Source organism: Stegostoma tigrinum, chromosome 41 (genome assembly GCF_030684315.1).
Source record: "Stegostoma tigrinum isolate sSteTig4 chromosome 41, sSteTig4.hap1, whole genome shotgun sequence".
Classification (NCBI taxonomy): Eukaryota; Metazoa; Chordata; class Chondrichthyes; order Orectolobiformes; family Stegostomatidae; genus Stegostoma; species Stegostoma tigrinum.
In genome coordinates this window covers 1,692,118-1,763,334 of record NC_081394.1, presented here as the reverse complement: position 1 = coordinate 1,763,334, position 71,217 = coordinate 1,692,118, and the positions used below count along the sequence as shown (strand labels likewise).

At 46.9% G+C, this 71,217-nt stretch overlaps 2 protein-coding genes across 5 annotated transcripts; both read right to left on the bottom strand.

The window, feature by feature from the left end:
• Window positions 1–17,376: 17,376 nt before the first annotated feature.
• Window positions 17,377–34,178, bottom strand: LOC125448446 (sialoadhesin-like). Its single transcript, XM_059641276.1, has 9 exons — window positions 33,873–34,178; window positions 32,404–32,479; window positions 30,939–31,307; window positions 28,098–28,394; window positions 27,022–27,294; window positions 25,760–25,868; window positions 23,747–23,845; window positions 19,077–19,152; window positions 17,377–18,228 (listed from the first exon to the last, which is right to left on the bottom strand). The coding sequence occupies exons 1-9, from the start codon at window positions 34,176–34,178 to the stop codon at window positions 18,190–18,192; spliced, it is 1,644 nt and encodes a 547-aa protein (XP_059497259.1). The 3' UTR covers window positions 17,377–18,189.
• Window positions 34,179–41,713: 7,535 nt separating this feature from the next.
• Window positions 41,714–70,972, bottom strand: LOC125448424 (sialic acid-binding Ig-like lectin 11). Of its 4 annotated transcripts, none has more exons than XM_048523744.2 (11): window positions 70,868–70,972; window positions 70,408–70,489; window positions 65,983–66,348; window positions 55,938–56,231; window positions 55,147–55,428; window positions 52,319–52,600; window positions 49,505–49,780; window positions 48,392–48,682; window positions 43,107–43,203; window positions 42,716–42,797; window positions 41,714–42,127 (listed from the first exon to the last, which is right to left on the bottom strand). In XM_048523744.2, exons 2-11 carry the CDS (start codon window positions 70,445–70,447, stop codon window positions 41,891–41,893), a joined length of 2,247 nt encoding a protein of 748 aa, XP_048379701.2. In that variant the 5' UTR covers window positions 70,448–70,489; window positions 70,868–70,972; the 3' UTR covers window positions 41,714–41,890. The 4 variants fall into 4 exon arrangements, with proteins under 4 accessions (XP_048379701.2, XP_048379702.2, XP_048379705.2 ...); XM_048523745.2 differs by lacking the exon at window positions 70,868–70,972 and adding an exon at window positions 70,660–70,735; XM_048523746.2 differs by lacking the exon at window positions 42,716–42,797 and having other exon boundaries at window positions 41,987–42,127.
• Between the last annotated feature and the right edge of the window lie 245 nt (window positions 70,973–71,217).

The following is a 71,217-nucleotide window of genomic DNA, read 5'->3' as shown; positions in this document are numbered from 1 at the left end:
TAAATGAACATTTCATCTTAGTATATACAGTCGGTAAAGGTATGGGTACGAGGGAAATCGGGGAAATAAATAGTGATGTCTTAGAGAGTGTCCACTTTAAGGAAGAGGAGATTTGGAAGTCTTAAAGCGCATTAAGGTGAATAAATCCTGGCACCTGATGAAGTATGACCCTCTTTGGGAGGCCATAGAATAAATTACAGGGCTCCTAAACATGGATATTTGTATAATCAATATCCAAGGGTGAAGTCCTGAAGATTGGAGGGAGTTTAATATAATGCCATTATTTGAGAAAGGCTGCAGTGAAATGGCTGGGAACTACAGGCCGCTGTGTCTGATATCTGTGGTGGATACGTTGTGAGTGGCAATTCTGAGAAACAGGATCTGCAGGCATTTGGTTAGGCAATCACTCATTTAGGATAGTCAGCGTGGCTTTTTGCATAGGAAATGGTGTCTCATAAATTTGACTGAATCTTTTGAAGGGGTGACCAAGAAAGTGGATGAGGGCAGAACAGTAAAATTGTTTCCGCGGACTTTAGCAAGATACTACATAGTGTGTTATGAACATGGAACATAGAAGCCGTAATGTTGTGCCAACCTATTATCCTACTAAGATCAATCTGTCCTGCATACCCTACATTTCACTATCCTCCATGTGCCTGTCCAAGAGTCGCTTAAACATCTCTAAAGTATCTGACTCCACTACCACTGACGGCAGCACATTCCACACGCCCACCACTCTCTGTATGAGGAACCTACCTCTGACATCTCCCCTATACCACCCTCCAATCACCTTAAAATTATGCGCTCCCCTAATATTCATTTCCACCCTGAGAAAAAGTCTCTGACTATCCACTCTATCCAGGCCTCTCATCATCTTGTACATCTCCAACAAGTCACCTCTCATCCTTCTTCGCTCCAATCAGAAATGCCCTCTAACTCCTGCCCTCTAGTTCAGGCAGCATCCTGGTAAATCTCCTCTACATCATCTCTCAAGCATCCACATCCTTCCTATAATGAGGTGGCCAGAACTGAACACAATATTCCAACTGTGTTCTAGCCAGAGTTTTATAGAGATGCAGCATAAACTCATGGCTCTTAAACTCAATTCACCTGCCAGAGAAAGCCAACACACCATACGCCTTCTTTACAAACCTATCAACACAGGAGCAACTTTGAGGGATCTTTGGACGTAGAACATAGAACATAGAACAGTACAGCGCAGAACAGGCCCTTTGGCCCTCGATGTTGTGCCGACCTGTGAACTAATCTAAGCCCCTCCCCCTACACTATCCCATCATCATCCATATGCTTATCCAAGGACTGTTTAAATGCCCCTAATGTGGCTGAGTTCACTACATTGGCAGGCAGGGCGTTCCATGCCCTTACCACTCTGAGTAAAGAACCTGCCTCTGACATCTGTCTTAAATCTATCACCCCTCAATTTGTAGCTATGCCCCCTTGTACAAGCTGAAGTCATCATCCTCGGAAAAAGGCTCACTGTCCACCCTATCTAATCCTCTGATCATGTTGTATGTCTCCATTAAATCCCCTCCTAGCCTCCTCCTCTACAATGAGAACAGACCCAAGTCCCTCAGCCTTTCTTCATAGGGCCTGCTCTCCAGACCAGGCAACATCCTGGTAAATCTCCTCTGCACCTTTTCCAACGCTTCCACATCCTTCCTGTAATGGGGCGACCAGGACTGTACGCAATATTCCAAGTGAGGCCGCATTAGCGTTTTGTACAGTTCTCTCTGTCTCCTCTCCTCAATCCTCTCCAGCTTCCTTTCATTGTTATTTTTTGTCAAACAAATAGAAACATCTCACACACAGCAACATGACCCATCATTATTTGAAATGGGGGAGTTAGAAATATTTTGCAATGCAAGGTGATTTTTTTCACAAAAAACGCAGACATAGACAAAAAGAGTGAGCGGGAGGGTGCAAGGGATAAAGGGGCAAGATATGTCTCTGTAGCTGTGCTGGGAAAGGGAGACAGGATCTGGGGGAGGGGGCGTGTTGTGGGGGAGAGAACCGGGGTCTCCATTATCTCTTCACTGCCCAGCTCCAATCACTTTGTTCTAGAAAGTGCCATCCACCAAATTACATCCTGGGATGGAGGGGGTGATTTTTATTTTAAAAAAGAGGAGTCCCGAAGAAACTGATAGCCTCTTGCCTGAATGGAAATTGTGATTTCAGCACATTTTGGAGCAGGAATGGGTGACCTGTGGGATCACACTGTGTATCAGTGACCTGCAGCATTACTGGCACAGAATGCTGGGAAACAGTGCCCCCGTTTAGAAAAACAGAATATCCTCAAATATCAAGGTCAAAAACGTTTTAAAAGATAAAGATTACAATGCACAAGATTAAATCTGGGAGAGAGAGAGAAAAAGATCAGAGATAAGGGGAGGGGAGAGGGAATAAATGAGAGAGGAACAAAGACAGAAAGATCAGAGCGATAGAAGGGAGAGAGAGAGTGCAACACACAAAGAGGTGGGAAAGAGAGAGTGAGAGAGAGATATCAGAGGTGCAGGGGAAAGAGACGCAGAGAGAGAGAAAGAAAGAAATATGTTGAACTTCATAAATAGCAGGATTGGTCCCTCTCTGTCAGCCTGGAGCCAGAATTGAGCCCTTACCCAGCATCAGTGAGACACACAATCTGTCTGCAGCCACACTGCTGCTTGTGGGATCTTGCTGTGTATCAAATTACCTGCAGTGTGGCCGACATTGCAACAAGATGCCCAGTGTCCAAATGTTGTTTACAGAACCTTTGATATTACATTTTCTTTGTCTCTCTGTCTCACTCTGAAACCCCAAGATCCCTCTGTTCCTCCACACTGCTGAGAATCCTGCCATTAACAATGTATTCTGCATTCAAATTCGACCTTCCAAAATGAATCACTTCACACTTTCCTGGGTTGAATTCCAACTTCCACTTCTTTGCCCAGCTCTTTGTCCAGGGCTGTTGAGTAAGTGTGAATCTGAGGGGATTCAGGGAGAGCTAGTCAATTGGATATAATATTAGCCTGAAGGGAGGTGACAGCGGGAAGTGGTAGAGGGTTGTATTTCAAACTGAAGGCCCGTGACCAGCATTTTTTACACAGACTGGCGCTGGGTCCACTGTTATTCTTCATTTATGTCAATGATTTCAATGAGAATTTGGGAGCTAATGGTTAGCATCTTTGCAGATGACACCAAGATTGGTGGCATAGTGAACAGTGAAGAATGTTATCTGGGAATACAGTGAGATCTTGATCAATTGAGCCGCTGTGCCGAGGATGGAAGATGGAGTTTCATTTACATAAACACAATATGTTACAATTTGTTAGATCAAATCAAGGCCAAACTTGCACTCTCAATACTAGGGCCCTGGGGAGTGTTATACAACAAAGTGACCTTGTGGTACAGGTTGACAGCCCCTTGAAAGTGGTGTCACACGTAGACAGGCCAGTGAAGAAGGCTTTCAGCATGCTAGTTTTCATCAGTCAGAACATTGTCTACAAGTGATGGAATGCTTCGTTGCAGCTGTACAAAATGTTGGTCAGGCCTCATATGGAGTACTGCATGCAGTTCTGGCCCCTCTCCCATAGAAAGGATGTTGTTGAACTGGAAAGAGTGCTGAGAAGATTTACTGGGATGCTACATGGACGGGAAGGTTTGAGTTATAAGGAGAGGTTGGATGGGCTGGGGCTCAACTAAAGGCATTGTATGGGGAGTGAGACACAATTATGGGGAGAGGATTGGCTGGGTCTGAAAAGTGGGGTCCCATGGGGATTTGTACTGTGGCCTGAGATTTTTAACATAGACATCAACGTCATGGACATTCGACGCTAACAAGTCCATTCAGCCCATCAACCTGTTACATAGGAACAGAATAAGGCCCATCCAGCCCCACAAGCCTTTAGCACAGAAACAGGAGGGGAGCCATTCAACAGTCTTGAGCCTGTGAGATAGAAACCGAAGGAAGTCCATTCAGCCCCTCTTTCTATGAGAGAGGAACAGGAGAAGCTCCATGCAGCGGACCCCACAGATCATGTTAAATGCTGCTCAGGAGCAGAGACATTATCGTGGCCACACAAAGGGTTAACAGTTAGTTTGCAATGTTAGGTAAACCGCTATCTTTTCACTTTGAAACAACTTCCTCATCTCACTGACAGTGACACATTCACAATTCTAATTAAATACACAGGGAAACAGCACAGGAAGAGGCCATTCCACCCAGACTGAGCGTGCGGGCGGTTAGTGCCCGGGAGAGCAGTCGGACAGGTTCAGGGTGAGTAAAGTGATGACAAACACTGACTGTCACGACCAGCCCCATTCTTTGCTGATGTCTTCGAAAGATTTCTATTTATTATTGAGAACTGGCTGTAAGGATCAAGCCTGTCATAGGGAGTGTCTTTCTAGATCAAGGAATGAGGGTTACGCAAGGACAGGATGTGTGACATCCTGAGAAGGTGTAGGGTGATATAGAAATTCAAACCTTTTGTTGTCATACCTTCTTGCAGCCTCTAACTCTCTGAGTAACACCTGTCATCCCTCAGAAATGCAAAGGAGTCAGTGAGGAGATTATCTAAAAGTCGCTCTGATCTCTCGAGAGCTGTCAGACAAGACGTGGGGGTTGATGAACTCCTTTCTCGTTCAGAGCTTGATGCGGAGCTGCCGGTATCAGATGGGGTTTGGCAAGGTCAGAAAGCACACTACACCAGATTATAGCCCAACAGGTGTATGTGAAATCACAAGCTTTCGGAGCCTCGCTCCTGCTTCAGGTGTTAGTGAGAGAGGTGGCATCAGGCACAGAATTTATAAGTAAAAGATCGAAGGGTCACACACCTCAGGTGCTGTGAAGTCTTTAATCAGTTCAAAGGTTTCAATTGATTAATGTGTGTGTGAAAAGCCCTGAATGCCCTGAGAGAATGAAAAGTTTTATCAGCGTTAACAAGAGGTGACATTTTACGTAAGACGTGGCACAGAAGGTGTGAGGCCTTGTTTAGAATCTGTTTGTGTTTTGGTTTGGAGTCAAACTGGTTTTATTTCTAAAGTAGGAATTTACGAAATGTCACATTGACTGACTGTCTGTAAATCGTGTGCTTTTTGAAGAAAATGGAATGTATCTGCAAATACAAATTCACCTCATAGATTCCTCTGTGTGTGTGTGTGTGTGTGTGTGTGTGTGTGTGAGAGAGAGAGTGTGTATGTGTGTGTGTGTGTGTGTGTGCGAGTGTTTGTGAATGTATGCGCGCCTCAGTGAACGTATATGAGTGTTTGTGCGAGTGTGTGTGTGTGTGTGTATATGTGTGTGTGTGTGAGTGTGTGTGTGCGAGTGTGTGTGTGAATGTGAATGTATGCGTGCCTCAGTGAGTGTGTGTGAGTGTGTGTGTGTTTGTATAACTGCGAGAAAAGTGTGTTTATGAGAGAAGATCTGTGCTAGTGTCTATGTGTGTGTGTGCGAGTGTTTGTGAATATATGCGCGCCTCAGTGAGCGTATGTGAGTGTGTGTGTGTGAATGTGTGCGTGCGAGTGTGAATGTGTGTGTGTGCATGCGAGTGTTTGTGATTGTGAATGTACGCGCGCCTCAGCGAGTGTGTGTGTGTGTGTGTGTGAGGGGGTGTGTGTCTCTGTGTGCGTGTGTATGTGTGTATAAGTGTGTGCGTGTGTGTGTGTGTGAGTGTGTGTGTCTGTGTCTGTGTGTGTGTGTGTGTGTGAGGGGGTGTGTGTCTCTGTGTGCGTGTGTATGTGTGTATAAGTGTGTGCGTGTGTGTGTGTGTGAGTGTGTGTGTCTGTGTCTGTGTGTGTGTGTGTGTGTGAGTGTACGATGTGGTGCGTCACCTATAGTGTGACATGAACCGAAGATCCCGGTTGAGGCTGATCTCATGGGAACCGATCTTGGTTCTCAGCCTCTGCTCGGTGACTCTGCGTTGTTCTGTATCCCGAAATCCGCCTTAGAGAATGTTTTCCCGAAGATCCGAGGCTTAACGTCCCTGCCCGCTGATGTGTTCCCCCACTGGGAGGGAACACCCCTGTTTGATGAGTGTTGTATGGTGTCCACTCATCGGTTGTCATGGTGACTGCATGGTCTCCCCGATATACCATGCCCCAGAGGATCCTTGCCTGCAGCGTGTGGGAAAGATAACGCTGGCTCAGTCACATGTATATCTGCCTTGTACCTGGTGGGTGGAGTTCCCATGTGTGATGGTAGTGTCCATGGCAATGATCTGACATGCCTTGCAGAGGTTACAATGACGGGATTGTGTGGTGTTGTGGTCAATGTTGTCCAGAGCTTGAGAGCGAGAAGCTGATGAAATATCTGGAAGCGGACAATGATTGGGAAATCTTACTTCCTGCTGCCACTTCTCCAAGGTAATGTCACTGTCAGCACGGGCAGCTTTATAGTTCATAGTGTTTGTAAAAGATTGTTCCTATTGAGCTCTGATTAGGAACCAGTTCAGCTCTGAGCCAGTGTACAAACTCAGACCATGTGCGGATCCCCCATCACCCTGTGCTCACTGATATACACTGGCTCCCGGTCTGACAACGGCACTGGGGGAACACAGCGATCTGACAGTGTGCTTTACAGATCCAGAGGAGGTTACAGAGGGAGAGAGTGGAGAGGATCGTTAGGAGGTGGGGAAGGTAGTGGTAATTATCATAAAGCTGAAGATTTGTGAAACGATGGAAGTCAGTGAACAATGATTCAGTCAAGGAGGTGGTGAGCGTTAATAAGAACTGGGGAATGATGTTTACTCTGAAGCTACAGGTTCAATTACAATTTTCTGAAATTGATGCCATTTCCAGATTTAGTCAGAATTTCCCATGAAGACAGCCCAGCTGGTCCTAGAATAGACACGATGGTCAGCATCACGCTTCCTGTCCCTCCTCACTGTGCTAGAAACTGCAATAAAGGTGTAAGATAACCGACAGAGAGACATGAGAACGCAGGGCCAACATGTTCCCATGAAGGTGAAGGGCAGGGCCGGTCGGTTGTGAGAACCCTGAATGTCAAGGGGCGTACAGGATTGGATATGGGGAAAAAAGCTTTTTACAGATACTGAGGGCTCAAAACCCTGGATGCATTGCAGGAGGATTGAAAATGCAGGGGTTATTTAAGAAACAGAATTTAGGAGAGCAAAGAGGGTCACAAAAAGCAATGATGCTTACCATGAAGGAAGATCCAAAAGGTGTTTTATAGGTGTATTCTGGGTGAGAGAATAACCAGAGAAGGAGTAGGCCCCATTAGGGACCAAACTGGCAAACTGTGTGTGTGGAGCCAGAAGACGCAGCTGGGGTTCTAAATGAATACTTTGCATTTGTATTCGCTGTAGACAAGGACAATGTAGGTGTGCGATTTGGGGAGGGAGACTCTCATGTATTTGAAGAATTAGGCATTGAGAGGGAGGTGGTATTAACCGTTTTAATCAGCTTGAAAGTGTATCAGTCCCCAGGCCCAGATCAGATGTGTACCAGCCTGCTGTGGGAGGCAAAGGGAAGAGATTGCAGAAAACCTAACATTCATTTTACAAATTCCTTCTGGCTACAGGAGAGGTGCCAGAGGATTCTAGGATGGATCATGTGGTACCATTATTCAAGAAGGAGGGTAGGGACAAAACAAGGAACAATGGGCCAGTGAGTCGAACATCGCTGGTAGGGAAAATATTGAGGACAGAATTAATCTCCACTCAGAGAGACAAGCAATAAGCAAGGCTAGTCAATGTGGCTTTGTAAGGGGGAGATCACGTCAAACAAAGTTGGTTGAATTTTTCGAGAAGGTGATGAGGTGTGTCGATGTGGGTAGTGTAGTGGATACAGATTACCTGGACTTCAGGAAGGCACTTGTCAAAGTCTTGCATGGCAGACTGGTCAGGAAATTATGAGGCTCTGGGTTCCAGGACAATGAGGCAAATTGGAGCCAGAATTGGCATGAGGCAGGGGGTGATGGTCAAAGGGTGTTTTTGTGACGGGAAGCCTGTCTGCAGTGGCATAACACAAGGTTCGGTGCTGGGTCCCTCACTGTTTGTTGTGGGACATAAATGGACTGTTAATGAATGAGGAGGATTGATCAGGAATGTCACAGATGGTGCAGATTTGGTGTGTGGTAAATAGTGAGGAGGGAAGCCTCGGGTTACAGTACGATACAGGCTGGTCAGGCAGGCTGTACAGTAGCAAATGGAATTTAATCCTGAAAAGTGTGAGGTGATGCACTGTGAGAGGACTGACAAGGCAAGGGAGGGCATGATGTATGGAAGGAGCCTAGGAAGATCATAGGGACCTTGGTGTACATGTCTTTCGACTCCTTCAAGGAGCCGAACAGATGGATACGACGGTTAAGAAGGGGCACGGACTATTGGCCTTTATGAGTACAAATACAGGGAGGTTATGAGGGAGTTGGGTGTAACATTCTTGAGACCACAGCTGGCGTACTGTGTGCAGTCCTGGTCACTACACCCTAGGAGGGGTGTGACTGTACTGTAGGGGATACAGAGGTAATTCACCAGGATGGTGCCTGAGATGGAGCGGCCCAGCTGTGAAGAGAGATGAGATCAGCTCGGATTATTTTACAGGGAACAGAGAAGCCATGGGTTGTGTTGGGAGATATCTGATTGACTTGTCCAAATGTCTGAGGAGCACAGACAGCATTGGTAGGAAGAAAGAATCCCCTCTTATACAGGGCTAAATCACCAAAGGACACAGTTTTAAGGGAAGGAGCAAGAGATTTTGAGGAAAAACCTTTCCATGCCGAGAGAGATATCAATCTGCAACTCACTGTCAAACAGCGTGGTCAAGGTCGGACCCATCAAGACCCCAAAGGAGTGTTCAGATGATTCACATGAAATGTCGCTGCATGCAGGCTATGGGCGAAGTGCTGGAAAAAGGGCCTGGAGTAGAACGATGATCGATGACCAGCACAGACGCAATGGGCCAAAAAAACCCTTACCGTGCTGTAAAACTCTGTCATCATATTCCTCCCTCACTCTGTCACCTCCGCCAAGCCCCGACACCCCTCCCTAACTCTGTCACACCCTCCCAGCCACTACACCCCTCCCTATCACTGTCACATCCTCCCAGCCTGTGCACCCAATCTCCATCTCTGTAACCTCCTCCAGCCCCTCACCCCCTCCCTATCTCTGTAACCTCCTCCAGCCCCTCACCCCCTCCCTATCTCTGTAACCTCCTCCAGCCCCTACACCCCCTCCCTATCTCTGTAACCCCTTCCTGCCCCTCACCCCCTCCCTATCTCTGTAACACCCTCCAGCCCCAACACGCCTCCCTAACTCTGTAACCTCCTCCAGCCCCTACACCCCCTCCCTATCTCTGTAACCTCCTCCAGCCCCTGCACCGCCTCACTGTTTCTGTAACCCCTTCCAGCCCCTACACCCCCTTCCCTATCTCTGTAACCCCCGTCCAGCCCCTACACCCCCTCCCTATCTCTGTAACCTCCTCCAGCCCCAAGACCCTCTCTCTCTGTTTCTGTCATTCTGTATCTCTTTCTCTCTCTCTCTCTCTCTCTCATTCTCTCTCTCTCTCTCTCTCTCTCTCTCTGCCTCTGTTTCGGTCGTGTCTATCTTTGGCTCACTCACAATCTCCCATTCTCTCTGCACCTATGTTTCTGTCCAGTGTATTTCTGTTTGTCTCACACTCTCTCTCTGTCACAGTCGCTCTCTGCTTCTGTTTCTCTCTGTCAGGAGTAACACTCTCTCTCTGTCTATCTGTCTGTCCCTCTCCATTTCTCCTGCTCTCATCTTTTCAATGTATGAATTCAACTTTGTTCTGTTTGACTGAGTTTTTCATCACCTCTTTCCTGAAATCCCCTGTCGGAACTCAAAATGAGACTTTGATCGCTGAAGGTGCTGCATGATTCGACAATGTTAAAGGGGTTGGCAGAATGAACAATCCAATTTTTGATCAATTTCGCGAGCGCCACGATGTTGGAGGGTCAGTGCTGAGGGAGCACTACACTGCATCAGCAGTGACCCTCCAAGACTGCAGCACTCCCTCAGCAGTGACCCTCCGACAGTGCGGCACTCCCTCAGCGCTGACCCTCCGAAAGTGCAGCTCTCCCTCAGCACTGGCCGTCCAATAGTGCGGCGCTCCGTCAGTGCTGACCCCCTCAGATGTCTTCCTTTGTGGGGCTGGTACAGGGATGGAGTTGGAATTTCTGCCGTTACAATGTAAAGTTTTTCTTGAATTTTCTCCATTTCTCTCCAGGTCTTTGCGAATGATGGGGTTCCTCCTTTTCTTCCTCCTCCTGTCTTCAGCCTGGGGTATGTGTCTAAATGTACATTTACAGCAAACAGATCAAGCAGCGGTAGGAGGGGACGAGCTGGGCTGATTTATGGGATGCAGTTGTGGGCAGGGAGGCTTTGAAGCTGGTGAAGTCCATGCTGATACCATTGGGCTGCAGGGTTCCCAGGCGGAATATGGGATGCTGTTCCTGCAACCTTCGGGTGGCGTCGTTGTGGCACTGTAGGAGGCCCAGGATCGACATGTCATCCCAGGAATGGGAGGGGGAGTTAAAATGCTTCACAACTGGGAGGTGCAGTTGTTTAGTGCGAACCGAGCGTAGCAGTTACCTCCCTAACCAATCCTTTCTCTCACCTGTCCACTCCTCCCACCTCAACCCCGACCCCCTCTCCTTCCTCCTAACTTCCTCCCGGCCCCCGACCTGTCCATCCTCGCTGAACTGACTATCCCCTCCCTTACTCCCCACCTACACCCACCTTTACTGGCTCCAACCCCGCCTCTTTGACCTGTCTGTCTCCACCTCTCTCCACCTGTCTTCTCCTCTATCCATCTTCCATCCACCTCCCCCCTCACCCTATTTATTTCAGAACCCACTTCCCCTCCCCCATTTCTGAAGAAGGATCTCGGCCCGAAACATGAGCTTTCCTGCTCCTCTGATGCTGCTCGGCCTGCTGTGTTCATCCTCTCAGATCCTCCCGCATCTGGAGTTGCGACTGTCTCTGAGACAATTCTAACCCGTTTAAACGAAACTGACATTCCACTCAAAAGTGCAGTCGGGTGCGATGGCTAAGAAAGCGCACAGACACGACAGGGATCAGCGAACCGCTGAATTAGTTTGAATGGGTGCTGGCGAGGAGGAGGAAATCTGCATTCAGGATTAAAACCGAAAATTAATGGGTTAATGGATTAATTGACATGATTTATGGAGTTATGTTAAAAGTTGGTAACATGTTTGAATTCTGATAAATCACCTGATACACCTGTTGGAGCTCGGACTTAAATATTGTCATGTGATTAAAATGCTGTGTTGTTTGACCATGTGGAAGGTGCTATACGAATGCACAATTCATTTGTTGCAGGTGACCAGGAATCACCACGCGGGGGCGACAACCCCAGGGCTGCAGAAGGGGCAGAAGGTTTGTGCATGAAAATTCCTGACCAATACCACGATCCCATAACCATCAGCCTCCAGACAGTCAGGGGCTTCAAGGGGGAGACAATCAGTGGGATTCAGGTGATAACTTCCAATGGGAATTCCAACGAAAGAACTGAAATGAAGGGAGGTATTATTTTCGGAAGTCTAAATAATATGATGAAAATTATTCAGGCCACTGCGGTGTCTCAGTAAATGCTGTCAGAAAGTCAAAACACATTCTGTAATTAATACAGGATGGGCTCAAGGGGCGGGTGGGCCTCCTGTTCTCGCTACTTAATTTGAGGAAGATCAATTTCTGGCCTAAATATCCCACTCGTCGATCATGCTCAATGACGCTGTGCACAGTTCCAGTCTCCGTATCCCTCAGTTAGACCCACACTCGGAGCACCGTGCACAGTTCCAGTCTCCGTATCCCTCAGTTAGACCCACACTGGGAGCACCGTGCACAGTTCCAGTCTCCATATCCCTCAGTTAGACCCACACTCGGAGCACCGTGCACAGTTCCAGTCTCTGTATCCCTCAGTTAGACCCGCACTCGGAGCACCGTGCACAGTTCCAGTCTCCGTATCCCTCAGTTAGACCCACACTCGGAGCGCCGTGCACAGTTCCAGTCTCTGTATCCCTCAGTTAGACCCTCACTCGGAGCACCGTGCACAGTTCCAGTCGCCATATCCCTCAGTTAGGCCCACACTCGGAGCACCGTGCACAGTTCCAGTCTCCGTATCCCTCAGTTAGACCCACACTCGGAGCACCGTGCACAGTTCCAGTCTCTGTATCCCTCAGTTAGACCCACACTCGGAGCACCATGCACAGTTCCAGTCTCCGTATCCCTCAGTTAGACCAACACTCGGAGCACCGTGCACAGTTCCAGTCTCCGTATCCCTCAGTTAGACCCACACTGGGAGCACCGTGCACAGTTCCAGTCTCCCTCTCCCTCAGTTAGACCCACACTCCGAGCACCGTGCACAGTTCCAGTCTCCGTTGCCCTCAGTCAGACCCACACTCGGAGCGCCGTGCATGGTTTCAGTCTCCGTATCCCTCAGTTAGACCCACACTCGGAGCACCGTGCACAGTTCCAGTCTCCGTATCCCTCAGTTAGGCCCACACTGGGAGCACCGTGCACAGTTCCAGTCTCCGTATCCCTCAGTTAGACCCACGCTCGGAGCACCGTGCACAGTTCCAGTCTCCGTATCCCTCAGTTAGACCCACGCTCGCAGCACCGTGCACAGTTCCAGTCTCCGTATCCCTCAGTTAGACCCACGCTCGGAGCACCGTGCACAGTTCCAGTCTCCGTATCCCTCAGTTAGACCCACACTCGGAGCGCCGTGCATGGTTTCAGTCTCCGTATCACTCAGTTAGACCCACGCTCGGAGCACCGTGCACAGTTCCAGTCTCCGTATCCCTCAGTTAGACCCACACTCGGAGCACCGTGCACAGTTCCAGTCTCCGTATCCCTCAGTTAGACCCACGCTTGGAGCACCGTGCACAGTTCCAGTCTCCGTATCCCTCAGTTAGACCCACACTGGGAGCACCGTGCACAGTTCCAGTCTCCATATCCCTCAGTTAGGCCCACACTCGGAGCGCCGTGCATGGTTTCAGTCTCCGTATCTCTCAGTTAGACCCACACTCGGAGCACCGTGCACAGTTCCAGTCTCCGTATCCCTCAGTTAGACCCACACTCGGAGCACCGTGCACAGTTCCAGTCTCCGTATCCCTCAGTTAGACCCACACTCGGAGCACCGTGCACAGTTCCAGTCTCCGTATCCCTCAGTTAGACCCACACTCGGAGCACCGTGCACAGTTCCAGTCTCCGTATCACTCAGTTAGACCCACACTCGGAGCACCATGCGCAGTTCCAGTCTCCGTATCCCTCAGTTAGACCCACACTCGGAGCACCGTGCACAGTTCCAGTCTCCGTATCCCTCAGTTAGACCCACACTCGGAGCACCGTGCACAGTTCCAGTCTCCGTATCACTCAGTTAGACCCACACTCAGAGCACCGTGCACAGTTCCAGTCTCCGTATCCCTCAGTTAGACCCACACTCGGAGCACCGTGCACAGTTCCAGTCTCAGTATCCCTCAGTTAGACCCACACTCGGAGCACCGTGCACAGTTCCAGTCTCAGTATCCCTCAGTTAGACCCACGCTCGGAGCACCGTGCACAGTTCCAGTCTCCGTATCCCTCAGTTAGGCCCACACTGGGAGCACCGTGCACAGTTCCAGTCTCCGTATCCCTCAGTTAGACCCACACTCGGAGCACCGTGCACAGTTCCAGTCTCCGTATCCCTCAGTTAGACCCACACTCGGAGCACTGTGCACGCTCCCCCCGTTTCCGTACTATGATATGCAAATTCGTTGCAGAGCCGGAACAACTTCTGAATGAGAGACTTTGGCAACGCGCAGATGGGCTGAATGGCCTGTTTCAGGGTGTGATTCTTCGGAATCCAGGTGGTCTCTTTTGAAATGATGCCACTGCTCGGGGTTAGCATTTCTGTGGGGGTTTGGGAGAAATCGCCCAAATGTTCCACTGCTTTATCTCTCTCTCTCTCTCTCTGGCCTGATTCGAGCTGTAATTCCTCTTGTACATGCCCCACGAGATGTTTCCGTTGTTCGCACTGAGCCACAGCGAGATGTGAAGGAGGGAGACCGGGTTACTTTGACCTGTAACTCCAGGAGTAATCCGGAAGCTGTTTACATCTGGTTTAAGGACAATGTGAACAGAGCAGCTCACAAGGGGACAGGGAAAGTCCTGACCATTCGCTCCATCAGCCCAACGGATTCTGGAGATTATTACTGCAAAGCGGAAAACCAGATTGGAAACTCCACCTCAAAGAGCTTCAGGATCGAGGTGCTCTGTGAGTGAGATTCACAGACTGACCTTTTCCCAAATCAATCTCCCCGGGCTCCGTCACCACTCGCTATTTGAGAGAGATCTGTCCAAAACACCACTGACCCCTCCGTCTCTGAGCTCGCACCGAGCCCCTTTCCCCACTCACCCTCCTCTCCCTCCCTCTCCTACATCGTTCTCAACTCCCGCAACGGCTCGGTTATAAACTTCCCACTCTTCATTTCCAAATCCCTCCATCACCTCCTCCCTGTCTCTGTCACCTCCTCTGTCCCTTGCAACCCCTCCCTCTCTGTGTAACCTACTCCAGCCCCTGCACCCACTCCTTATTTCTGTAACTTGCTCTAGCCACTACTCCCGCTCCTTATCTGTGTAACCTCCTCTTAACCCTACAGCCCCCATCCCTGTCTCTGTAAGACCCTGAAGCCCTTACACTCCCACCCCATCCCTGTCACACCTCACCCGCCCCACCCCCCCGCACAAGTCCAGCTTCTGAAATTCACTTCATTCCCATCGCTCCAATTTCCAGGGCCGTGCCTTCAGCTGCCTGGGGCCCTGAGCTCCGTATTTCCATACCAGTCCGCCTCTTCTCTCTCTCTCTGCCTCTGTCTCTCTCCCTCTCTGTCTCGCTCTCTCTCTACGTCTCTGTTCCTCCTCTCGGATGTTCATTGAACACACTTAAGTGTTCTCCTGATATATTGATCTCCTGCTCACGCTCCCGACTGAAGCAGCTTGAGGTCACATCGCTCTTTCACCCACTTCAATACATCTCTTTCTTAAACAGGCGCTAAGCAAATGCACAGAGATGATGGGAACTGCAGATGCTGGAGAATCTGTGGTACCAAAGTGTCGAGCTGGATGAACACAGCAGGCCAATCAGCGTCTCAGGACCAGAGAAGCTGACGTTTCGGGCCTGGACCCTTCATCAGACAAAACTGTGCTCAGCGCTCCGAGTGTGGGTCTAACTGAGGAATACGGACACTGGAACTGTGCTCAGTCCTCCGTGCTTTTCTGATGAAGGGTCTCGGCCCGTAACGTCAGCTCTTGTGCTCCGAAGATGCTGCTTGGCCTGCTGTGTTCATCCATCTCCACACTTTGTTATCTAAGCAAATGCACGTTGTGCGTTGTTACCATTATTTATCACATTTCCTGGTTTCATTTCTGACCAGAAATTATAACCGCAACACGACCCACTTGTCTTCTGTGGACCCGGATATGTGAGGGTCTCTGTAATCTTGTAATCACATCTGTCTCTCTCTCTCTCTCCACAGACGGCCCGAGAAACGTGGAGATTATGTCAGTGGATACAGTGACGGAGGGGACCGAGATCACTCTAACATGTCGCAGTGAAGCCAATCCCAGGGCGAAGAGTTACAGCTGGAGCAAAATGTGCAACGGACAGCGGACAGATCTGGAATGGAATAGCGCTTCAGTTAGGACTGAAACAACCAGAGATGATGCATCTTGCAGCTACATCTGTACAGCGCGGAATTCTGTCAGCTCCGGGGATTCTAAACCCAAACACATTAATGTACAGTGTGAGTAAAGAGGGAGTGGGATCAGCAGAAAATATCTCCTCAGCACCACACTGGGAGAACCGTGTACAGTTCCAGTCTCCGTATCTCTCAGTTAGACCCACACTCGGAGCACCGTGCACAGTTCCAGTCTCCGTATCCCTCAGTTAGGCCCACACTGGGAGCACCGTGCACAGCTCCAGTCTCCATATCCCTCAGTTAGACCCACACTCGGAGCACCGTGCACAGTTCCAGTCTCCGTATCCCTCAGTTCGACTCACACTCGGAGCGCCGTGCACAGTTCCAGTCTCCGTATCCCTCAGTTAGACCCACACTCGGAGCGCCGTGCACAGTTCCAGTCTCCGTATCCCTCAGTTCGACCCACACTCGGAGCGCCGTGCACAGTTCCAGTCTCCCCATCCCTCAGTTAGACCCACATTCGGAGCACCGTGCACAGTTCCAGTCTCTGTATCCCTCAGTTAGACCCACACTCGGAGCACCGTGCACAGTTCCAGTCTCCGTATCCCTCAGTTAGACCCACACTCGGAGCACCGTGCACAGTTCCAGTCTCTGTATCCCTCAGTTAGACCCACACTCGGAGCACCGTGCACAGTTCCAGTCTCCGTATCCCTCAGTTAGACCCACACTCGGAGCACCGTGCACAGTTCCAGTCTCCGTATCCCTCAGTTAAACCCACACTCGGAGCACCGTGTACAGTTCCAGTCTCCGTATCCCTCAGTTAGACCCACGCTCGGAGCATGGTGCACCATTCCGGTCTCCGTGTGCCTCAGTTAGACCCACACTCGGAGCACCGGGCACAGTTCCAGTCTCCGTATCCCTCAGTTAGACCCACACTGGAGAAAGCCGGAGATTGAGGGGGGACCTGATTGAGGTCTACAAAATCATGAGACGATAGCAAGAAGCTTTTTCCTCAGAGTGAGGGACTCAATTACTCAGCGCCACGATTTCAAGGCGAGAGGGGAAAAGTTGACGGGAGATATGCGTGGAAAGTGGTGGTGGGTGCCTGAAGCGCGTTGCCAGAAGAGGTGGTAGAGGCGGGCATGATCAGGTCATTTTAAGATGTATCTGGACAGGTACATGGATGGGCAGGGAGCTGGGATACAGATCCTTGGAAATTAGGCGACAGGTTTAGATAGAGGATCTGGATCAGGGCAGGCTTGTAGGGCCGAAGGACCTTTTCCTGTGCTGTAACTTTCTTTGTTCCTGAGCTCTGGAATTCCATCCAGAATATCACCTTCACACTTCTCTCACTCCTCCTTTCAGACCTTCCTTACGATTCGTCCTTTTTGTCCAGATTTTTGATCTACTGCCATATAGCCTCCCAGCACGGCCCAGCTGAGCGTTACTGTCTGTCTCTCCTCTCTGTGTCTTCCCGGAGATGTTCTGCTCAGCTCCGGGCACTAGGGGACTAAAAGCTGCTGTTGTACGTTCTTTTGAAGAAACTGAGCTGTCAAATGGTGAATACTCATTTGCTGTTTGCACCTACTGTGATATGGTCAGTGCCATCAGTTGTTCAGGAAGTTTCTCACATCCAGACTAACCAACGGAATTGCACCAGCTATCCATTTTTTTTAAATTTAAAAGTAAGAAACAGATTTGGGCTGTTTATTGCGCACCCAGCTCTTCATCTGCGCTCGCAGTCATTTGGCAATAGCCTCACATCATCTCCTCAGGACAGGTTCAAGAATACAAAGAGAACAACAATTTACATCACAGGAGACAGGGCTACTGCTTCACTAATTTGTACTGACAAAGTCACTGCCATTCAGAATGCAACAGGAATTGATGAATCAATCTACAATGGGAAGTGGCGTGGCATTACAGAACTGTACAAAGTCTGCGTATGTGTATGTGTACCTGTACGCACCCTAGCCTTGCAGGTCATGAGGCATTGCTTCCTTGGCATTCTTGCAAGTGTCCTGACAAAGACGAGAGGTGAATATTTGGCACCATATTCTCGTCTTGCCAAGGTTCGTCAATTTTAATCAAGAAACATCAGTGGGGAGGACTCGGAATAACATCTCAAGGGGTATTCAGAGGTCATCTGCTGGTCGTAGAGGCCATTTTCAGCCAAAGAGGTCACGGAAGTGGTGGCTTCGCTGAAGCATAGAGAACACTAAATTGGGAAATGCTGGCAATGAGGCTGAGACTGGTTTTGAATGAGGAGGAGAATCTTTCCGCCAGCTGGCCATCTGAGAAGGAACACGATGAGCTCAATGTTTTGCGTTTGTCTTTCTCCAGCTCAGCCTCTGCAGAAATGTTCAATGTTTGCAATTGTTCTTTCCCAAGTCTGCTTGCAGTTATTCCCGCACTCACTGGACCCTGATTGGGATTCATGCCCAGGATTCCATGGTGACGATCGCTGTTATTGTGGATTGTTATAGGGAGGGAGCGGGGGTTGGGGAGATCTTACCAATTCAGGACAGGCTGATCAGCTGATTGTCCTCTCTGGGAACCTGGGATTAAACAGAAGACATGTCACGATCAACACAACAGGGCCTTCTCTCAGAAAGTAGGGGTTCAGGGGCAACCTCATCGAGGTCTTCAAAATTCTGAAAGAAGTTTTGATCGGGGAGATGGAGAGACATTTCCACTTGTGGTGGGGGGAGGGTTGGGGAAGCCGGGGTGGGGGGGGGGAGACCAGAATAAGGTGCCATTGATAGAAGACAGGCCAGAATAAATCAGATGGGGAGTTCAGGAGAAATAGTAGTGGGTGTGGGTGTGGGTGTGGGGGGTGGGGTGGAATATGGGACTCACTCCCACAGAGAATAGGGGGGAATCGGGGGGGGGGGTGCTAATTCCGCACGGAGTCGCGGGGAATGTGGGATTGACTCCCACAGGGAGTTGGGGGGGAACGTGGGACACACCCCCCACAGCGATTTGGGAGTGGAATATGGGACTCACTCCCACAAAGCCGATTCGTCACTTATCGGGGGCTGGCATGGGAGACGTTGGATAAACACACAAGGGAGAGAAGGAGATGTTGAAGCAGGGGGTGTGCAATGAACAGAGGGGTGGAGGTGAGATAGCCTGCTTTGAGCAGAAACACTGGCGTAGGGCAGATGGGACGAATGGCCTGCTTCAGAGTTTTGTCATAGTAAAATAGAGGGAAGGATAATTTTTGATAATCAGAGACAGTGCAGTGAACATGCCCAAGGCAATGTGGCTGACCCTCTGAAGTGGTTCAGCAAGCCAATCAGTTCATGGATAGTTAGAGACGGATGATGTCGCTGACCAATGACGGCCATAAAGGAAATTTCAAATAAACAAACTTTTGATACTATCATCCTGTTGACCAACTAACCTGAGAGGCAGCCGATTGAGAGTCCACATTTTTGATCGGGTCCTGTTTAAAGGCAGCACGTCCTTTGAAGTTTCTTCTTTTGAGAAACAGAGAAAGGCTTACTCAGTCTTATTCAGAACTTCCCTTCACATGGAATTACAGCATTCTCATGAAAACCCACCTCAATCCCCAGAAAGATTGTTATCCTCTCCTCTCAGATTCAAACTTCTTCTCAACACTATTCTCTTCCATCAGAAAGCTGAGGCATAAAACGATCAAATTAAACAAACAGTTTTTTTTTCCTGACTTGTCACAATGAGGTTACATTTCTCACATGGAACGGTTCACAGTTGTTTGTAAATCCTAATGGGTTCCTTGCTTTTCACCTCGGCCGTCAGTAAACTTTGTAACACTAGGGGTCTCGCTCTCTGCAAGGGCGGCATGTGGATTTTCCACTCTCGCTCCCAAGCTCTGCAAATCCTTCAGCCTCTTTTGGTTTTCCACAAATTCAATCTGAGTAAGAGCTCTCTCCTGTGTTGTGGACAGTAAATCTGTCCTGGCTTCAGATATAGGCTGAATCTATCCCATGTTTGCTACACCTCATTTTGCTGTAGGCTGAGCAAAGCCAAATTAAAAGCCTCCTAACTCTCTGATGTCTCTAGATTTACTGGGTAGCCTGTAACCTGAACTCAAAATGGCTTCTTCTGCTCTCCTGGCTGTGACAACAGGGAGCATTGCAGATTTGATTTATAATTGTCACCTGTGTGGAGGTGCAGTGAGAAGTATCGGCTAATGTGCTTTACAGGCTGATCACTGTCGAACAGCATCAGGGTCGCAGAACAGAGGGCAGTATGGGTTTACAGTTGATGAGGAGGTGCAGACAGAGAGACTAATATTAAAGAGATCCATTCAAAAGTCTGGTAACCTTGGGGAAGAAACTGTTCTTGAGTCTGAATCTGTTGCTTGGACTGAAGCATTTTGATCCCAAATTGCTTTCAACTTACAAGTCGAAGCACTATTGTTCCCAGGTATAAAAATTATACACTTTCCTCTCAATGAAACGGTCACAACCTTCTCTCAACCTTCAACAATGAAACCTCCCAGGCTTGCTGTCAGGAAGGTCCTACAATAGAAATGTTGCTGTTGAAATGTGCCAGATCAGGAGGAGATCTGTGGGATGAAAGGTTTGTTTTAAAGCCATAAAGTTGTGCAGCATGGAAACAGACCCTTCTGTTCAACTTGTCCATGCTGACCAGATGTCCTAAATTAATCTAATTCCATTTGCCAGAATTTGGCCCATATCCCTCTAAACCCTTCCTATCCACGTACAGATGCCCTTTAAATGCTGTAACTGTACCAGCCCCCACCACTTCCTCTGGCAGCTCATTCCATACACGCGCCACCCTCTGTGTGAAAAAGTTACCCCTCAGGTCCCTTTTAAATCTTTCCCCTCTCACCTTAAACCTATCAGTCTCTAGTTTTGTACTCCCACAGCCTGGCAGAAAAGACCTTGTCTATTCACCCTATCCATGCCCCTCATGATTTTATAAACCTCTATAAGGTCACCCCTCAGCCCCTGATGCTCCAGGGAAAATAGCCCCAGCCTATCCAGCCCCTCCCTGTAGCTCATACCCTCTGACCCTGGCAACATCCCTGTAAATCTTTTCTGAACCCTTTCAAGTTTCACGCCATCCTTCCTGTAGCAGGGAGACCAGGATTGAACACAGTATTCCAAAAGTGGCCCTAACCAATGTCCTGTACAGCCCCAACATGACCCTCCCAACTCCCTATACTCAACGCACTGACCAATAAAGGCAAGCGTACCGAACACCTTCCTCACCGCCCTGTCTACCTGCGACTCCACTTTCAAGGAACTATGTACCTGCCCCCTCCCCAAGGTCTCTTTGTTCAGCAACACTCCCCAGGACCTTACCATTAAGTGTATAAGTCTCGCCCTGATTTGCGTTTTCAAAATGTAGCACCTCACATTTATCTTGATGTTTTACATATCAACATCTATTAAAACATGCAAACTGCCAGCACATACCCTGTAGGTTTGTTGGTCATGTCACTTCATGTGTTGAACTGTAGACTTCTTAAATATCGTGCAGTTTTCCTTCTCTATCACTATTTCAAGCAGTGAGCTCCAGCTACACTTTTACCCTCAGAGTGAAAGCAACTCCTCAAATCCTCTTCAAAACCCATACCCTTTACATTAAATCAATACCCCTGGTTGTTGACTTTGGGTATACCCCTCAGAATTCTGCACGTCTCAATCAGGTTTTCCCTCAGCCTCCTCTGCTTGAGGGAAAACATCTTTATTCTATCGAGTTTCTCTACATTGCTAATCTCTTGATCCAAGCAACATCCTGGTGAATCTCCTTTGCACCTCATCCAGAGCAATCATATCCTTCTCACAGTGCAGGGACCAGTCCTGCACTCAGACTTTCAGCTGTGGTCAAACTAACATTACATACAGCTCCAACGTCCTTCCCTGCTCTTGTATTCCACGCCTGTACTAATAAAGACAAGTACTTCTGATGACTTCTTCACCATTTTATCTGCCTGTCCAGGTTGACAGTGGGGTTTTGAGATATAGTGGGAGACATTGTCTCTCGCACACTCTCACTCTCTCTCACACACATTTGTGTGTGTATGTGTGGGTGTGTGAGAGAGAGTGTGTACATGTGTGAGAGGGAGAAAGAGAGTGTGTGTGCTTGTGTGAGAGAGAATGTGTGTGTGAGAGAGAATGTGTGTGTGAACGAGATTGCGTGTGTGAGACAGTGTGTGAGAGAGTGCGAGAAAGAGTGTGAGTATGTGAGAGACAGTGTGTGAGAGAGAGTGTGTGTATGAGAGAGTGTGTATGTGTGTGTGTGAGAGAGTGTGAGTATGTAAGAGACGTGTGTGTGAGAGTGTGTATGAGAGTGTGTATGTGTGTGTGACAGAGAGTGAGTGTGTGTGTGTTAGTGTGTCTGTGTGTGAGAGAGAGAGTGTGAGAGAGAGAGAATGTGAGAGAGAGTGTGTGAGAGAGAGAGGTGTGTGTATGAATGTGTGTGCGCATGACAGACAGAGTGTGTGTACGACAGGGAGTGTGTGTGAGAGAGAGCAAGTGTATGTGTCAAAGAGAGAGTGTGAGAGAGAGACTGTGTGTTTGTGTGAGAGAGAAAGTGACTGTGAGAGTGTGTGCAAGAGAGAGCATGTGCACAAGAGAGAGAGTGTGTGAGAGGCAGTAAGAGTGTGCAAGAGAGAGTGAGAGTGTGCGAGAGAGAGTGTGTGTGTGAGAGACTGTGTTTCAGTGTGTGTGTGTGTGTGTGTGTGTGAGACAGTGTGTGTGAAAGAGAGTGTGTGCATGAGACAGTGTGTATGCGTGTGTGAGAGAGAGTGTGACTATGCGAGAGACAGTGTGTGTGAGAGTGTGTATGAGAGATTGTGTATGGGTGTGTGAGAGAGACAGTGTGAGTATGTGAGAGAGTGTGTGTGAGAGAGTGTGTGTGTGAGAGAGACTGTGTTTCAGAGACAGTGTGTATGTGAGACTGTGTGTGAAAGAGAGTGCATGTGTGAGAGAGTCAGTGTGTGAGAGAGAGAGAACGTGTGAGAGAGAGTGTGTGAGACAGTGTGTGAGTGCGCATGAGAGAATGTGTGTGAGTGAGAGGGAGTATATGCGGGAGTGTGTCTGTGTGTGAGAGAGAGTGTGAGCGTGTGTGTGAGAGAGTGTGAGCATGTGTGTGAGAGTGATTGTGAGAGTGAGAGAGTGTGTGTGAGAGAGTATGTATTTGTGAGAGAGTGATTGTGAGAGTGAGAGAGTGTGTGAGAGAGAGTATGGATTTGTGAGAGAGTGATTGTGAGAGTGAGAGAGTGTGTGAGAGAGAGTATGTATTTGTGAGAGAGTGATTGTGAGAGTGAGAGAGTGTGTGAGAGAGAGTATGTATTTGTGAGAGAGTGATTGTGAGAGAGTGATTGTGAGAGTGAGTGTGTGAGAGAGAGTATGTATTTGTGAGAGAGTGACTGTGAGAGAGTGATTGTGAGAGTGAGAGAGTGTGTGAGAGAGAGTATGTATTTGTGAGAGAGTGATTGTGAGAGAGTGATTGTGAGAGTGAGAGAGTGTGTGAGAGAGAGTATGTAATTGTGAGAGAGTGATTGTGAGAGAGTGATTGTGAGAGTGAGAGAGTGTGTGAGAGAGAGTATGTATTTGTGAGAGAGTGATTGTGAGAGAGTGATTGTGAGAGTGAGAGAGTGTGTGAGAGAGTATGGATTTGTGAGAGAGTGATTGTGAGAGTGAGAGAGTGTGAGAGAGAGAGTATGTATTTGTGAGAGAGTGATTGTGAGAGAGTGATTGTGAGAGTGAGAGAGTGTGTGAGAGAGAGTATGTATTTGTGAGAGAGTGATTGTGAGAGTGAGAGAGTGTGTGAGAGAGAGTATGGATTTGTGAGAGAGTGATTGTGAGAGAGTGATTGTGAGAGTGAGAGAGTGTGTGAGAGAGAGTATGTATTTGTGAGAGAGTGATTGTGAGAGTGAGAGAGTGTGTGAGAGAGAGTATGGATTTGTGAGAGAGTGATTGTGAGAGAGTGATTGTGAGAGAGTGATTGTGAGAGTGAGCGAGTGTGTGAACGTGCGTGCAGACTGGCCATGTCAGCACGTGTCCTTGTCCTGTGGGTGTCCAGCCTGACTTGGGACACAGTCACTCCATTTACCTTTTACTCTCCAGCTCGTGGAAACTCCAGCTCTGAGGCGACTGCTCAGGTTTAATTTCACTCCCTCTGTACCCACTTAATGCTCTCATGATGGCTTGGCTGTAAGAGAAATAAATCATCATTTGTGGGAAATGAATAGGATTGGCACTGTTGCGAAAATGGTGCTCGTTTGGCCTCATCTGGACAGATTCTGAAGAATGCCAAATCACAGCAACGGAACAATTGATAGTGTATGAAAAGAGGGTTAGCAAAACTCACCCAGCCTCCTCAGGCAACACCTCCCAAACCCAAGGCCACTTCCAGCTAGAAGGACGGGGGTCAGCAGATACACTCTCTGCAAGTTCCCCTCCGAGCCACTCCCCATCCTGACTTGGGAAATATATCCCCGTTCCTTCAGTGTCGCTGGGTCAAAACCCTGGAATTCCCTCCCTATGGGGCATTGTGGGTCAACCCTACAGCACATGGACTGCAGTGGGTCAAAAAAGGCAGCTCACCCCCACCTTCTCAAGGGGGCAACTAGGGACGAGGCAACAAATGCAGGGCCTAGAGAGCAATGTCCATTTGCCTTGAAAGAAGAAATTAACGAAAATGCCCCTGTTGATTTGTTTAATTGAAAAAGATCTGTGCCTGGAAACATTTCTCTGGCTTTGCTGAGGACAGGCCTTGTACATGAACGTTGATAGGTTCTGGCTAGGCTAAGTCAGCAGTATCATGAACCTGACTGTTAATATTAAATTGGGGCTTAAAAATGCCCAATCTATCCCGGATTGCCAAGGAAGGGGAAGGAGTCTCAAAGATTGTAAAATAGATGAACCTAGCTGTTTCATGGTATGATGCCTCAGTGAAGTCTATGAAAATGGAGACAAATTAAATTCTGCCTATCGCACAAGTGAAATACACAGTAGATAGAAACATAGAAAATAAGGTGGCTGCAGGCGAATCAGCTCATCAAGTGTGTTCTGCCAAATCAAACTGTGGCTGATCATCTTGCCCAATACTGTGGCCCACTCTCTCCCCATACCCCTCATCAAATTTACCCACTGGCAATCTATTACCGTCTCAAATCCACTCAATGGTGCAGCTTCTGGTGGAGACTGCCACAGGATGACTATCTTCTCAGTGAAGCTATGCCTCCTCAGCTCAGTCTCAAGTGACCTCCTGTATATCTACAGTCCGTGACACGTCAACAGGGGCAAGGATCCCTCCAGAACACAGTCTATCCAACCCTGTTAGAGTGTTAGACATTTCAGCCCCTCCCCATCTCTGGCACCTCTGCCAGCCCCGAAACCCACTCCCTATCTCTGTAACCTCCTCTTGCCCCTTCAATCCCTCCCGATCTCTGGAGCCTCCTCCAGCCCCTACACCCCCTCCCTAGCTCTGTAACCTCCTCCAGCCCCTGCATCCCCTCCCTAGCTCTGTAACCTCCTCCAGCCCCTACACCCCCTCCCTAGCTCTGTAACCCCCTCCAGCCCCTACACCCCCTCCCTAGCTCTGTAACCCCCTCCAGCCCCTACACCCCCTCCCTATCTCTGTAACCCCCTCCAGCCCCTACACCCCCTCCCTATCTCTGTAACCCCCTCCAGCCCCTACACCCCCTCCCTATCTCTGTAACCCCCTCCAGCCCCTACACCCCCTCCCTATCTCTGTAACCTCCTCCAGCCCCTACACCCCCTCCCTGTCTCTGTAACCCCCTCCGGCCCCTACACCCCCTCCCTATCTCTGTAACCTCCTCCAGCCCCTACACCCCCTCCCTGTCTCTGTAACCCCCTCCAGCCCCTACACCCCCTCCCTATCTCTGTAACCCCCTCCAGCCCCTACACCCCCTCCCTATCTCTGTCCCCTTGTCCAATCTCAGCTCCTCCAGCATTCCCCAATTCCCATCGCTCTGCCACTGGTGGCCCACCCTTGGGGTCCTGAGCCCAAGGGACTCCCTCCCTGCCACTGTTTCACTCTCTCTTCTCACTTGAGACTCTCGTAGCAACAAGTGACTGAGCTGTGATACCGGTAACTCACTTTCTGTAATAGCGGATAATCAGGCACAGTGCGATCCCAGCACAGACACACACGCTGACGATCCCAATGAGCCACAGAACAGCAGTCCTCCAGTGGTTAATCTGGTAACCTGGATTAAGGAGTAGTGTCATACTTGGTTAACACACAACAGAAAGTTGTTGGACTGTGCTGGGTGGATATTATCACCAAGTTTGAACAGATTTCAGGCTTCATTGAGCTCATTGCCAACCTCACAGACTCTTCCTTCATTCCCAGGACAGGGGTATCTCTCAGGTCAGGTCTACATGTCTTCTCCGTCCCTAAATGCCCCCCGTTAAGTTTGGAATCTAGCACCGTTGTTGTGGGTCTGGAGTTGCATGTCGGCCCAGTCCTGGTTAGGGACTGCAAATTTCTTCCACTCCCCGATGGGTACTGAAACAACAGTTGCTGTGTGGCTGTGTGTGCTGAGATTAGCTCTGGATTCCAGGCTCATGTTAATGAACTGAATCTAAATTGTCCAGTGGGCCCAGTGTAATCCATACATTGTGGTTCCTGATCATTCATCTCGGCCTGAGGTTTGCTCGGTCCGTTCAATAGCCAATGCATCACTGTAATGCCTATGTGTCTGTGTATCTGTCTGACCCTGTCTGTCTTCCTGCGTCTGTCTTTGTATCAGTCTGTCTGCAGCCATTGGTCTCCATTTTCCTCCCATTCCCTCCCTGTGGCTGTGGTCTGAATAATATCCTTTCCTGGTGACAAAGTGGCTCAAAGCCCTGAGGTGTTAGATGAATGCAAGCCTTTTTCTCCCTCCCTCCGCCCAACCCTCCACCCCACCACAGGACTTGCCAGGTCTCTTGCCTGGAACCAGTACCTCCCACCGCCCAAACCAAACCCCACCGCCCTCCACCACACACCTCACCAACCCCACACCCGCACCCCCCACTCCACACACCCCTCACTCCTCCACCCCACACACCCCTCACTCCCCCACCCCACACACCCCTCATTTCCCCACCCCATACACCACCCTCACTCCCCCACCCTCTCATTCCACCACCCCAAACACCACCCTCACTCCCCCACCCCTCACTCCCCCACCCCACACACTCCCATTTCCCCACCCCACACACACCTCTCACTTCCCCTGCCCCACCCAGTCCACCTCACCTCACCCACCCATCATCCCACACATTTTCCCTCACCCACCCCCACCCACATCACCGACCCTTCGCACTCCCACCCCACCCCCACCACCACCCACACCCCTCCCCACCCAGGCTCACTGTTCCTATGCAGCACGATCAGCGAGATGTTGTGGGAGGCCACTTGTCCCAGTTCATTCCTGGCTGAGCAGTAGTACATGCCCCCGTCCTGGGTCCGCACACTGTCAAACCGCAGGATCTTCCCGGGGGCCAAGGCCTGGCCGTCTTTGTACCAGCTGTAGGCGCTGACCCCCGGCTCACTACTTGAAGTGTCACAGAACAGCGCGACAGCGCTGCCTTCCTCGATGGGCTCCGCATGTGGGAAGACCAACACAGTAACGTTCTTGGCGAGATCTATAGGCAGGCAAAGGGGAACTGGTCAGGTCGGGAATCGCTGCAGCACCACGCCTTCTGGCTTCTTTCCATTCGTACAAACTCGTAAGACCACAGGAGGAGGCAGTTGACCCATCTAATCCATGCTGGCTCTCTGCTCAGGCAACCCGGCCTTCGCAGGATCCTGACTTCTACCCATAGCTACCCAACCCATCTTTTTTCTTCAGTTAATCGCCAAATTCCTTTTTGGACACGACCACTGAAGGTGTGTGCGTGTGAGTATGTGATTGTGTGTGTCAGTGTGTGTAAAAGTGTGGGTGAGTAAATGTGTGCTTGAGTAAATGTGTAAGTGTGTGTGTGAGAGTCTGTGTGTATAAGTATGTGCATGTGAGAGAGTGTGTATATGTGAGAGAGAGAGAATGTGTGTGTATGTGTGTATGTGTGTGTGAGAGAGAGAGAGAGTGTGCGCGTGTGTGTGTGTGTGTGTGTGTGTGTGGGTGTGTGTGAGAGAGAGAGAGTGTGTGTGTGTGTGTGTGTGTGTGTGTGTGTGTGTGTGTGTGTGTGTGAGAGAGAGAGAGAGACAGGTCCATGTGTGTGAGAGAGAAATTATGTGTGTATATGAGAGACAGCACGTGTGTGAGAGATAGAGAGAGATAACAGAAAGGAAGAAATGAAGAGAGAATGAAACACAGACAGACAGATAGGATGGATGGACAGATGCTAGTTTACAAATCCTCCTTACTTTGCCCCTCCTCCTCCTGTGCCTCCCTCAATTCCACCGAGGTTGTTCCCTCCCTATGTCAGCTCCTTTCACCCAGGCTCACGTTTCACACGCAGTGTAATCTCAGTGTGGCTGGAAAGGTGTAGCCCATCGACAGTGACCACACAGGTCAGTACGAGGTTGTGATCTAGGTGCGAGCTGACGAAGGACACCTCCAGGGAACTGGTGCCGTTATAGCTGCAGCTCTTCACAGTTGACTCAGGGCTGTCCATGTTGATGCCCAGCCACCGGAGCCGGGAGGGGTTTTCAGGGCAATTGTAAGGGGTTGAGCAAGTTGCTGAAACAGATTCCAATTCCATCACTTCAGTCACGGCCCTTACTGTTGGCTTCTGCGGAAATTCTGGGGGAAACAAAACAAAATTGCATTCAGCACAGGTAAGCTATGATCAGACAACACTTAGAGCATAGTCCATAGTTCTGTTCTCGGTATCCCTCAGTTAGACCCACACTCGGAGCGCCGTGCACAGTTCCAGGCTCCATATCCCTCAATTAGACCCACACTTGGAGCACAGTGCACAGTTCCAGTCTCTGTATCCCTTAGTTGGACTCACACTCGGAGCACTGTGCACAGTTTCAGTCTCCGTATCCCTTAGTTAGACTCACACTTGGAGCACTGTGCACAGTTCCAGTCTCTGTATCCCTCAGTTAGACCCATACTCGGAGCACCGTGCACAGTTCCAGTCTCCGTATCCCTCAGTTAGACCCACATTTGGAGCACAGTGCACAGTTCCAGGCTCCATATCCCTCAGTTAGACCCACTCTCGGAGCACCATGCACAGTCCAGGCTCCATATCCTTCAGTTAGACCCACATTTGGAGCACTGTGAACTGTGGAGCCCAGAGTCACTCCCAGTGACTCCAGTCATGGTCCAACCAAGACTCTGTGTCACCACACTGCAGACACCTATTCCTTGTCTTCTATTCCACAAGACAAGTGGGCCAGCAATCATTGATGTCTCTGATTGCAGTGCACAGTACTGCCTCTGGAACATTTAATGATCAGTTGCCCACACAGTCCCTGCCCCCGACTCCCCCCCAGCTTTGCACAGAGTAGTTTCAGACTTTCACTCATTTGGAATTTTCCAGCATTTAGAAAGGACTTTATTCTGTATCCAACATGAATGTTGTCATATTTTATTGCATTCGGGTTGCCATAGTTATGGCTGTTCACTGGATTTCTCCACAGCTCTTAGCAACTTCATACATCCACACCCTCCAACACCCACGCTCAGCCGCAGCAGTGTGTACCATCTACAAGGTGTTCTGCTGAACGTCACCAAGGCCCGTCAGGCAGCACCTTCCAAACCCACGGCCACTTCCATCGGGAAGGACAAGGGGCAGCAGGTACATAGCCTCCCGCCAGTTTCTATCCGAGCGGGTGATAATGTGCTTCATTCTGGAATAGACATTATCGGAGGAACGTGATAGGATTGGAAGAGGGTGCACAGGTAGATTTACCAGGATGTTGTCTGGGCTGGAGAGTGTCAATGACAGAAAGAGATTGGGATTGACCGGGGTGGTTTTCCTTAGAGCAGAGGAGATTGAGAAATGGGGTCATGGTTAAGATGGATACAATGATGAGGGGCATAGATAAGGTGGAGGAAGAATTATTTCCCCTGGGTGCTATAAATAGTGGTGTGGGGGATAGATTTAAGGGAAGGGGACAGGAGGTTTCAATGTGAAGAAAATCATTTCCAACCGGAGGACTGTGAGGAACTGGAACTCACTGTCTGTCAGGGTGGGAAAGGCAGAAACCCTCAGACCACTGGAGAAGTGTTTAGTTGGTGCACTTGTGAGGCTGACAAGGCTCTGGGCCAAGTGCTGGGAAACTGGATTAGAATAGTTCGGTAGATGTTTTTTGATCAGTATGACTAGATGAGCCAAAGGGTCGCTTTCTGTTCTGTAGGCTTCTAACTACTCACCATATGAGTGAACATGTGTGTGTGAGTATGCATGCGTGTGAGAGCATAAGTGTGTGTGAGTATGTGTGCATGTGAGAGCATAAGTGTGTGTGAGTATGTGTGTGTGTGAGTGTATGTGTGCCAGTGAAGGTAAGAGTGTGTGTGTGTGTGTGTGTTTGTGTCTGTGCTTGAGTGAGTGAGTGTGCATGTGTGTGTGTGTGTGTGTAACAGTATGTATAAACAGGTAAGCACTTGCGTGTGAGTGTGTGTAAATTTGTGCATGAGTGTGTATATTCGATGTGCATGTGCATGTGAGTTTGTGCATGTGAGTATGTGCATGTGAGTGTGTGTGTGTGTGTGTGTGTGTGTGTGTGTGTATGGGAGTAAGTGTGTGTGTGTTTATGTGCATGTGCGTGTGTGCATGTGCGTGTGTGTGTGTGTTCGTGTATGGGAGTAAGTGTGTGTGTGTGTGTGTGTGTGTGTGTGTGTGTGAACGTTTATATACATCTGTGCATGTTTGTGCATGCCTAGGTATTTGTGTGTGTGTTTATGTGCATGTGCGTGTGTGCAAGTGAGTATGTGTGTGTCTGTGTCTGTGTGTGTGCGTGTGTGTGTATGTGTGTGTGTGAGTGTGTGTGTGTGTGTGTATGTGTGTGTGTGTGTATGTGTGTGTGTGTGTGTATGTGTGTGTATGTATGTGTGTGTGTGTATGTATGTGAGTGTGAGTGTGTGTGTGTGTGAGTGTGAGAGTACGTGTGTGTATGTGTGTGTGTGTGTACGTGTGTGTGTGTGTGTGTGTGTGTGTGTGAGAGAGAGAGAGAAAGAGAGTCTGTGTATATATTTGAGTTGAATGTGAGTGAATGTTTGAGTAAGTGTGTGTGTGTCTGTCTGCGTGTGTGTGTGTGTGTGTGTGTGTGTGTGTGTGACTTTGGACTTTGTGTATTCCCCCGGGAGGGAGGGGGGTGTGGGGTGGTGTGAACATACGTGTGACGTTGAGAATAATGCCCCGTACGTCCTCCCAGTTGCCAATCTCTCTGATCTCAAAACGGAAGAAGTATTTCCCCTGGTCACTGAGCTGCAGGTTTTGGATTTTGAAGGTGCAGTTCTGCCTGCTGAGGTCTCCAATGATCTCGGTCCGGCCAACGTAGGCTGAATTCATCTGAGTGCTGGATCTCGAGTGGTACACAGTGACTCTGCTTTGTTTCACTCCGTGATACCAAATGCCAGTGATGGTAAGCTGCCCGCTCTCTTCATGGTTCGGGTAGTCGAAGGAGCATGGGATGAGCACACAGGAATTCTGCAGGCCAATCACTCTCGGTGGGTAATGAACTCTCCACTGCATGCAGACAGCAACTGCGGAAGATTTAAGAAAAGCAGAAGGAATGTGAGCAGGAGGAGGCACTTCCAGCATGTTCTGCCCCTCAGTAAGAATGTGCATGATAAAAACCGAAAGAACTGTGGATGCTGTAATTCAGGAACACAAACAGAGGTTGCTGGAGATAGTAGGAACTGTAGATGCGGGAGAATCTGAGATAACAAGGTGCAGAGCTGGATGAATACACCAGGCCAAGCAGCATCAGCCTAGACCCAAAACGACAGCTTTCCTGCTCCTCTGATGCTGCTTGGCCTGGTGTGTTCATCCAGCTGTACACCTTGTTATCTCAAAGCCTTTTCTTAATTCTGTTCTGGGATGTGGGCGTCGCTGTCTGGGCCCAGCATTTATTGCCCCTGTCCCGAGTTGCCCACTTGAGAAGGTGGGGGTGAGACGCCTTCTTGAACCGCTACAGTCCATGTGCTGTAGGGTTGACCCACAATGTCCTTTAGGGAGGGAGTTCCAGGTTTTTGACCCAGTGGCAGTGAAGGAACTGCCAACATATTTCCAAGTCAGGATGGTGAATGGCTTGGAGGGGAACTTGCAGGGGGCTGATGTTCCCAAATATCTGCTGCCCTCGTCTTTCTAGATAGATGAGGTCGTGGGATTGGAAGGTGCTGCCTGAGGATCTTTGGTGAATTACTGCAGAGCATCTTGTAGATGATACACACTGCTGTGGCTGAGCATCGGTGGGGGGGAGGGAATGGGATGTTTTATGGATGTGCAGCCAATTGAGTGGGGCTGCTTTGTCCTGGATGGTGTCAAGCTTCTTGAGTGTTATTGAAGCTGTCCCCATCCAGGGCAAGTGGGGAATATTCCATCCCCCTCCTGACTTGTGTATTGTCGATGGTGGGACAGGCTTTGGGGGGAGTCAGGACGGGAGTTACTCGCTGCAGGATTTCCAGCCTCTGACCTGCTCTTGTAGCCGCTGTGTTTATGTGGTGAGCCCAGTTGAGTTTCTGGTCAATGGTAACCTTCAGGATGTTGATAGTAGGGAAATTAAATGGCCCTGTTTATGAAAGGGAGCAGGATTCATTTTTGTGCCTGTATGTTAGGAAAGGATTGTATGAGACTTACCAGTGAATGAGCAGGCCAGTGGGAAAAGGGTTAGCAGCAAGTTCATCTCTTCAGATAATCCAACACGAGCTATACCCTTAACACAAACGGACAAACAACCAGCTAAGGAAAAGCTTACATTTCAACCGACAACAAAAACCAGCATTTATCTTATGCCTTTCACATTGACACTTTGAAGGAGCTTTACAAAGGAGATTTGACTCTGAGTGAGAGCACCAGGTTACAGCACAGTCAGAGTGTTGCTGAACAAAAAAAGGCCTTGGGGTTTAGGTTTATAGTTCCTTGAAAGTGGAGTTGCAGGTAGACAGGGCGGTGAGGAAGGTGTTCGGTACGCTCGCCTTTATTGGTCAGTGCATTGAGTATAGGAGTTGGGAGGGTCATGTTGGGGCTGTACAGGACATTGGTTAGGGCCACTTTTGGAATACTGTGTTCAATCCCGGTCTCCCTGCTACAGGAAGGATGTTGTGAAACTTGAAAGGGCTCAGAAAAGATTTACAGGGATGTTGCCAGGGTTGGAGGGTTTGAGCTACAGGGAGAGGCTGAATAGGCTGGGGCTATTTTCCCTGGAGTGGCTGAGGCTGGGCTTATTAATTAGAGATTTATAAAATCATAAGGTGTATGGATACAGTGAATAGACAAGGTCTTTTCACCCCAGGGTAGGGGAATGTAAACCTAGGCGGCATATTTTTAAGGTGAGAGGAGAGAGATTTTTAAAAAAGGCACCATGGGCAACCTTTTCACACAAAGAGTGTTTCGTGTATGGAATGAGCTTCCTGAGGAAGTGGTGGGTGTGGGTACAGTTACAGAGTTTAAAAGACATTTGGATAGGGACATAGACAGGAAAGGTTTGGAGGGATATGGGTCAGGAGCAGGCAGGTGGGACTAGTTTAGTTTGGGATTATGGTCAGCACGGACTGGTTGGACCGAATCATCTGCTTCTGTGCAGTTTGACTCTGTGATTCAAACCCATGACCCCAAGAACATTGGCTCAACATTCTGGATTAATAATCTACCAAGCCTCTACCACACTTTGTTTCAGAGTAAAAGATAGAGAATGCAGTTGGAATGAGGATCCAACCCTTGGTTTCTGAACCTGAACCCTTCAAACATAAATGCCCTGACTCTCCCCTCCACCCCGTGCCTTATCTGAGGCCTCCCCTACAAGCCCCTCATCCATCACTCTCTCCAAAGCCCAGCACTGTGCTTCCACAGTGCAGTATCTCAGACACCTCACACGTCCCAGTCCAGTACTGGGGAGGAACAGTGCTGCTGGCTGACTGAACTCTCTTGCAGTGCAGTGGAGGGGTCCCTAACGCTAAGACAAAAGGCCAGGATTCAAGTCCTACCTGCTCCAGAAGCGTCTGATAACACCTCCAAACAGATGGAATGAGAAAATAGCTTAAAATCCGGCAGACTGCAGTGAGAGTTACAGGGAATGGTTTGCGCAGAAATAAACCGCACACACTCACCAATACTGAGTACGACCAGGGGTGAAAAAAACGTTTCACAAATATCTTCTTTGGCTCGTGAATTGTCAGGCGGGAGCATTGAACTTGAAAAAGGCACAGAACCGTGATTGATAAACACTGAGGCTTGCGCTTTGGTTCTTTCTCAGCCTGTTCTCCTGGGCTGTGGGTACAGACCATGGGCAGGAGGTGGCAGAAATACGTAGGAGGGATTCCAACCTGGCCAAAATCCTGTTTACAGTTCCGCGGACTTTGGCCAACTGCAGCCGCAATATTGGACATCTGGGCTCTTGACCCGTTTGGATACATCATCACAGCTGCAGGATGTCTGCCCTCTCTTTCCTGGTGATATTCCTGCACGGAATGTGGGCAGCACTAGCTCAGCCAACATTCAATGCACATCTACAATTGCCCATTTCGAATCTCAGTTATACCACACACGGAGCACTGCGCACACTTCCAGTCTCCGCACTCGGAGGACCGTGCACAGTTCCAGTCTCCCTATCCCTCAGTTAGACCCACACTCGGAGCACCGTGCACAGTTCCAGTCTCCGTATCCCTCAGTTAGACCCACACTTGGAGCACTGTGCACAGTTCCAGTCTCCGTATCCCTCAGTTAGACCCACACTTGGAGCACTGTGCACAGTTCCAGTCTCTGTGTCCCTCAGTTAGACCCACACTCGGAGCACCGTGCACAGTTCCAGTCTCCATATCTCTCAGTTAGACCCACACTCGGAGCACCGTGCACAGTTCCAGTCTCCGTATCTCTCAGTTAGACCCACACTCGGAGCGCCGTGCACAGTTCCAGTCTCCCTATCCCTCACTTAGACCCACACTCGGAGCACCGTGCACAGTTCCAGTCTCTGTATCCCTCAGTTAGACCCACACGTGGAGCACCGTGCACAGTTCCAGTCTCCATATCCCCCTGTTAGATGCACACACAGAGCACTGTGCACAGTTTTGATCTCCATATTATACAAAGGACATCAAAGCTCGTGGAAGTTGCAAAAAGATTACCAAGAATGAATCCAGAATTTTAAAGTTACAACTATCATAACAGGGTCAGCAGTCTGAACCTCGAAAGGAGGTGTCTGAGGGATGTCTTAACCAGGGGGTTTGAAATTCTGAAAGAGGTTTCGATCAGGGAGATATAGAAATGTTTCCACGAGGGTGGTGGGAGATTGTGGGACTCGGTCCTACAGGGAATGGGGACGGGGACTATGGGATTGACTCTCAGAGGGATTGGGTGAGAATATGGGACTGAATCCCATAAGGATTGGGTTGTGAGAATGTGGGACTCGCTCCCACAGGGGGTAGGTTGTGGAAATGTGGCACATGCTCCGACCAGAGTGGGTTGTGGGAATGTGGGACTCACTCCCACAGGGTATGAGATCGGAATGTGACACTCACTCCCATAGAAAGTAGTTGAGAAATATCCTGTTGATGTATTGAAGAGGATGAAGCTGTACAAACACACGAGACAGTAAGGGAGTAGATAAAGTGTGGTGGGGTTGGTACCGGGACGGAACACGACTATTTTCCTTTTGTTTGCAGACAGCTGAAAGAATGTACGAACGTATTTTGCAAAGCTGTACTCTGGTTGGGCACCATTTATGTTGCAGTTCCATGACAGGACTTTAGAAAAACACTTCTCTCCCTGCCCCACCTCCCAGTCAGCATTGAACGTGCCTGAGTAAATGCAAGCTACACCAGCAGCTGCTGCAAATAAACACACAGAGAATTAGCCTGGCCACAATCGCACAGCAATTCACAGAGACAGACTCCGTGTTTCTCTCGCACTTTTCATGACCTCTGAATGACTCCAGTGGCATCTTCGAGACCCCGAGGGAAAAGGAGAGGGGGAATACTGTTGCGCTGTTCCCTGGTCCGAGTCGCAAAGTCATTTGGCAGAATGCCCTACAACCAGAACCCTCTAACAAGCATAAGGACATCACTTGGCTAGCAGTGAGAAGGGCACTATTTGCGGGATCCTTCTTGTATGCCCGCCCTGTCTGCACCACTGGACACCTCCCTCGAAACCAGGGAGAATCACATATCTCCTGCTGGAATGTACATTTGCAAAGGAAGCCGGGAGAACGGTGCGATGGTTTATGTCAAGGTCCATCCTAAGCACCTCCGTGATGTGGGTTCTGTTTCAATGGTCTGCGCCCCGCCGCACGCACCAAGACAAAATGTTGACAGTTCCTGGAGGACCATCAACTCGGTGAAAGATACTCTTTGGTCTGCCTGAACCTTATTGGTCTTTCAGAGCAAGAAAAAATACCCTGATCGAATGTTGAAGACTGGCTCATTCCAAGGTCCAGGACTACATGCAGTGGCATGCATGTAACTTTCAGGAAGCAGTCACCAAAATGCCGAGGGGAAAGACCACTGTCTAATGTCTTTCCGCCAAAGGTAAATAGGGATTTGTTCAATTATCAGGCCCTTCCGGTGCCTCATATGCGTGTAAACATAGTGTCGTAAGCATAAGAGATGGCTTGGATTTGTTTGTTTTATGTATGTAAAGATTGTATTGAACTGAACTCCTCCATTGATTATGCAAGGCTTTTATGAATAAAGTATTCTTTTTGCTTCAAAAATAAAGTCCCTAAAAGCTTAACTAATGTTATTGTGAATGGTTGCTACAGTTATGTAAAAATTGGAACAACCAATGGGTGCAGAGCAAACTCTGAGAAACAGCAACATGGTGACAGCCAGACCACATCTTTTAGAGATGACTCCAACAGTTCGACGTTCCCTTAGTGCTGACCCTCTGACAGTGCGATGCTCCCTCAGCTCTGATCTTCCAACAGTGCGATGCTCCCTAAGCACTGACACTCCACCCACCCTCAGCGCTGACCCTCTGACAGTGCGGTGCTGCCTTGGCGCTGACCCTCCAACAGTGTGGCACCACCTCAGTGCTGACTCTCTGGCAGTGCTGCACTCCCTCAGTGCTGACCCTCCAACAGAACGACATTCCCTCATCCCTGACCCTCCAACAGCACAGTGCTTCCTCAGCGCTGACCCTCCGACAGTGGCATCTTGAACCCAAGGGTCACTGTACCTCAGGATTGGAGGAGAAAGTGAAAACTTGAATCAGGGTGATGAGTATCCTCTGACCATGAATGGAGCCAGTGAAAAACAGATGTATGGCTTTACTCCCCGTATCTGAGAAAACCAAAATGATGACTACAGGGTATCACCACTGGCAGGAGTGTTTCATTACAGCTTGACATGTTTGCATGGTATCATGCCGTAATTTGGGAAGCTTGACTCCTTCAATCCTGTTGCTAAAGCCTGGGCCCAGCACGTGGAAATAATGCTCGTTTTCCCCTGGGCAAATGACACTGCAGCAGCTGAAATGCAACAAGCGATTCTCCTGACAGATTGTAGACCCTCAGTTTTTGTGATTATTAGGAGCCTGACATTTTCTGAGGCACCAGATCCTGAAACCTTTCAAGATTTGATGGACCTAATTAAGGAATATTAGGACTCCAAGCCTCCTCCACTCCTGAGGTGCTATCAGTTTTCATTGGAAGTTCGAGAGCCAGGGGATGCTGCGTTAGGAGTTTTGATGAGGTTACGATGGTTGGCACAGGCCCTTAATGAGATGCTGAGAGACTGTTTGATCTGTGGGGTTAATGAGGTAACCATGCACAAGCACCTGCCAGCAGAATCCCAACTGGACTTCAAACAGGCTCAACAACTGGCTTTGTCATGAGGAAATGCAGCAATTGGGGAATATGAGTTACAGGGTATTCAATGGAAGTGAACACCCTCGCCAGGCCACCTGAGCTTCGGGAACACCACTTGAGTGAAGGCAATTGCACAGCCTCAATCAGAACATATCCTTCACAGAGGAACTCTAGATCAGTCCACAGCAAAACACGGAAACAAAACCAAGCTTTGGCCACACGGTTATAACTTTCTTCAGGATCCGAGCCAGCAAGTCATCGCAGTTGCTGCTGGAATGCGGATCGAGACAGTAATAGAGTCCCACTAGCCCTTAATTGTGTAAGAGAGCTCATAGGCTGGCATCCAGGAAAGTGCACACCCTGAAAAACCCACCTATACCTGGCTTGGAGCAGTTACATTGCTCAGCAACATCCAAATCAGAGCCAATCAAAATGAACATCAGGTTAAATGGTCACCAGGTTCTAATGGAGGTTGATACTGACCAGACTGTGTCAGTGATCGCTGAACCAGTCTGTAACAAAATTCACTCCGGGCTCCAAACCTTAAGTTAGTGTAAGACCTTGGCCAGACTGAGAACCTACATCGGGGAACCTTTACAGGTTAAGGATACAGCTTTGGATCATGTCTCATATGAGAAACAGCTGGTTCAGTTCCCGCTGATTGTAGTAAAATAACTGGGCCCAAGCCTGGTGGGGCAAAATTGGTTGAGAATGATTCACCTTGATTGGTGCAACATTTTCCAATTAGAAAATGGCTATCGGCATGAAATCCCCATTAATTTCCTGGAAGTTTTTCATCGCAGTCTAGGGACTGTGAAAGGAGCAAAGGCGCCTTGCAAGTTGACAGGGAAGTAATTCCACAATTCTGCAAGGCCTTCCCTGTGCCATTTGAGGTGAAAGTAGAGAGCGAAACCAGATGGGTGGAAAGCGAAGAAATCAAACTCGTCCAGTTTGCAGAACGGGCAGCACCGATCATACTGATTGTGAAGTCCAATGGCTCAGTTCGCCTTTGTCGGGATTTTAAGGAGCGTTCTGCTTGCCTGACTTCGGTTCATGCAGTGCGCAAATACACCCAGAAGGAAGGTTTGACGTGAGAAAATTCCATCAATACTTGAATGGAAATAAATCTGCAATAGTAACAGACCACAAGCCTCTGCTAGGATTAAGGACAAGGCTGTACTGCCCCATAGCAGTGGGCTCTCATTCTGCATGCGCACAATTACAAGTTGGAACATTGTCTGCCACACCAAGTAACAAATGCCTTGAGCAACTTCCCGCTGGCAGATACACCACCCATGGGGCCGCTATTGGGAACTTCTGTTATGGTTTTACACTTTCTGGACGCCCTTCCAGTCACCGCTGACCATCTCGGACTGTGGACACAAAGGAATCCATTCTGGTCCAAACTAAAACAGCCGGTAGTAATGGGGGAAACAAAAGGGCTATCACAACTGGAAGTGATAACTTTCTGGACCCTGCCAGAGCAGATCACCGTAGAGATGGCATATTATTATTGGGAGGAAGAGCGATCGTCCCGCGCAAAGGTCACTGCCAGATACTGGCTGAACGCTACCATTTGTGGGAATGGCTGTGTATAGCCTGGACTCGGTTACATGTCAACTATGCCAAGTCCTTTCATGGGGTCAATGTTCTTAGCCATCGTGGACACCTGTTCAGAGCGGCTGAATGTGCACAAAGTTAGAACATAGAACATAGAAAAGTACAGCACAGGCCCTTCAGCCCACGATGTTGTGCTGTGGAATAATCCTAATCCAAAAATAAAATAACCTAACCTACATTCCCCTCAATTCACTGCTGTCCATGTGCATGTCTTTCAGTCGCTTAAAGTTCATTCATCAAATACGGGGATACGATAGAAAAGCTGCGAGCATCTTTTGCAATACACGGTTTCCCAAAAGTGTTGGTCACAGGCAATGGGTCATCGTTTACCAGCTAGGAATTTGAGCATTTCCTAACGTTGATGACTTTTGGCAGGTAAGGGCAGTTCCATACCATTCATCCTACAATGGTCTGGTAGAAAGAGCAGTCCAAAGTTTGCAGGAAGGCTTGGAGAAACAGCCTACAGCTTCACTCGATACCAAGAGATGGTCAGGACTGCCAATGTTGGAGTCAGATATAACACAGTGTGGAACTGGAGGAACACTGCAGGCCAGGCAGCATCAGATAATCAGGAAAGTTAACATCTGGGTTGGGACACTTCTTCAGAAATGGGGAGGGCGAAGGGAGCTCTGAAATAAACTGAGAAAGAAGGAATGGGGCTGGGGAAGGTGGGTAGGATGGTTATAAGCAAGTGCAGGAAGGGAGTGGTGGGGAATGGTCAGTGAGGGTGGGAGGAGTGGATAGCTGGGAGAAAAGACTGAGAGGTCAAGGAGGCAGGGATGAGAGGGAGGGTTGGTCATGGGATGAGATTTTGAAGCTAGTAAAGTCCACATTTCGACCATTTGGTTGTCGGCTCCCAAGGCAGAATATGAGGTGCTGCTCCTCCAGTTTCCAGGTGGCGTTGTTGTGACACTAGAGGAGGCCCAGGATGGACATGTTGCCCAGGGTGAGAGATGGCGCTGAAATGGTGTACAACTGGAATGTGTTGTTGTTTGTCATAAACATAGCACAGGTGCTCTACAAAATGGTCTCCAAGTCTATGTTTGGTCTCACCGATGTAGAGGAGGCCACATCAGGAGCAGCGGATGCAATAGACCATGTTGACACGTGTAGGTGAACCCCTGCCTAATTTGGAAGGTCATTTTGGTGCCTGGAATGGAGGTGAGGGGGACAGTGTAGGGGCAGGTATAGCACTTCCTGAAATTGCAGGGAAACATGCCAGGGGTGGAGGGGTTAGTGGGGAGTTTGGAGCGGATGAAGAGTCGTGGAGAGCGTGGTCCCTACAAAAGGCAGACAGGGGTGAGGAAGGAAATATATCTTTTGTTGTGGAGTTGGATTGTAGGTGGCGCAAGTGGCGGAGAATGATACATTGGATATGGAGGTCAGTGGGGTGATACCTGAGGACAAAGGGGACTCTGTCTTTTATTTTGTTGAGGGTCAGGGATGTGAGGGCAGAGGTGTGAGAAACGCAAGAGGTGCGGACGAGAACATTTTTAATCACTGACGAGGGCAAGTTGCAGTTCTTGAAATGAGGACATCTGGGATGTTTGGGAGTGGAACTCCCCATCTTGGACACAGATGTGGTGGATGTGAAGGAATTGGGAATAGGGGATCGCATTCTTGCAGGAAGGTGGGTGAGAGCAGGTATTCTAGGTAGCTGTGGGAATATGAGGTGCTGCTCCTCCAGTTTCCAGGTGGGCTTGAAATAGATGTCAGTTTTGAGGCAGTCACCAGAGATGGAGACAGAGAGGTCCTATCTGATTATCAGATTACCCCTCACATAATACTAGGAATAGCTCCAGCAGAGTTGCTGATGGGGGAGGAGATGCCACAACAGATGAAATCTGATCTGCTAGGACCTGGGAGAGATAGTGAAATGACATCAGGAATGCCAATGCCGGATACTAAGACTCATCTAAGGGAGAGAGACGGTTTACTTCAGGGGATGATGTTTGGTATTGAAACCATAGAAATGGCCTGGCCTGGTTAAGGGACAAGGTCAATGTGAGGTCATGTGCCGTGACGTACAAAGTTTCGGCAGGCGAGGCAATGCTGAACAAGCACCTAGACCACACAAAAGCTGCAAACTCACCAACTGAGCAGGAGCCAAACATACCCAGCCCCTCCAAACAGCCGGAAAGGCTGTTGGAATCTGAGTGCTCTCCCTCACCATCCAGCATTAAAGAAATCTCGAAGTCTGAGATGAACATTGTGGATGCTGCTTCCTCAACACCTTTATTGCTTGAGCAGGGAATGGATTTCTTCCGAGACGCTCCAGGCGCAAGATGCAGGTTATGGTTTGGTACACGATTTGCCTGAGAGGCGACAAGAGGAAGGACATGCCTAGATCCCCGCAGGGAACAGCGACATAGTAATTTTAATAAGGTCAGCCTGCGCAGTTATTTCTGTCAGAATTTAGCGAACAGGAAGGGAGTATGGTAACAGCCAGCATTAGTTTTGGAGACAAAAATTATTCTCCAGGGTATAGAATTTATGCTAAATCCATGTGCACAGAAGTGTTTCAGCAGTTTAATCATGTGTGTACAAAAGCCAAAGACTTTGAGCAGTTTCTCAGTGTTTAGAAGGTGCATTATGGAAAGGGCTTGTTCAGATCTCAAAACAAAATAAAGCAACATCATTTTCTTTTCATAATTATTTAACTGTATGGCTGCACAAGCCCCTCGGACCACTCTCCCTGTTTCTGTCTCAGTTTGTATGGAATCTGATCTCCGCGTATTCTATATCCATGCCCCTGTGCACAGTCCTGTCATGGTGAGATGGCTTTGAGAAGGTGATGTTGGCATAGACAAGGTCCTCAGTTCTCTTGGGTTGTACAGCATCTCCTCTCACTGGGCCCTCATCCCAGGGAGCTGGTGTCCCCTCATCTCTAGTTGTGTCCCTGGTTGTGCTCTGAGAGTCAGTAACTACCATGTTTTGGGAACCCTGCAGAGAAAAGAAAACAGAAGACGATCTCACATCATTTACCGGCAGGGATAGGTTTAAATTATTGCACAGTCTCAAGGGAATCAGTCATGGTTTAGTGGGATTAACACTCTCTTTCATATCTTGAAGGCTAAAGTTATGAGCCTGAATCATAATCACAAAAATTAAGTTCATAGTTCACATCTACCTGATAGAAAACACTGTCAGTTTAACAACTCATCTGAAGGACAGAATAAAAATGCGGCACTCTCCCACCACTGACCCTCTGACAGTGCAGCGCTCCCTCAGCACTGACCCTCTGACAGTGCGGCATTCCCTCAGCACTGACCGTCCGACAGTACGGTGCTCTCTCAGCAATGACCCTCTGACAGTGCAGCGCTCCCTCAGCACCGACCGTCTGACAGTGTGGGGCTCTCTCAGCACTGACCCACTGACAGTACAATTCTCTGATGTTATGTTCAGCCTGATTCAGAGAGACAGCACAATTGACTCAGCGAGTGTTGTCTCCAGAGATGAGAATCAGTGGTTAACTGTTTGTCAGGGACATGCTGAAGTAGATGGTTTGGAATGAGTCAAAAATTTCTGCACCTTGCACTTCACAGTGATTTGACTGTAGGTCACTGCAACATCATTGGTCTTTGAAGCTGTCACCTCAGTTGCTGTCTTTCTCCTGCAAGAACACAATATTTCAGTGTGGTTACTGTACATCAGAGAGTCAGTGCAGCAGAGACACAGTTACACGTTTGGAAGTTCCTGTTGAATCCGCTCCCACCTCCCTATCAGGCAGCGTGTTCTAGATCACAACAACTCGTAGTTATTCATCTGGATGCACAATGAAAGGCCCTCCCTGGGTCATAGGGACATGGAGACCACTTACAGAAGTGTCTGCTGCCTCAACCCAAGGGAACAGTTACCAGCTATAGAGAAGAAAGTGGAACTGAATATTCAGAGTGAAATCAAATGAAGCATTCACACTTACTTGCGCGCACAGAGAAAGAATAAGATTCCAGCCAGGAAAACACTTAACACACTTCCAGTCATGATGAATCCCAATGTCCAATTATTGTAGTCTCTGCCTGAAAAAGTAACCAATAATACTGTGCTATCATTTTGGAACAATGGCCTGCTGTATATTGAGGAACAATTCACTCCACATTTAAACAGTTATTCTCGAGAAACGTTGGCATTTATTGCCCCTTGAGAAGGTGGCGTGGTGGTGTTTTCCTGAACCACACAAACTGACAGGCGAGTTCAGAGGAGCACTATGAGGTAGCCTCACTGGAGTTTGAGACGAGTTGCCTGTACATATAGACTGGAATAAAACAGCCGATTCCCTTCACGAATGGGACATTAGTGACCCACCTTGCCATCTTTGTCCGTGCAACAAACAAGCTCACTAAAGCAATTGGTTGTCAGCTCATTATCACGTTGTTGCTTTGGGATCTTGCTGTCCACAAACTGACAGCCTTATTTCAGTTCGCATCCAAGTTCACCAGGTAACAGGTGAAGGTAAATGGAATGTTGGCCTTCATTTTAAAGAGAATGGAGTGTATGAGTTGGGAGGTTTTACTAAAACTATAGAAGGCACTTGGCAGATCCTAGGTGGAATACAATGTGCTGCTTCGGTCCTCTTATCTGAGGAAAGGCAGACCGGAACTGTAGGCAGTCCAGCGAAGGTTCACTTGGCTGATACGTGATATGGAGGGATTGTCTTATGAGGAGAAGCTGCATAAGTTGGGCCTTTACTCACTGGAGTTTCAAAGAATGAGAAACAACCTTATTGAAACATCCGGGACTGACTGGTAGATCATCAGATCATAAGACATAGGAGCAAGATTCGGCTATTTAGCCTGATGGCCCTGTGCCACCATTCGATCATGGCTGATATGTTTCTCAACGTTATTGCCCAGCCTTCTTTTCATAACACCTGATCCCCTTACTAATCAATAACCTATCTATCTCTGTCTCAAATACACTCAATGACTTGATCTCCAGAGCCCTCTGTGGCAATGAGTTCCACAGATTAACTACCATCTGGACGAAGAAATTCCTCCTCATTATCCATTCTGAAGGGTCATCCCTTCACTCTTGAGGCTGTGCTGTCCGGTCGCAGTCTGTCCCACTGGTGGAAATATCTTCTTGACTTCCACTCTATCCAGGCCTCTCAGCATTCTGTAAGTTTCAATCAGATCCCTCTAAACTCCATTGAGTACAGATCCAGTATCCATTCCTCATATGATAAACTTGTCATCCCCTACATCAACCCCCTCAAACAGCAGCACATTCGTCCTTAGATACATGGCCAAAATTGTTCATAATATTCCAAATATGTTCTATATTCGAAATGGTGTGACCAAATCCTATACAGCGTCAGCAGTACACCTCTGCTCTTCTAACGCTCTTAAAATTAATCCTAACATTGCATTTACCTCCCTAACTGCCAACTGAATCTGCACGTTAACCTTAGAGACTCCTGATCAATGACTCCTCAGTACATTTGTGCTTCAGATTTCCAAAGTGATTCCCCATTTGGAAAATAGTCCACACCTCTGTTTCTCCTAACAAAGTGCACAACCTCACACTTTCCCCAATTGTATTCCATCTGCCACTTCTTTGTCCACTCTCCTGGCCTGTCCAAATTCTTCCACAGCCTCCCCACTTCCTCAACCCTGCCTGTGCCGCCACCTATCTTTGTGTCATCTACAAATGGAGCAAAAGTGCACTCAGTTCCTTCATCCCAATCACTAATACATGGCATAAATAGTTGTGGTCCCAACACTGACCCCTGTAGTACTCCACTAGTCACCTGCTGCTGTCCTGATAAAGACCGATTTATCTGCACCCTCTGTCTCTGCTAGCCAGTCACAGCGTCAGCAGTACACAGCGTCAGCAGTACACCTCTGTACTGCTATCCATGCTGTGCCATGTCCCTAACACCATGGGCTCTTATCTTATCATATTCAGCAGCCTCCTGTCAAAGGCCTTTTGGAAATCCAAATAAATCACTTCCATTGGCTCTCCTTTACTCTAATTTGTTCATTCCTTGTTCAAAGAATTCCAACAGATTTCTCAGACATGGCCTTCCCTTGACGAAGCTGTGCTGATTAAGTCCTATTTTGCCACGTACGACCAAGTACTTTGCATTACATCCTTAGTAATAGAGTCTAAAATCTTACCAATGACCAAGGTCAGGCTGGCCTTCGGTCTTCCTTGTTTCTTAAACAAGTGGGTGAGGTTACATGAGCCACTTTCCAGTCCCCTGGGACCCTCCCCGACTCCAATGATTACTGAAAGCTCATCATCAATCCCTCCACAATCTCCTCAACTATCTCCTTCTGAACACTGGGGTACAGACCATCTGGTCCAGATTATTTATCCACCTTCAGACCTTTCAGCTTCCCCAGCACCTCCTCCTTAATGATGGCCACTACACTCACCTCTTCCCTACCACCCGCACCCCCCTGCCCCAACCACCCCCCCCCCCACACACACACACACACACACACACACACACACACACACACACACACACTCTCAAAATCCTGGTATGCTGTTGGTGTCTTTCACTGGGAAAACTGATGCAAAGTACCTATTCAGTTCCATTGCCATTTCTTTGTTCCATATCACTATTTCTCCAGCCTCATTATCCAGTGGTTCAATGTCACTCTTGGCTCTCTCTTAATTTTTATATATCTAAATATTACTAGGTAATTTACCATCATATCTCACCTTCTCCCACCTTATTGCTTTTTTAGTAGTCCTCTGTTGGTTTTTAAAGGTTTCCTAATCCTCCAGTTCCCCACTAATCTTCATCATATTGTATGATTTTTCTTGTGCAGTTTTGTTATTCCTGACTTGCCCTGTTAGCCATGGTTGCTTTGTCCTCTGTTAATATGTTTCCTCTTCCTTGGAATGAATTTCTGTTGGGCCTCCCAAATTAACCTCAGAAACTCATACCATCTTCCTGGCTAGGCTCCCCTTCCGATCAACACTGGCCAGCTCCTTCCTCAGGTCTTTGTAGCTACCTTTACTCAGTTGTAATACCATGACACGTGATTCAGACTTCTCCCTCACTAAACTGCAGCGTGAATTCTGTCATACTATGGTGACTGGCCCTTATGGGTTCCTTCGCCTCCAGCTCCTGTCATCAAGTCTGCCTCATTACACCCAAATCCAGGAGTGCCTGTTTTCTTCAAAACTACCATCACATAGACATTCCACAAACTCCATTTCTTGAGATCCGCGGCCAACCTGATTTACCCCGTCCAACTGTGCATTGAAGTCCCCCATGATTATTGCAGTAGGGCCTTTCTTCACGCCTTATCTATCTCCTGATTTATTTTCTTCCCTACATCCTGATTTTTGAAAGGAATTCTGGCCTCTACATAACTCCCATCGGGGACTCATTTCATTGGCAGTTTCTCAACTTTAAGTTCAATTTAACGCAAATTCCACGTTTTCCAACCCCATATCATTTATTGCTATCGATGTAATTTCATTCCTTACAAACTAGGCAACCCACCTTCTCTGTCCTTCTGCCTTGTCCTTTCGATAAGACTTGTCTCCTTAGTTCCCAAACCTGATTAACTTCATACCTACATGATTGTACCTGCCAATTTAAATCTGCACCAACAGGTTCATTTGGTTTGTTTCATACATCATCTGCATTAATGTACAACTCTTTCAGTCCTGTGTTGACTGCTCCCCTTCTCCTTGTTGTCTTACAACTCTCTTTTGAAAGGTCCTATGAAATCTGCCTCCACCACTCTCTCCAGCTGAACATACCAAATCCTAACAGCTCTCTGAATCAAGAAATTCCTCCTCTTCTCACCTGTAACTCTCTTGCTGATAATCGTAAAATTGTGACTCATAATTACTGCCATATCATCTGGCAGAAAGTTTATCCTCCTTTACCCTGTCAAAGTTGTTTGTAATTTTGAACACCCTGGTAAGGTCACCTCTTAAATTCTTTCTGTTCCAACGAGAATGAGCTCAATTTCTCTAATCTTTCCTTGTATCAAAAATTGCTCATTCCGGGTATCATTTTGGTAAATCTCCTTTGAACTCTCTCCAGGGCTTGAACATTATTTCTTAAAGTGCGCATAAATGATCACAATACTCCAATGATTTGTAGAAGTGTAGTATCACTTCCTTACTTTTATATGTTATGCGTCAATTTATAAACCTAAGGAAACAATAAGCTTATGTGTCAGATTTTGATCAACATTCCTCCCTTCGCATTTGAGAAATTTAGTTTACAAACTCACAGATTAACAATCAAGAGGAATCATTACTGAAAACAAAAAATACTGGAAATCATAGCAGATCAGGCAGCATCCACAGAGAGACAGTAAACTAGTGTTTTGAGTCTAGATAAATCATTACCTTCACTAATCTTCAGTGGCTGAGGTAATTAACAATGGACCAATCGCCAATTTTGGAAGGAAGTTCCAAACTTTGACCAGAGTGTGTGTGCAGAAGTGCTTCCACATTTCACTGCTTAAGGGCCTATTCCAATGTTTAGACTGCCTAAGTCCTGGATATCATGTCAACGGGAACAGTTTCTCTTAATTCACCTACTTCTGGTCACCTCAATATCATCAAAACTTCAATAAAATCACCGATTACACTTCTAAATTATTGGCAGTAGTTACATTTGACTCATCCATATTTATTCGCAATGAAAGACTTTTTTGGGGACGGGGGATATGATGGTTAGAGTTCCAGATTTCCAACCCCTATTTGTGTGAAGAAAGTGCTTGACATTTTCCCCTCAATGGCTTGACTCAAATTGTATCCAGTGCTATCTTTATCATGAGGATGCGTTGGTGAAAGAGCCAGTAGGAAAGAACATCTAAAAGAAGTAGAGGATTCTAGAGTTGAGGGTGTCAAACAGAGATTTTTGTTTTCTTCATTCATTTACAGGATGAGGGCATCACTGGCCTGGCCAGCATTTATTGCCCATCCCTAATTGCGCAGAGGGCAGTTGAGAGTCAACCACATTGTTGTGGGTCTGGAGTCACATGTAGGCCAGACCAGGTAAGGATGGCAGTTTCCTTCCTTAAAGGACATCAGTGGACCAGATGGGTTTTTCCCTGACGATTCATGGTCATCATTAGATTATTAATTCCAGACATTTATTGAATTCAAATTCCACCATCTGCCATGTGGGATTTGAACCCAGGCCCCAGAATGTTATCTGGGTCTCTGGATTAACAGTAGCTATAATACCACTGGGCCATCGCCTCCCCAGATTGAGCCCACCTTTGACCTGATAGACCTTGAACGTGGCTGTCCCATGTAGGTTTCGAACTGAGCAGGATACCGTCACTTCCTCATCATCCTGGGGTCCTGTCAGGAACAGGGAGCCTGTTACCAGATGTCCCTCTCTGAGCTGCAGCGACACAAAACCTCCCTGTGTTTGGTTACCGCTGAGGTTGGTATGAGGCAGGTGCCAGGTGAGGTCTCCAGGAGGGTTGGAATTGACTGCACAGACACAGGTGATCCCCTCTGCCCGCTGAGCACATTTCGACGCCTGGGAAATTTCTGGCTTATCTGAGGTGGGAAGAGCAGCAATTAGTCAAGAGTAGCAGAGTTGGGCCGTACGATAGAACCGTAACATTAAAACACTTGCCAATGGTCACAGTTCCTGCTATTACTGAGCATCATCACAATGCCCTCCTGGCCAGTCAGTCATCTAGCTATTCCAGTCCTGTTCAACCATTAGCCCCTTCCCTCATCTGAACACACCCCTCCCCATCTCTGTAACACTTCCCGCCTCTACACCCTTCCCTATCTCTGTAACACCTCCAGCCCCTACACCCCCTCCCTATCTCTGTAACCACCTCCAGCCTTTACACCCCTTCTATTTGTGTAACCCCCTTCAGCCCCTAAACCCCTCCCTATGTCTAACTCCTCCAACCCCTACATACCCTCCCTATCTCTGTAATCTCCTCCAGACCCCAAACGCCTCCCGATCTGTCATCTCCTCCAGCCCCTACATCCCCGCCCTATCTCTGTAACATCCTCCAGTTCCCCTCAACCCTCTGAGGTCCCTTTGCCTCCTTTAATTGCGGCTTCTCAAGCATCCTCTGATTTCCATCCGTCAGCCAGGTCTTCAGCTGCCGTGACCCTTAGGCTAATTATTTCCCTTCTAAACCTCTCCACTATTCTCTCTGTCTCTATGTTGTCATTGAAGATACCACTTAAAACCATCCCTCTTTGAGCTGTTCGTCGCCAATCCTGGTATCGCTCTCTGTATCTCAGTGAGGGCAAGGTTCTTGCAGTGAGGTTACTCTCATCTAAAGTACAGTCAGTAAGTGGTTCCCACACAGATACCCCGAGTGTTAAGAGGCAGGCAGACAGAAAAAAACTTACATTCTACATTCAGGTGGGTCATGCTGGAGCTGCTGTTACCCAGTGGGTTTGTCACTGTGCAGTAGAAACCTGCATCATTTCCCCGAGTCACTGGAGTGAAGGAGAGAATCTGGCTGCTTGAGTTTAACCGGGTGCTGGTGTTTCCCTTGACCCTGAACCAAGTGTAATGAGATATCGGTGGGACACTCTCACTGGAGCAAGTTAATGTGACATTGTGTCCCTCTCTGATCCCACCTGAGGCTCCACTGGTGGACACTGTGGTCTCCCGTGGGGGATCTGGAACAAGAGCAGAGGAGCATCAGCAGGGAATCCACATGCCCCATAATCCTTTGAGATCTCTACACTCCAGTTCTGGTTTCCTGCGTATTTCCTGATATCCATTGATCCACCTTCAACTACCTGCAGCCCTAAGCTCTGAAATCCCTTGCTCATTTTCTGGAAAAGTTACAGAGGATAGGAATACCGCCAACGTAATGCCTTTATTGTAAAATGGAAAGAGACCAATACTAGATAACTGTGACCTACCTAGAGAACATCATTATTAGGAACATGTTCAAGTCCATTTGAAATGCTGTAATGGTAGAATATTGAGAAATACAAACAAAAAATGATCAAGCAGAATGACCATGTCCTAAGGAAGAGGAAATCATGTCTACCAAATATCTCAGAATTCATTGAGGGAGTAACAAGTACAATAGATGTAAGAAAAGCAGTGGGTGTAATACACTTGGATTTTCAGAAGGTGCATGATGAGATAGCACTCATGCAGATAACAGCCCATAGTATTGGAGATGATAAATTTGCATGGATAGAGGACTGGCTAACTATTAGAAAACAGAGAGTTAGGATGAAGAGGGGCATTTTGAGCATGGCAGTCTATAACAAGTGGAATATCACAAGGATCAATGTTGGGGGCACAATTATTCACAATAAATGTTAATGGAATACATGATGATGGTGAATGTACTGTAACCAAATTTGGGAACAATGTAAGAATAGATGGGAAGGCAAGTGGTGAAGATAGCACAAAGAATCTGCAGACGTTTACAGACAGGGTAAGCTTGTTTGCAAAAATGTGGCAGGTGGAACATAATGTGAGAAGATGTGAGAGTGTGCACTTTGGCAGAAAGAATAGAAGAGCTGAATATCATATAAAAAGCAAAAAGCTACAACACAGCGGGATTTGGAGGTACTCAGGTATACATCTCCAAACAAACTAGTATCCAAACTCTGCATGTAATAGGGAAGGAAAATGGAATATTGCTCTTTATTTCAAAAGGAATGGAGTAGTAAAATGTGGGGGTGTTTGCTGAAACTATTAAAAAAAGTCAGATCACATCTAGAACATAATGAATAGTTTCGGGAGCCTTATCTTGGTTTTGGTCCCCTTATTTCAGTAAAGTTACAGTGAAGATAGTCCAGAGAAGATTCATTCAACTGATCCCAGGTATGGACGGATTGTCTTATGAGGAGAGGTTGGGTGGCTTCGGCATGTACACACTGGAGTTTCAAAGAATGAGAGGCAACCTTCAATGAAACATGTAGGAAACTTGAGGGGCTTGGCAAGATAGATGTGGAAAGTTTGTTTCCCTTTCTGGGAGTGTCTCGGACTAGAGGGACATAATTTTAGAGTACAGAGTTACCCAGTTAGGACAGATAAGAGCAAGATTTTTTTTTCTTTTGGGTAGTGAATCTGTGTAATTCTTTACCACTGGAGGCTGTTGAGGCCAGGTTATTACATGTATTCAAGGCTAAGATAGACAGCATTTTAATTGGTAAGGGAATCGGGGGTTATGGAGGAAAAGGCAGGAAAGTGGATTGGAGCATTTTCAGGTCAGCCACGATCTCGAAAAACAGAGAAGCAGACTTGATGGGCTGAACTACTACTTCTACTCCTACATCTTGTTGTCTTGTTTGTCATCTCCTTCAGACAAGGATATTTTTGGCCACTGAGGGTTAATATAAGGAGTGACTTGCGAAAGGAAATTGTATTGAAGTATCCGTATCTGTCTTTACACATATTCATATCCCTGTCACAAGCACTGTAAATGTTGTAAAGATGTGGCTGTGGAATATCTGGTGTGCAGACAATACCTCAGACAGAAATGGAATAAATGAGGAACTGGAGAGTATGGTGGACCCAGGCAAAAGACACAGGGAGACATTTGAACTGAATACGAATGAGGCAACAGCCAACATAATGACTCTAAATGGCAATGGAGATATCAAGGTTGGGACAGTGGTCAAATTTCAATATTTGACACAACAGTCAACATCAAAAGTTACATGAGGACTAGAAAAATAACAGCAAGCACTGCGACCACTGGCTTCACTCTGAGCATCTGAAAACATCAGCCTGCAGCTGAGGAAATGTCAGGTACGGTCACTAATGTGGAGGGTCACACTTAATGGATTGAGAGTCAGATTCTAAAGAAAGTGGATGAGAGGAGGGTGACAGTTTTTGAAATGTGGGTATGGCCGAGGATGCCAAGATTCACCTCAATAGAGAACAAGCCAAGCAAGTGCCTTAGAGAAAGATTTGAAGGTCAGGAGTCAAAAAGGAGCATTACGTCCAGTTAAAGTGAGACAGACAGATAAGTGCGGACATGGAGATGAAAAACCACCTTTGTCTCAGCAACAATTGTTGGAGAAATTGGGGGTGAAAGCAGAAAAGGATGAAGAAGAATTGGATGGTGGGTAGCATTGGAGCCATGGAATGAGGGAGGCTTGAAGAAATCGAGAGAAGAAACAAGACAATGATAACAGCCCCCCTAAAGACATTGCAACAAGGAACAAATGTAACAGTAGCCTCACATTCTACAGTGATGGTTATGGACCTCTCCACTGCTCCATGTTTATTCTCTGCCACACACTGATAGTCTCCAGTCTCCCTGTACGTAATGCGAGGAATCTCCAACCACAGTTCATTGTTGGAACTTATTTTGTTGATTGTGACATTAAAATGTCTCCATGTTAGGTTAGAAGCTGGGAAGCTCTCAACAGAGCAGATTATTACTGCAGACTCTCCCTCCGTTACATTGATTGATGAAGCTTTAAACCCATCAAGGGAAGTAATTGCAAGGTTCTCTGGTGCATCTAAGAACAAAGGAAGAGAATATTGTGAGCAGTCATGCAGCACAACAAGACTCCATTCTTGATAACAAGGTGTAGAGCTGGATGAACGCAGCAGGCCAAACAGCATCATAGGAGCAGGAAGTTTGATGTTTCAGGCCTATTACCCTTCATTTCATCTCTCTCTGAATCTGCTATGTGAATGGACCTCTTGTCACGTTCATCTCAATCTGAAGTGCGATGTCACATTTCTAGTAGTGTGTGAGAGAGTGTATGTGTGTGTGTTTGTGAGTGAGAGTGTGCGTGTGTGAGAATGTGTGTGTGTCCGTGTGAGTGTGAGAGTGTGTGTGTGTCCGTGTGAGTGTGAGACTGTGTGTGTGTGCGTGTGTCAGTCATCATTGTCCCAAAGGACCATAGGATTGATGTCTCATTAGAGCAAAACAGTTGGTGGTGAGTTTAAGATGAGAATCACCAGGCCTCAGGCGAGGGGGGATGTTTGAGGAGGCGAGACTTTCATCGGAACCGCAGATGATGCTGTGGGTTGGTTAACTCAGTTGACTGGGTGCCTGGTTTGTGCTGCACATCGAACCAACAGCACAGGTTCAATTTTATAGGAGTCCAATCTTCTGAGCATCTCCACTTCCCCGAGGTGTGCTGACCCTCGGGTTAAACTCACCACGAGTCATCCCTCTTTCATGAAAATTCTTGTAATGGATCAGATCCTATTCTTGTAAATAGGGTCCAATGCTTTTGCTCATTGTGGAAGTTTGAGGCTAAAAAAGATTGCATCTATGCCATCCTGCAGGATAACAGCTATCCTGGACAGTCAACATCTTACTGCAATATCACCCTGATAAAGGAATTCTGAAGAAGGGTTCCTAGGCTTGAAATGTTAACTCTGCTTTCTCTCCACAGATGCTGCCAGGCCTACTGAGATTTGCCAGCAATTTGTTCTTTTGTGGGAATGAATGGGTCTTTTTCAGGTTGGCAGATTATCATGAGTGGTGTGCCACAGGGACAGGTACTATGGCTCAACTCTTTACAATTTCTGTAAACGATTTGGATGAAGGAATCCAAGGTATATCAACTAAATTTGCCTTTGACACAAAGATAAGTAGGAAAGTAAGTTATAAGGAAGACAGATGCAACTTACAAAGGGTAATAGATAAAGTGAGTGACAAACGGTATAATGGATGAAACTGTCAATTATAGCAGATAAATATTATAATTAGATACACATAATTATCCCTCCAAACATTTCTTATTCGTGTACTTATCCAAATGTCTTTCAAATGTTGTAACTGTAACCCCATCTACCGCTTCCTTTGGAAATTATTTCCACATACAAACAACTATGTAAAAAAATTGTCCTCATGTCTCTTTTAGATCCACCTAATTCAAACCCTCCTTTCGTGAGTAAATCTCTTCTGAACCCTTTCCAGCTTGGGAAGATTCAGCTAGGTGGAACTAGTTTAGCTTGGGATTATGGTTGGCATATACTAGTTGGACCGAAGGGTCTGTTTCCATGCTGTGCGACTCTATGAGTGGATGAGTTTTCCATCACAACACCACTACCAATAAGAGCCCATTCGTCAACTAATTGGAACTCTCCTCTCATGCACAATAAAGGTTGGTTTCCTCCTTGAATTTGTATTCTCGTAAACTGTCCTGATGAGTGTAAGGTGAAAAGCTTTGACAAAATGTGACTTTCCACAAATATGCAAGCTCTCTACTCTCAAAGAAAGCTACATTTATATAGAAAATAGTGAGAAAGCTCTTAACATAATCATCAAAACGAAGTTTCAGCCTCTTTCACCACACCATCGCTATAAACTCAATTCTAGAGACGTATCATTCCCTTTTCTGCTCTTTAATCATTAGTTTACTGACAATGTTTACCCTGAAGTGTGACATTTATTTTATGATTCTTTCCAATGTTGTTGGTGGTAAGCCTCTCAAAGTTACAAAGGCCTGAACCTGTTCAATTTTAAACAGTTGATGATTTCCACTCAAACTCTCCTGGATAAGAAGCTTCACAGACTACAAATCTCTTACGCTGCGCTGATAGTTCCCACTGAATTGCACTGAATCCGCTGCCAGGTGAATCTGTTCGACCTTCTGAATTCAACTCTGGTGTGTATCAACTCGCACTTTGAATTTCTGTTCTTAAGTCAGAAGTAAACACAGAGCCATAATACATTTATCTTGCCTGTTATAAACTCAACAGAACAACTATTTCATCCATTAACACAACAGGGGTTGTCCCAGGCCACCACTTGCAGTCACATGATTTCTGGGAATTGATACTGAGACACAACTATTCCGAAATTATATTCTGGTGACAAAGAAGCCCTTATGAGGACTGATTCATATCCATAATCTCTCTGCTTCAAAATAATAAAAGTAACGTAAATATTGGACAAGATTAATCACAGAGAGTCAGTTTATGCATGCATGATTATATATGATCTTTCAATTGTTTTTCTTTCTGTGAATTTCATTGATGTGTTTGTGTGTTTTTGCTTGTCCCTCGAACCATGTCAGAGAAATAGAAGTTGGCATGTACGCACGTTGCACAGTAATGGTTATGGAGCCCATCACTGCTCCATGCTCATTCTCTGCCACACACTGATAGTCTCCAGTGTCCTTGGATGTAATGTAAGAAATCACCAACCGCAGCTCATTGTTAGAAGTTGTTCTGCTGATTGTGACATTAAGATGTCTCCACATCAGATTAGAAGCTGGGAAGCTCTCGACAGAACAGATTATCACTGCAGACTCTCCCTCAATTATATTGATTGAAGAAACTTTTGACCCATCAAGGGAAGTAATTGCAAGATTCTCTGGTGTGTCTGAAAACAAAAGAAGAGAATATTGTGAGCAATCACATAGCAAAGCAAGAGTCTGTGCTAGACCCAAAGACTGTGAAAGATATAATATCAATCTGGGTTAATTTGGCACCAAATATGTTATCCATATTTGACAGTCAAAAATGAGAGGCTGCAGCAAATTCATAGGGGTGGTCTCAAAATTCATCAATTCTAAGGGAGTGCAAAATGCTCAGGGAATCAGTACAGAAGGCAGATAGCACCAGAGGGTCAGTGCAGAGGGAGCGCCGCACTGTCGGAGGGTCAGTGCAGAGAGAGCGCTGCTTTGTCGGAGGATCAGTGCAGAGGGAGCGCCGCACTGTCGGACATCAGTGTTCAGCGAGTGCCGCAATATCAGAGGATCAGTGCTGAGAGAGTGGCGCACTCTCGGAGGGTCAGTGCTGAGGGAGTGCTGCACTGTCGGAAGGTCAGTGCTGAGGGAGCGCCACACTGTCGGAATGTCAGTGCTGAGGAAACGCTGCATTGGTACTTACATTGCACATTTATTACAAGGGTCTGCTCTGATGAAGCATGCGGATAACCTACTCTGCAGGTAAGAGTCTGTCCGTGGTGTCTTCGCCATGGTATCAGGCTCAGGATGGAAGTGTAGGTCAGAGTGACACCATGTTGTGTAATAGCTTCTGAAACTGTTCCATGTATAGCAGTGGGAATGTCCCAAGTTAAGACAGGTGGTATTCCATTGCACGTTGTGTTGAAGGTGCACCTGAGGCTCACATGCTTTCCTGCGATAATTTCCACTGGGAGTATCATTGGTTTGTCTGTGAAATCTAAAGACAGGGAGAGGATCCTTTTAGATAAATATAACCTGAAGCATCAGCTCAAATAGAAGTCACAGTACCACAAAAGAAAGCAGGTTTATAATGATTACATCACCATGAGGTTACAAACATCTCAAAATAATTTCATCTTTTTAGACAGTGTATCTTTCCCTCAGCTTAATACACTTTCATTCCAAGACACTGTGATTGCTAATCCTGAATGAAGACGCAGGAGCTCATCACACCATCGTATTCACTGGCTTCTCATGGTCTGATAGACTGGCTGATTTATTTCATTCCTGTGTATGGCAGCTTGCTTTTCTCAGATTTGCTCTGATGTTTCCTGTATTGCAGTGCCACTACAGTTAAATTATTACTTAATTGCCTGAGAGTCAATGTGGGGCATCCTGAGCTGGTAAAAGGCACTATTGAAATGCAAGCCTTTCTTTTGCGTTATAATTCAGTTGGAAGGGATGAACTGATTATTTCCTTGTTGCACTCCTCTTCTGACCACATGATTTTGCCTTAATTCACAAGAACATATTATATATATAATCAATCTGCATAAAGGTTAGGATCAAAAACAAATCCTCCAGGTTCCATAAAATAACCAAGTTATTGCAAAGAATCTTACTCAGCCAAAGATCAAAATGATATTAACAAAAGGCTTAAAAAGTGTAAATATTTCCAATTCCACTCCTCAATTAAAACGAAAACGCATACACGTGCACACAAGTATACACAATGGCTCTCTGCAAAGTTTTATTTGAGAAATAGCTTGGTCTAGTAACAGCTACATTTAAAAATGTACTTAAGTCATAGATTGCCCCAAGCGTCGATCTGCAGCCCATGCTGCTTTCCACACAACCTGTTTGCGCTGAGGCATATTTGTAGATCAGTTATGGCTGGTTGATGACTCTTTATCTAGAAACAATAATTTCTGTCATAACTTAACTGGGAAGTGTGCACCAATATTCATGTTCCACCGTTCTACAAGCCATCGCAAAACATATAAATTCCCACTTATGGTACCAATTTGCCTGACTGACTGTTGTTAAGGACAGAGACAACTCACACCAGGTTTTGTCATTAACAGAAAATAGCTCCATTTATTTGTGACATACTCTACCATAAACAAGAGAGAAGGAAAGAAAATAACAATAAGCCCACTACTTTTTAACTTGTACCTACAAAGCTATGTACCTACAAAACCCCAACAGTCACACACCTTTTCACGATTAAGGCAAACAAAAGACAGATGGTTTGAACAGATATTTTGGGTGGAAAACAAAATCATTGACAGGGAAGAACATTCTGAAAATTGAAAGACCAGAACACAAATCTGGCTTAAATTGTCTCTCTCAGTCCTTTTTGATTGAGAATGATGACATGCTATTGTCTGTAAAATGATGGTCATTTTTTAGTTCAGTAGTTGATTCAACTTGTTAGAGTTTAGACTTTTACTTGTTAGAGTGTTTCTTTTAAGCTTTCTTGTTTTCTTGTCTTTTCAGTCAGAAGGAGAGAAGAGGTGAGAGAGTTCTGTTTATAATTCGCAGGGTCTGGATGTCACTAGCTACCCTGCACTTATAGATTTGCAGCAAACGGCAGCTCAGCCCATTCCAGGTCTATCTTCAGGAAGTCTTTCCTTTACTCAAAATATTGCTGACACTGGTCCAAAAAGCAACTTGCACAGCTGAAAATGAGTGCCACTTGGTTTGTCTATTCCTGACATCTCAGCTGTAAGGCAGAGTCTAACTTCCATTTCACTTTCTAATTCATAATGTAAAAATGTGATCCCTTCCATTTCCGATTTCTCATTTAAGAGCCATCCACTTGTGCTGATGAGGCTTTCCAGTGTTCTTTCACATCACAAACTGTGAGGAAAGAACTTTCAGAAAAGGAAGCAACGCAAAGGCTATTTCCCTGTGGGATCTTCTGTATTCAAAGCCTACTTTACCCCAAAAAACCATGTCAAGTGATCTCTCTCTGAAAGTGTTGCAGACTTACTGACTCGGTTGAGCAGCTTGTGCCTTTTGCAAATGTAACATTCTGTAGTACTGCCACCGCTAGTCACCTCTGCTTTCAAATAGTTCAAGTTATTATTATATATTCAGCTGATCACCCTCTGAATAGAGATTTCCGATGACACATTGTAGTGATACTTATCTCCATGTTCAACGTATAAATACAGAGATAAATGGAAGGCGCTAACATTGATGGACAAAGTAAATAGATTGGGAGATCACATAACAAAGTGTAGAGCTGGATGAACACAACAGGCCAAGCAGCGTCAGAGGAGCAGGGGCTGACAGGCTCTTCTTCAGAAATTCAGAAGCTCAGTTCATTAGGAGGTGGCACTGCTGTGGTAATGTCACTGGACTATTAACTGTGATAAAAATTATATAATGATTAAGATGGATCTAGATGTCAAAAAAGCAGGAAATAGACTTGGGTTAGTTCCATGACAGCTAATGTTAAAAACATCAGAAAGTCATTCTACAGCAGTAACCTAATAATGGACCATAAGACCAGATCAAGAAGGTAGCCTAGATCCTAACTCTTTTTCTCATTTTAAAGGTAAATGTAACGTATTGTGATCCAGATGCAATTTGTTTGGTCAAACAACTTGACATTAAACAAAACATAATTTATTTAAACACTATGGTTAAAATGCAATGAAAGAAAGAAGAACTCAGAATAACACCTCTATTGGAAAACTTAACAGAATAATAGACACTAACTACTACTAATTAACTGTTCAAATATAGTACCATCCCATAAACACAACCCATGGCAAAAAGGCAAATTCAGAAAAATACATTTCTCTCACACATAACTCAGCAGCAGAGAGAAACCCTAGCTTCTAGCTGTAACCGAGAGAGGGAGAAGATAGTTTCTACTTATTCAAAACTCCAGCAACACCTACCCTATTGAAACTCCAACAAGAACTGCTCACAGCTAAACCTTAAAACTAAAAAGATCTAGAAAACTTGTCTGAGAGAGCTGGATGCACCCGTTCAGGCTGCTTCTGTTGTTCCACATTAAAAAAAAACTTAAGGTTGCTCATCTGTTCACTTTACTGGTATTCCAACTGGACAGCTCGCTACCTCTTAAAACCTCTCCTTAAAAAAATTACAGGTCAAAATAACCTCTTAAAATCATAGCATTGTCACGCCTAAATCCCCCAGCTAAATGTCTGGCTGATCCCTGCAATGTTAATGGAATAAGATATTTGTCAATTTGAGATCATGACATGCTGTGTAAACTCAGCAAAGCCATTAGTTTTGTTATGACTTCAGTTTAGAAGGTAACAAGTGTTCTGTTCAAAAGGGAACAGACTTATTCTTAGCAGAAGTTATTTTTAGCTTTATCAGCGATTTTTATTTAATTTTCAGTTCAGTTTAATGGTAACCTGTCACCATAGTGAGTTTATGAAGCTTTCAAGCCAGGAGATGTGAGATGGAAATCTTTAGGTTGTGTGAAACTAAAAAGTGTTTAAGCCATTAGAATTGTGAAAGGTTCATGCCACTGAACTCAAAGGATTTGTAAACTTATCTTCATAATTTGAATAAAGGAAACTGGATGGAGGCAGTAATTTAAAGAGTTGAGATAGGAGTTTGAGTCACTGTAACAGAGTATGTTGGGAAACAGGTTGTCACATTGATTTGTAACTGGAATATAGCCTTTGATAAATTTTGTTTTTCTATTTGAAGCAAAACTGAAGCCTCGTGTGACTGTGCTTTAGCGGCTAACCAACACGTTAACCAACTTCAAAGATTTAAACTTATGTCCACCAAGCCAGGTTTTATTGTGGGATCTGATTTGTCATGTGGTGCAGTCTGCCAGGATCAGAACAAAGTCCAGAGCCTGACCACTTGGTACCAATCGAATCAGACACTGTGTTATCAGAAGCTGTACGTTGTGTTAATATGTAAACGCCATATTTTGTGTCACTTCCCATTGACTGTTGAGAGAATTGCTGAGTAATTCCAACACAACACTCACCAGAAACATGAAGCCAGGTTATGACTAGGTCCGTCGTCAAATTCTATTTTAAAAAAATAATGGCCGGCATCTTCCCGTCTGATGTTGTTTATAATCAGGGAGCAGTCGCCATCTTTCAGGCTTCCTGACAGCTGGGTCCAATAGCGGAACCTTTGTGATTCATGATTGTGACCCTTGGAGTGAAAGGCTACGCTAGACAAGACCGTCTGGCTTTCAAATTTCAGCCAAACGCCTTCTCGTGGTCGATTTTCCAGACACGATGGATAATTGTAACGACATGGAATCTGTGCACAGGTACCTTCCTGCACTGTCACCTCTCCAAGAGAGTCGCCTTTCCACTCTGGTGATGGTTCAGCTGGGCAAAGAAGCATTAGTTTAAAAAAAAGCATTAGTGCTTAGAAACAGATAGCTCGTAGATCCACTAGACTCCAAATTTACAGATAAGTCTTGATTGGGTGAATGGTCAGTACTGAAGAGGACTCCAATAAGTTACAGAATGATATCAATAATCCTACAGAATAGATTTAGAATTGAACTTTCTCAATAATCAATCTAATGTACAACATTGAGGTGGAAAAATATGGAGCTTGCAAAATGTGCTAAAAACAAGAGTCTAAGTGGGGTTGAAGAGTAACAGAATCTGCATGACAAATACACTTATTCCGAAAAGGAGGGATGTTGGTTATCAATAAGGCGATTAGACAACTATATTCATCACTAAAAGTAGTGATGCAAGTGAATAAAGGGATTATTTAAACAAACTATTTGCTCCCAATGCAGGAGACGGGTGGGTGCCATCACTAAAAATAGTGCCCATGGCATGAAGGCACACCGTTGAAGCACACTATAAGAGTTGTGTACCTCTGTTTACAAGTGTAAACTGGAAGATGGAAGTTTGGATAATGCTGCATTGCAGACAATCAACCAGCGGCTTTTTGTTTTAGACTGCCCTTGGCCTGTGAGCTTACTCTGCACATTAACAACTCAAATCTACCAAGATTAGTCACACAAGCAAGCTTATTTAATGCTTCCAAAATCTTAATCCTGCAGTTGATATGTGCAGGTGTCCATGTGAATTGGGTTGCCTGTTGGATTGGATTGTCCAAGAGTTGGATTGGAGTGGATGTTCTCCAAGTACCTGATCATACTAACTGAGCAAGTTAGCCATGAACTTAGAGCATATTTTCATAACCCCCTCCTGTTTACATGTGATCAGACCTTGATGGGTCAACCTCATTGTCCAGTTTTCAGTGATTGGTTGATCAACCACTCGTACACATGCAACACATTTCACCCACAATCCTTCAAAATCTGCTTGTCTCTGAGGGTTTTACCTCACAGTCCTGACCACAGTCAACTGTCAATTTTTCTGTATTCTATCTCTCAGAAAAATAACTTGAAATTGCCTCAATCCATGGTCTTTCAGTTCTCCAAGCATCCACACAGTCATAACAGGCCTGCAGCATGGAAACAGGCCCTTCGGCCCAACCTGTCCATCCCACCTATTTTTCACAATTAATCTAATCCCATTTGCCTGCATTTGGTCTACACCCCTCTATACCTACCTCAGCTATGACAAAATGTATTTTTAAGTGACATAATTGTACTCACTTCTTCCAGTACCTCTGGCCTCACATTTAACTCACCACCCTGTGTGTGAAGACATTGCCCAACCATGTGTTTTGTATCTCTCCCCTTTCACCTTATGCCCTCTAGTTTTTGATTCCCAGACCATTTGACAAAGCTCTCCACTATATTATCAATGCCTTTCATGATGTTATCTATAAGATCCCCCTCACCCTCAGTCTCCTATGGTCCAGGGAAAAAAGTGCCAGCCTATCTAGACTCTCCTTATAACTCAAATTATTTAGTCTAGGTAACATCACAGTAAATCTTTTCTGCACTCTTTCTAGTTTAATAATATCCTTTGTATAGTATAGCAATCAGAACTGCACACAATACTCCAAATGTGGCCTCACCATCATCTTGTACAGCTGCAACAAGACATCCCAACTCCTACACTCAGTGATCTAACAGATGAAAGCTAACATGCTGAAAGCCTTTTTCACCACCCTGTCTACCTTTGACTCCATTTTCAAGGAGCTATCAACCTGTACCCCTACAGCTGTACGTTCTGGACAGTACCCTAGCATTTATTGGTTTGACCCATCAAAACACAACAGCTTGCATTTATCTAAGTTAAAGTCTATCGGCCATTCCTCACACCACTGACACAGTTGGTCAAGATGATAGTCCCATGATATCCTGATTTCTTTTTTAATGGTATATTTAGCAGTTCTCCACCCTTGACCAGAAGGGCCTTTGTGTTCCAGTGTGCTTACTTCCATCTTTAGGTCTCTATATGACTATACTTTATGATTATTCAGAAAATCTCACTTCCCTTGTTCTTTGTCCCTTAATAGAGGCTTCCTTTGGTCATATTATTTTGTGAATAACTCCTCTCCTCCCCATGGGCTGGTATATGTATGGTTGGTGAATTGTGCAATGCTCGCTTACAGCATTCGGAAGTTAAAATGGAGCTGGGTGGTAATCAATTGTCGGTTACATGGGTTACGTAATGATTCGAGAAAAGGGACTTGGTTATCTTGAGAGAGATACTGGCAGCTGGTGGATTTGAGTTAATAGATAACTTCTTCACATCAGCTTTTATAGTGAGGTTGCAACTTTTCACAAAACAGCGGACAGCAAATGGGGCAGAATTTCTTCTCAAAAAGCATAGTAAAACTGTGGAATTCTTTAAAACATAATAACAAGGAGCAGAAATAGGTCATTCAGCCCCTCAAGACTGCTCTGCCATTTAATCTAATCATGACTCATTTTTGCCTCAACTTCACTTCCCCAGCCCCTGCTCTCCATAACCTTTTAGTCCATTATTATCTTTCTACCTTCTTCTTAAATGTATTCAGTGTCCCAGTGGACACCATACTCAAGGGTAGTGATTTCTATAGATTCAAATCTGCCACGCCTCTGTCTAATATTATTACTTCTTATTCTAGACTGGCTTTCAGGGGTAACATCTGCTCTGTCAACCCTCTTTACCAGAGGGCTGTCGAGGCTGGATAATTAAGTACAGTCAAGGCTGAGATAGTCGGATTTTTAATCAGGAAAGGAATCAAGGGTTATGGCGAAAACAAATGAAGGTGGAGTTGAGGATTATCAGATCAACCATGATCTCATTGAATGACTCAACTGGCTGAATGGCCTACTTTTGCTCCTATGTTTAATAGAATAATGACCATTCCAAAGTAGTTTCATTACTCTGGCCCTCTTGACCTTATTTACAAGTGTTTAGAATTCCAGCACTTTGCTGTTGGATGCATATTTGAAGGGACCATTCCGATTTTGCTGATATACACACAGCACTCCTTATGGAAATAGCATTGGTCACAAAAATGAACAAACAAGCTAGTCATTAGTGATTCCATACCGAGGGATAAAATGAAAACGTCAGGAAACACTGTGAAACTTGCTGTGAACCTTGGTCAGACGACACCTGGGATACTGGAAGCAGTGCTGGTCTCCATATTACAAAAAGGATATGGAGGTACTGGCAAGAGTATGAAAATAATCAGTGATGATGATCCCAAAAGTGCAGGAGTGAACCTATCAGGAGTGGAAGAAAGGCTGGTCCATTTTCTCTTAGAGGGGTTTTAATTTCAAAGAGATTTTGATTGGAGAGGCAACAGCCTAGTGGTATTATCGCTGGACTGTTAATCCCGAAACTCAGGTAATGTTCTGGAGACCTGGGTTTGAATCCTGCCATGGCAGATGGTGAAATTTGAATCTGATTTTTAAAAAAAATCTGGAATTAAGAGCCTTATGATGACCATGAATCTGTTGTTGATTGTCAGGAAAAACCCATCTGTCCACTAATGTCCTTCAGGAAATGAAAATGCATGTCTGTACCTGGTCTGGCCTAGATGTGGCTCCAGGCCCACAGCAATATGGTTGACTCTTAACTCTCCTCTGGGCAATAGGTGCTGGCCCAGCCGGCAATAAATGTATTAAAATGAAATACAGAGACACCATTTCCTCTTGTGGGAGTGGAAGACCAGAACTAGGGGCTGTTAGTATAAGATCATCACTAATAAATCTAATCAGGAATTGAGGAGAAAATTCTTTAATCAGAGAGTGGGGAGATTCTACATTTAAAGGATGCCTGCATTTGTTTCAATGCTTTGTGGGATGTCGTGAGGTAGCAAAAGGCACTATGAAAATACAAATTCTTTTTCTGACTTTTAATCAGAATTAAAGAGATGGATAGGAGTAGATAACCTGACATCGTAGTCAATACATCAAGTTATTGATATCAACAGGAGTATTGGATGTCACTTAGGACGGTTTTGGAAGCTATCGCCAGGTTATTGAGAGTCAGACACTGAGTTGTAACAGGATAATAAAATGTGAGGCTGGATGAACACAGCAGGCCAAGCAGCATCTCAGGAGCACAAAAGCTGACGTTTCGGGCCTAGACCCTTCATCAGAGAGGGGGATGGGGGGAGGGAACTGGAATAAATAGGGAGAGAGGGGGAGGCGGACCGAAGATGGAGAGTAAAGAAGATAGGTGGAGAGAGTGTAGGTGGGGAGGTAGGGAGGGGATAGGTCAGTCCAGGGAAGACGGACAGGTCAAGGAGGTGGGATGAGGTTAGTAGGTAGCGGGGGGTGCGGCTTGGGGTGGGAGGAAGGGATGGGTGAGAGGAAGAACCGGTTAGGGAGGCAGAGACAGGTTGGACTGGTTTTGGGATGCAGTGGGTGGGGGGGAAGAGCTGGGCTGGTTGTGTGGTGCAGTGGGGGGAGGGGACGAACTGGGCTGGTTGAGGGATGCAGTAGGGGAAGGGGAGATTTTGAAACTGGTGAAGTCCACATTGATACCATATGGCTGCAGGTTTCCCAGGCGGAATATGAGTTGCTGTTCCTGCAACCTTCGGGTGGTATCATTGTGGCAGTGCAGGAGGCCATGCTGCACCTCCCAGTCGCAAACCATTTCCACTCCCCCTCCCATTCTCTTGATGACATGTCCATCATGAGCCTCCTGCACTGCCACAATGATGCCACCCGAAGGTTGCAGGAACAGCAACTCATATTCCGCCTGGGAACCCTGCAGCCATATGGTATCAATGTGGACTTCACCAGTTTCAAAATCTCCCCTTCCCCTACTGCATCCCTCAACCAGCCCAGTTCGTCCCCTCCCCCCACTGCACCACACAACCAGCCCAGCTCTTCGCCCCCACCCACTGCATCCCAAAACCAGTCCAACCTGTCTCTGCCTCCCTAACCGGTTCTTCCTCTCACCCATCCCTTCCTCCCACCCCAAGCCGCACCCCCCGCTACCTACTAACCTCATCCCACCTCCTTGACCTGTCCGTCTTCCCTGGACTGACCTATCCCCTCCCTACCTCCCTACCTACACTCTCTCCACCTATCTTCTTTACTCTCCATCTTCGGTCCGCCTCCCCCTCTCTCCCTATTTATTCCAGTTCCCTCCCCCCATCCCCCTCTCTGATGAAGGGTCTAGGCCCGAAACGTCAGCTTTTGTGCTCCTGAGATGCTGCTGGGCCTGCTGTGTTCATCCAGCCTCACATTTTATTATCTTGGAATCTCCGGCATCTGCAGTTCCCATTATCACTGAGTTGTAACAGGTTGTGTTTTGTGTTAATTTGGAAATGTCTCAGTTTGCATTATTTTCCATTGAATGTAGGATGTGAATTTGAGTAATTATTTACACAGCGCTTACCAGAAACTTGAAGCTGAGTTGCAGGTTTGGATTTATATTTCACTTTGTCGACAAATGTTAATTTGAAATAATAATATCCTGCATCTTCCCGTGTGATGTTGTTTATAATCAGTGAGCAGTCTCCATCTTGCAGGTCTCCAGACAGCCAGGTCCGATAGCGGAACTGTGGCGATTCATTACTAAGACTCTCGGAGTGAGAGGCTACTGACCATCTTTTAATTCCTGTTTGATAATACCAGACTCCGACTCGCGGCTGGTTTGTCAGATGTGAAGGACAACTATAATTACACGGAATCTGAGCACAGGAACCTTCCTGAGTTGTCACCTCACGTGGAGTGTGGATTTTCCACTCTTGCGCCAGTCCAGCTGGGGAGAGAAATATCAGTATTTAGTTCTGGATGGCCTATGGATTCACTAGACTCAATATCCATTCCATCCGTCACTAGTACACAGTGGGTGTTGTATGGACCACCTACAGGGCACACAAGGAGCTCTCCGAAGTTACACAGCAGATGGAGGGCAATCCTGGACGCAGGAGTGGACAAGTTCATCCTACATTCACTCATGGTCCTCAGGACCCTGTTTAGCGAAGTCGGTCTTCCACCAAGTTTAAAAGGCCACCATTCACCCAGTTGAGCTGTGGTTGTCTAGAACATGTTTCATCACCTTTGCCCTAGGTGAGGTAGACAAGGGGAAATTGGCGACCGCTTTGAGGACAACGGCTGCCTATGTCCCTGGGACCGGCAGAGAAGGCTGTGCCACCTGACCCTGCCAGCCTGGTCCTCAACTCATTACTTGAGTCAGTGAGGTGTTGACGCCTATAGTGGGGCAAGCAAGTCAGGGTAGATGTAGGATGCCTAATATTCAGCTCTTCACCCCTACGGAGCAAGCTTCTTTGCCCTTGCTAGCGAGGATCGGGACCGACCCTGTGGTGAAACCAACTGTGTGCCTGGGGAGTTGATGGCTAAGTGGTACTACCGCTACACTTGTAATGTTGAGACTCTGGGGAATAGGTTCAAATCCCACTATGGCCAGCTGATGGAATGTGAATTCAAGAGAAATTTGGAATGAAAAATCTAATGGTGCTCATGAAAGCACTGTCAATTGTCAGGGAAAACCGAACCTGTTTATTAATGGCCTTTGGGGAAGGACACTGCTAAATTTATGTGGTGTGACTCCAGACACACAGCACTGTGGTTGACTCAAAACTGCCCTCACAGCAATAAGTGTTGGCCAAGTCAGTGATGCCCACATCCTGTGAATGAATTTTAGAAAATGTCGCAGCAACCAGTTAAGAAGCATTGCCCATTGCAGTCTAATTGCGCATCATCGCACTCTGAGTTTAGCCTTAACAATGCCTAGTCTTCTACAACCAATCGCAGCACACTCTCTGTCTCCACAGCCAAGAGGGCATCCTTGCAAGGCATCATCTCCTCATCTCTGAGGCAAAGAGCACAGAATCCTCAGACGTTACACTGGTAAGGCTACCTCCTGCACCTTCCAACAGCTTAGACACCAGCCCCTTGTGAGAATGTTAGTAACATTAGAATCGTGAGGCTGATTCCTGGGATGGCAGGACTGAACAGTTAGGGCTATATTCACTGGAGTTTAGGGGGAGTGTCATAGAATATAAAAGTCTTACATGACGAGACATAGGAAGGTTGTTCCTGATGATTTGGGGTATCCAGAACCGAGCTGGGGGGGTCACAGTCTGAGAATATGGGGTAGGTCATTCAGGACTGTGTTGAGGAGTAATGTCTTCACCCAGAGAATGGGGAGCCTGTGGAATTCTGTATCACACAAAGTGGTTGAGACTAAAACATTGGCTGCTTTCAAGCAGGAGTCAGATATGGTTCTTAGGCATAAAGGGATCAAAGGGTGTGGGGACTGAGTTGGATGGTCATCTGTCATCGTATTAAATGACAAAGTGGGCTCCTGTTTCTATTTTAGACATCTCTATGAGTGCACGCACTGGTGAGCACTTCACTGCCACCTCTCTGCAGTTGGCAGAGAGAGAAACATTCCAGTTTCCTGGCATCCAGAGGATTGCCAGCGACCAGGAACCAGCTCAGCCTCATGCAGAAGAGAGCCCACATGAACTTGAAATTGAAGACTTCAGTGATATGAGCAAGCAAGACGCAGGGGCAGCAGGCAGGTTTGTCTGAGGAAGCTGACACCAAAGTTGTAAGATGGCAGGGACATCTGCCAAAGAATCTGTCTCGCTTTTGGAAAATGGGAGGTTTTGATCTTGACATTGTGGAGCTGCTCTCTGGTCATCTCACCTGGTCTTTCCAACTTTCACACCATGGATCAAGTCATTCAGGGGCTGGGAAGATACTACCCATTTTATTATTGTTGACTCTGATGCAACTTTGGAGATCGACTGGTCCCCAAGTTCAGCACTGAGCCTACGCCTACAGACGCTGTGAAACATTTCAGCAAAGTGCCTTTAGCCTGAGCCAGGCATGTGTTGACAGTAAAAGGCAAATATGGAACTGTGAATTTGACATCTTTCGCTATTGATTGCTTCTCCTTCCCTCATTGAGGTTTCCAGCAGAGCGCGAATCAACAGGAAATGTATTGCCGGAAATGCGGTCAACGGCGTTCTCAATCACTGCGGGGGGAAAGTTGCGGTCCTTGAAGAACGTGGACATCTGGGATGTGCGGGCGTGGAATGCTTCTTCCTGGGAGCAGATGCGGCGGAGGCGGAGGAATTGGGAATAGGGGATGGAATTTTTGCAGGAGGGTGGGTGGGAGGAGGTGTATTCTAGGTAGCTGTGGGAGTCGGTGGGCTTGAAATGGACATCAGTTACAAGCTGGTTGCCTTAGATTGGAGACTGAGAGGTGCAGGAAGGTGAGGGATGTGTTGGAGATGGCCCAGGTGAACTGAAGGTTGGGGTGGAAGGTGTTGGTGAAGTGGATGAGCTGTTTGAGCTTCTCTGGGGAGCAAGAGGCGGTGCCAATACAGTCATCAATGTAACGGAGGAAGAGGTGGGGTTTGGGGCCTGTGTAGGTGCGTAAGAGGGACTGTTCCACGTAACCTACAAAGAGGCAGGCATAGCTTGGGCCCATGCGGGTACCCATGGCCCCCTCCTTTGTAGGAAGTGGGAGGAATCAGAAGAGAAGTTGTTGAGGGTGAGGGCGAGTTCAGCTAGGCGGATGAGGGTGTCGGTGGACGGGGACTCATCGGGCCTGCGGGACAGGAAGAAGCGGAAGGCCTTGAGGCCATCTGCATGAGGAATACAGGTGTATAGGGACTTTCCCCCCGCGGTGGTCGATAACGCCCTTCACCGCGTCTCCCCCAACACATCCCTCACACCCCGCCCCTGCCACAACCGCCCCAAGAGGAACCCCCTCATTCTCACATACCACCCCACCAACCTCCGGATACAACGCATCATCCTCCAACACTTCTGCCATCTACAACCCGACCCCACCAACCAAAACATTTTTCCATCCTCACCCTTGTCTGCCTTCTGGAGAAACGACTCGCTCCGTGACTCCCTTGTCCGCTCCACACTCCCCTCCAACCCCACCACACCTGGCACCTTCCCCTGCAAACGCAGGAAGTGCTACACTTGCCCCCACACCTCATCCCTCACCCCCATCCCCCTCTCTCCCTATTTATTCCAGAACCCTCTCCCATCCCCCTCTCTGATGAAGGGTCTAGGCCCGAAACATCAGCTTTTGTGCTCCTGAGATGCTGCTTGGGCTGCTGCATTCATCCAGCTTCACACTTTGTTATCTTGGCTTTTCCAGCATCTGCAGTTCCCATTATCACAATGGCTCATCGTTTGCATTGCTGCCTCACTCCAGTCAGCCATTCTCCTCATGTCAGCGTGGGTCCAAAGATGTACAGGTCAGGTACTTAAATTGTCCTGTAGCGTCCAGTGATGTGTGGGTTGGCCACGGTAAATGCAGGGGATACAGTTGGGGGTGGGGGGAAAGAGGTCTGGGCAGGGCACTCTTTGGAGGGTCAGTGGACCAAATGTCTGCACTGTGGTGATTCTATGAAGAATGTTCCATGAGGAGGCAATGGTCTACCGTTATTAAATCACTGGACAGTTAATCCAAAGACCCAAACAATATTCTGGGGACCTGGGCTCGAATCCCACTATGGCAGATGGTGGAATTTGACTTCAATAAAATATAAGAATCTAATGAAGACCATGAAACGATTGTCGATTGTTGGGGGGAAACCCATCTGGTTCACTCACGTCCTTTAGGGAAGGAAACTGCCATCCTTACCTGGTATGGACTGCATGTAACTCCTGACCCACAGCAAGGTGGTTGACTCTAAACTGCCCTTTGGGCAATAAATGCTGCCCAGTCTGCGATACCCTAATCCCATGAATGAATAAAGAAAAAAATCCCTGTTCCAAAGACTATAAACCTTAAAATTGCCCAACCTGACCACAACATTACCTTGTAGAAATGACAACAGCAAGTGATATTTCCCGAACATTGTCTACTCCCAGATATTTTATCAGCTTCTCCTTCTCAAGCTCTGTAAGAGAAAGGGGTTAATGAGACATCACCTCTTGTCAGAGAGATCAGCGCTACTTTTAGACAATATCTTCACAGACTGCTTTGATTCCCCATGGGATGACAGGTGCTTTGTGGCGTTACAAAGCTTTAAGGAAGTAAAACAATGAAAGATTTGCATTTGTACAGTACCTTTACCACATCACAATGCCCATGTCTCTGAGCGTCCCTTGTCCTTTGATCAAGAAAGATGGTCCGTATGAACTGAGACTCAGAAGTTAGCATTATATAGAAATGTTTTGAAGTCTTCAAATCATTGGAGCCTGTCTTTCCAAAGTTACAATGTCAACACAGGATAATGTTGGTCCTGGAAGTGAACTTCTGTTGTTATGTTACTTACCCTGGACCTGTCTGACAGCTTGCTTGGGGACGAACTGCCCACACACTTTGCCTGTGTGTGGAATAGCCTCTTCCTGTGCTGGTCCCCTATGTATGTGATTCAAAGGGGTGGCTGTGTCACTGTCAGTGAGATCAGGAAGTCAGCTCAAAGAGAGAAGTCAGATGTTTGCCGGAACTTCAGACAAACTGTTAACCCTTTGTGCGGCCCTGTGCAATATTTAATAAAGTCTGAGTGGGCTGAATGAAGCTTCTCCTGTTCCTCCCTCAAAGACCTGAGGAGCTGAATGAATTTCCTCCTGTTCCTGTGTTGCAGACTCAAGAGGTTGATACACCACTGCCCTAACTGTTCAA

Excerpts from the sequence above, each read along its gene's own strand:
- LOC125448446 (XM_059641276.1), bottom strand. The coding sequence starts at position 34,178 with ATGTATCCAAACGGGTCAAGAGCCCAGATGTCCAATATTGCGGCTGCA. Across the intron at positions 31,308-32,403 it reads ACTGGCCTGCTCATTCACTG|TTGCTGTCTGCATGCAGTGG; the intron begins GTAAGTCTCATA and ends AATCTTCCGCAG. Across the intron at positions 28,395-30,938 it reads CATTATTCTCAACGTCACAC|AATTTCCGCAGAAGCCAACA; the intron begins GTATGTTCACAC and ends TGTTTCCCCCAG.
- LOC125448424 (XM_048523744.2), bottom strand. The coding sequence starts at position 70,447 with ATGTTCGGGAAATATCACTTGCTGTTGTCATTTCTACAAG. Across the intron at positions 48,683-49,504 it reads GACCCACCTGAATGTAGAAT|ATAAGCCAGAAATTTCCCAG; the intron begins GTAAGTTTTTTT and ends TTCCCACCTCAG. Across the intron at positions 42,128-42,715 it reads AAATCACTGTGAAGTGCAAG|GGTTCCCAAAACATGGTAGT; the intron begins GTGCAGAAATTT and ends TTTTCTCTGCAG.